Below are 60,948 nucleotides of genomic sequence, written 5' to 3' on the forward strand. Positions count from 1 at the left end.
ATGTGTATCTTAAGATGTCAAGACAAAGACTTGACACTTTTTTATAAACGGCTGCGTATGTACTGTATTCAGAGACTTTAATCTTGCGTTTCCAAAAGTAAGGCAGTTTAAGATTTGAAAAATCCATATACGATCAATTGACTTTGTGAATAATTAAGACTAACCACTAAGTTGTTGATAGTCGTAACCTTCCGGTAACCATAAACAAATGATAGACGATAAGATAAGAGGAACATGCCTGTTTGACTAAGCAGCTGCATGGTGAGCACGAAGTAAACTATTCTTTCGCCTTTTTATGGTCCTGGTTTGACCACAACTGTGGAGACATAATGATAGGTTTGGCCGAACAGAAATTCATTAAATGAACTTGGGAGGTAAGTTTTCAATTGAGAATATGGCTACTTATTTTAAAAAATTATGCCAATATCTTAGCTTTGGATGGCGGCTAGAGGAACCCAATCGTGTCATGTCCGCGGTGGACGATTGGCATTTCTTGGCCAAACGGTTCAGACAGTTTATGAAATGATGAAGTATCAATATTGGACGGGACCTTAAGCTCCCAAAAGGCGCCTTCCTCCTAGAGATCCAGTGTTGCCTCGACCTGAGGGCAGATACGACCGGCCTCATCCCAAACCAATGGGCTTTGCGTTATAATTTGAAGGATGAGTTATTGGAGATCTATCGAAAGGAGAGGGAATACTGGCGCTAACAGGGTCCTTCAATTGGGTTTTTTTTGAAGATGCCAACATGGTATATTTCCACGCCATCGCTAATGACCGAAGGGGTAGATGCACCATCCCGCTTCTATGGGATGGTGATCGGCTTTTGCAGGACCCTGGAGAAATCTGAGAGCATGTGGATGGCTTCTATAAGGGACTCTTTGCCGCTCGACCTCGATCGGGCCTTGCCCTAGCTGACTGTCTGGAGTGAGGGTCAACGGGTCACGCCCTCTCGGAATAGGGCCCTCCTCGCAGCCTTTGAGGAGGACGAGGTGGCCGCGATCATTAAGGGTATGAATCCCTCTTCGGCACCGGGGCCTGATGGACTTCCGGTTCGTTTCTTCCATGCATTCTGGCCCTTTATTAAGGGGGAGATCATGGCGCTTTTTCATGAATTTGCCCAGGGTGTTTCGGACCTATCCCGACTGAAATTCGGGATTATCGCCCTTATCCCGAACGTCCCTGGGGCTTCAGATGTTCGACAGTTCCGGCCTATCACAGTCATCAATGTGATCTTCCGGATCCTTACTAAAGGGTACGCCAGTAAGGCGGCCCTAATAGAACCTCGCATTACTCACCCCAACCAGACAGCTTTCGTCAAAGACCGCCTCATCCTTGATGGGATTCTGGTGCTCCATGAGGTCATCCATGAGATCAAGTCAAAACGCCTACACGCTGTTTTTTTCAAGATCGACTTTCTCAAAGCTTACGACACGGTCCATTGGTGCTTCCTTCAGGAAGTGTTACTCAAGAAGGGTTTCGACCCGCAATGGATCACTAGGGTAATGCAAATGGTGTTGAGTGGTAGGACGGCCGTTAACATCAATGACGAGGTTGGCCCTTACTTTCCCACGGCTCAGGGCGTCCGGCAAGGGGACCCCTTCTCCCCCTTCCTTTTCAACCTCGTGGTTGATTCCCTGGCCGCCATCCTCGACAAGGCCAAGGGGGCCGGCCACCTTAGGGGTATATGTAACCACCTCCTCGGGGCAGGAGCATCACTCATCTACAGTACGCGGGTGACACGATTCTTATGGTTGTAGGATCGTCCGAGGACATTTCTCACCTCTAATTCCTCATCCTTTGCTTTCAGCAGATGCCCGGTTTAACTATTAACTTCGCAAAAAGTGAGGTCATGGTTATGGGCTGTTCATGGACCTCCTTTTTGGGATTATTGTGTTGTTCCCCCAGCTAGACTTCATGTTTTGTGTGTGTGTGCGCGTTGAACCTTCTTGTTACTTGTATACTCTCGTCGAGGCTTTATAATATAAAACGGGTGGGAACCCTATTTCATCTTTCGAGAAAGAAAAACTACCACAAAACCCTTCATATGGACACATCATATCATGCGTATATATGTTTAATTATTTATAGGCTATAGCTGTTTATTTTTACCCAGACATGGACTACGAGTATTCATCTGAAATACAGAATCATCGGCAAAAGCAACAAAATAGATATATCAGATAGAAGCCATACTTAACCTTACCAGTTTTTATATGTCTTCCATTTCGTATCTTTGTAAGCCTTTCCAAATAGCTAAAAATTACTCCCTCTGTCACAAAATATAAGACCAAAAAACGTCTTATATTTTGAGACAGAGGGGGTACAACATTTGAACAAATTTCAGACCATCATTGCTCTTGAGTTCAATTTTGTTATTCCCTTCCTCTGCCCCTGATGGACAAGGCTGTTGTGTACTACTACTACAGATGAATGTGTTTGTTGCCGATCTACACTTATATATATGAGCTGCCGCCTAAGGTACTATTCTATTAATACCTCTTTTGACCTTCTATATCCCTTGCTTACATAAATCAGATGCATCAGTTTTCGCTAAGCTAGACAAACATCTCTAGCCAGAGCTCTCAAACTCACCATGGCCAACTCCTCCAACTTCCAAACTGCTCCTTGTGATGCACTCATGGAGTACAATGAACTCATCTTCCGCGACCTCTACTTGCACCATCCCAATAGTGACAAGGATAAGGAGAAACACACAATAATACGTGTCAATGGTGTTTCCGGTTTTGGCGCAACAGCTGTTAACAACTGGGAAATATACGACGGAGACAGGTATGATGCCACGGTTGTTGCTCATGGACAAGGCCTGCATATCAGTGCTGGTAACTGGCATAACACTTTCAGTATGGTGTTTGATGCTGACAGGTACGTATACATGTATGATTAGAACTTTATTTGTGAGCTTTTTTGGGTGATGCATGATATTATGTATGTTAATGGCATAGGTTCATGGGATCGACGCTTCAGGTGATGGGAATATCTATTGAAGATGGTGAGTGGGCTATTGTTGGCGGGACAGGAGAGTTTGCTATGGCAACCGGTGTTATATTCAAAAAACTTTATAAGAAAAGTGAACACTATAGCATTATAAAGCTTACCATCCGCGCATTCTGCCCCTTGCTGAAAGGATCATGGGTGAGAAGAACACCTAAATTATGAAGATACTTTCTAAGAGGCTGTTTACTTCGTTCAAGGCTACTCTCTTTAAAACAAAAGACCACATAACTGTCTTGCAGAGTCTTCCTGCAAAGATTGGTCCTTGGGGTGGAGATGGTGGAACAGCTCAAAACATGATTAAAGCATCAAGGCGCCTAGAAAGCATCACCATTTCAAGCGGTGATGTTGTCGATTCAATTGCATTTTCTTACATTGATGAAGCTGATCAAAACTGCACCACAGATCGATTAGGCGGTCCAGGAGGAAGTTCTAGCACGGTCAGTGGATCTTATAGATGTTAATTTTATATATTGTCAAGATTAGCTCACATCCAGGAGTAAATGATCTAATGACCCTCGTTCTTTTCTCACGCAGATCCAGCTCGCCCCTTCAGAGTTTTTGACAGAAGTTTCTGGGACTATTAGTGATGGTCGTTGCGAAGTTGTAGAATCAATTCAATTTGTCACCAATATCCAGACATATGGTCCTTTTGGAACTCAAGATGGAACGCCTTTCACCTTCTCTGTGCCGAGATATAAGAAGGTTGTAGGCTTCTTTGGCCGCGGCGGCTTATTTCTCGATGCAATTGGTATATACTTGCAGCCTGTTTAAGCGCCCTATGTGTTGCTGACTTGCTGCCACAAATATGTCCCCGCGGGGACATATTTTCTCGTCTCGCCAATCTTCTGAAACTGTAGTGAATTGTGTCGTTTCCACGAGCACATCAGAACTGAAAATATCATCTGAGATGTTCATAAGTGATCCACATTCTTCTGATTAATGGTCTTGTGTAACAATGCATAAATCATCAAAATTCTTCTATTCCGTGGACTAGCTGTGTGGTTTTTGTGTCACTTGTAACACTTCCATATTTACAGCGGGATGAGTTGAAGACCCAATATGTTGCTCCCCTGCATTTTGTAATCACTCTCCAAATATAAGGAGCTATCATCGTCCGTGAATTCCTAGAGCTATAACTCCGTCCTGTTTCATTAGTCACTTTGTATTTAGAATCATATATTAACAATGATTTTAACTAATAAAATGTAAGTTATACATTACAAAAACAATTTATTAGAAACTATGTTAAGTTACGAATCCAACTATATAATTGTTTATGACATGTGTTAACATTTTGTTAGTTAAATCTACGATTATAACTTGACATAGAATGCGAAGGGCACCAATAAACCGGCAGAGAATCGACGTTGCACACTAGTGGGGGTCAATTGCAAGGGCCTCACCCGCATATCCACCACTCTCGAAACAGGCTTTCGTTCCGCTTTATATATAAAGCACCGAGCCAAAATTCATGGCCGGACGATACAATATGGTGAGGGGGACCCCTTAATAAGCAGATCAAAAGATAAAACATGAATCTAGAACAAGCTTAACACCTTGTCGAGGACCGAACAAGGACCCCTAAGCTCAATGACAACGTCCCCAAGAGGGTGACGGCGTGAAGCGTCGCCGCTGCCGAGTCTAAGAATAGACACTGGTTTTCACCGTGAGCCGTGGCACAGAAACGAGATCCACGACACCGTCTTCAAGAAGCAAGTGACACCCATGGGCGTCGCCGATGCCGGCGCCAGAAGCGTAGAGCTTTCACTCGGACACTCGCCTGCACCACCAAGAGTAGTCCTGGTCACCACCCCAACGAGGGCTAACACTTGTCCACCCTAGATCTGGGCACTGCCAGAGCAGGCCTGAGCCTCTCGTCACTACATCCCTAGTCGCCCACGCGACCAAAAGAGGAAGCCACCACTGCCATCATGATGCCTACCGGAAAGCCAATCGTGGAGCCCACCGGCCGGGATCACCATCCCGGCATCCATGCCCCTGGGCCCCACCGACCATCCACGTCTTGACCACCCAACCACACTAGTAGGAGTGAAAGGGGCACCTTTCACTCCCAGCCCGGCATCAGCCACCGGGTTTGGGTCGACACCTCCACAATAGGAAGGGCACACGCTTGTGTCCCCAGCCGGTCTCGGTGGACCGGGGGAGACATAACCCAGTGACTATCGATGGCCACCGTCGAGGAGCTCGAACGCCGCCATTTCCATTATCATTGGTGTCGATCCATACGACGACCCAACAGCGCCCGGAGAGCAATCCTCGGACCGACGCCACAGCAAACACCAAGTAAGAAGGGCACAATGCGAAGGCATCCAGTGCGGACCAAGTCAACTCCTTGTAGATGAGCACCACCGGAAATCGTCCACCACCACGATCCTGATTCGCGTTGCCCGCCAAACAGCAACAATCCGGATCGCACCACCGCCCAACCGAAGCAACCGTGTCGCCCCATCACCTCCCACAAGCACCTCCTGGACCGCACCTGACCTAGCCTACTCGGAGCACCCGCTCCGATCTGCCATGGGCTCAAATCTGGCCCGCCCGAACTCAAACCCTAGGTCACATCCAACCCTAGCGCAGGAACACGGTTGGCATGGACCTAGGAGAAGGGAGGCCACCTCCACCCCCGCACCCCGCCGCCCAATCGTCGTGTCGTGATCATACCGACAACCACTGACACCATCATGAGATGCCCCATCGCCAAGACCAACCAGGAGCAACACGGAGCCCCCATCCGAAGGCAACAGCCGACAACCAAGGGACGCACCAGCCCGGGCCACCACAACCGCTGAGGGCAACCCCGCGCCACCCGGGTCGTCGGGGACCAGATCTGGCCCCGCCAGATCGGAGGTCGCAGACACCACGGGCATGCCCCGTGTAGACATCCACGTAGTAACCAGGGGCCACTGCGGCCATGCAGCATGCACGGGAGCCCGTCATCGCCGCTAGAGCTTGTGTCGTCGTGCCCCGCCAACAGTGCAACGCCACCCACTGAAAAGACCGCACACGCCATTCCCGCTAGCAGAGGGGAGAAGAGGTCCCGCCATCGACGACGCCAACCAGGCTTTACTAGGCGACGGCAAGGAGGAGAGGAGGGAGGGGCGCGGGGCTGGCGGTGCTAGGTTTCCCCCTCGGTCATCACAAGAGAGACATGAGAGGTGTCGGGGTCCCCTGCATGTCCAGCACACCGGGGTATATGCGAGTTGCGCGAGGATTTCGCACCGAGAATATGTTCTTGCATGTAGTTGTTTTACTTTTTACCAGAATGTTGTCAATGCGGCTTTTCACTGGTATTGGGGTGGCAGAACAACAAGTTTAAGTTAAAGATTTACAACTGGCCAGCCACTGGCCTAATTAAAGAAAGAAAATGTTCTTGCATGTACTCTTTTTATACCTAAATACTTGTACTTGGTGAGAACTAATTTATTTCCAACTACAAGTATTTAGGTAAAGAAGGAGTAGTATCGAGTTGCTATGCTCGCGGTTTCTCCTTGTGCGGACGCAAGCCCAAATAAAGGATCAAATCACGTATTGGTATAAATGTATTCGCTCAGATAGGGTGATTATATAGATGAAGGATAGTTATCGAAAAAGGCTTACGTCCCGCTTTATATATAAAGCAATGGGAGACCGTATCGCTCACCCTACGGGTGACATGGGCGGAACCCTAGCCGTCGGGCAAACTTCTTCCTCGCCAGATCTCTCTCCCTTCGACGCCGTCCCGCTTTATATATACTGCAACGGGAGACCCCCGTGTCACCCATCCCACAGGTGACATGGGCGTAACCCTAGCCGTCGGGCGAACTTCTTCCTTGCCAGATCTCTCTCCCCTCGTCGCCATCGGCATGCGTCGTCGGGCAAAGCCCGCACAGCGTTGGCGGTGGCGGGGCACTCTGGTTCTCCCTCTCGTGGGGCTTGGACGTTGCGAGGCGTCCGTCGTGGGGGCGTGTGGTCGTCGTGGCGAGTTTGTGTTGGGGTTGTGTGGTGAGCATGTATGGCACGCGACAGTGCATGTGGTGCACGGATGCAGGCGTGGTGGGCTCTAGCTTTCATGGTGCGACTGCAGCTGGCACATCAGATCTCGGAGCGGCGGCTTCGATTAGTGGTGCGCGGTGCGGCCTGCCCGGTGAGCGGCACCGGCAGGTGCAGATGGGCAGCCTTCCATGGCTGTGTGGGTGGCATGGAGGTGGAGGTGTTGCGGCCGCTCCCCGCTGGCCGATCGGAATTCCATGGGAAACATCGTCTCCGACTCAATTTTCTCTGGTTCGCGCTCTCTCTGGTACATGGTGACTATAATCGACGTTTACTGGTGTTGCCTGGATGGATCTGTCGGGTGGACATGGATCTAGGGGAAACTCCTAGCCGGTGTGGCGACCGCACCAAAGTCGATGCCCCTCGGCGTTGATTCCTTTCCTGGAGGCTACAGTGTGGATCCTTATCCTCCCACCTCCGTCATGAGCGTAGACGAAAGCCTATATTCCTCTATTTGGGTGACGACGGCACCTTGGTGTCATTTTCCTTCCTGAAGGCGTCGGCTGGGGAAAGATGATGGTGGTGAGGTTGCTAGTAGTTCGGAGTCGACGTGATATGGCATGGCATCAACTGTATCGTTGATGGTGGGTCTCAACGGCATGGTGCAATAGAGTATCAACGTCGGATGTGTCTTGATGGACGTGCGTAGGGAGGTGTCATTGTTTGGCATCATGGTGGCATCGACGGTAGGCCTGGTATGATCTATGTGTGAGTACTTGCTCTGAAGATGGATCGATAGAAGACGGTGGTGGCGAGCTCTGAGAGTTCCGGACCGGTGTGTACCGCTGACCTGACAAGTGGCTTGGTGGGAGCTTCCAGATTTAGATGTTAGATTTTGGTGTGAGTTCTATTTGGTATTCGGCTCGGACTTCCATCACACCTTCATCAACCGGATAGGAGTAGCGACAAATGTTGCCAAGATGGTGGCTTGAGACTAACTTATGTATTGCTTTGTAAGATCTTTATGGATAGTTAATAAAATGGATGCATGCACCGCCCAGATGCACAGGCCGGGGATCATCCTCCTTTTTTAAAAAGAAAATATATAAAGCAACAAACCTCATACATCTGAACCATACAACACGGCATCCAAACGCACACACCGAGAGCAAGATACAAAAATGCCGAAGATCATCTAAGCCAACTCGAAGCTAACAACAGATGTACGACAAGCATCACTTTGAAAGTGACGAAGCCCTCCACCGAGAACAAGCCACTGTCAGGAACGCTGCTGACCGCCGACGAACCGTGAGCCCCAAGGTAGTGCCTTCAGGAAGGGCACAACACCATAATGTCGCCACCACCTGATCCAAAGGACCAAGATTTTCATCTGGAGCAACATGGAGGATTAGGAGAGACCATGACGGAGCCTACAAGAAGGGGATGATGCCATCGTATGCCACTATCATCGGCCTGACCACAGTCAGATAAGGATTTCACCGTGGCATACCACTTCATCTTCGATCTGGGTGCGCACGGTCGAGAGATCTGCCACACTATCACCACGGGTCGCCAAGCCCGAGCCACCCCGCCACCATGCGACCAGGGCTACCAGTACGCACCCAAGCTGTAAGCTCCTCCCATGAACAATAAAACTCCCACCGCAAAGCCGCCACCCTGCTATGCGACACCCCCATCGGCTGCCCAAACGAGCGAATCTCCACCACCAGCAAACCCCTAGCAGCGTCAGAGCCGCTAGAGCCGACATGCCTCAACAGATGGAGCCAGAGGCAAGCAGGCTAGGGGAAAGAGGACGAGGCGAAGCGGTGCGAGACCTCGACCGACGCACCCCCGCGTAGGTGACGGGTGGGCAGACCACATATCCCTCCAGCCATCCTCCTCATGTTGTCTTGCAATGCCCCACCACAGCCTCCAGTTTAGACCTGCCTCGAAGGTGGCCAAAGGAGGTGCCACGCCGGTCCTCGCCCATTGGCCACCGACAGTCGCGCGAGCTGTAGCAGACATGCCCACGCCCTGCCAACAAGGCGCCCCGCGCCGTCCGTGGCCATTGGTCCGCAGATCTAGCTAAATCAGACCAAGTCGCTACCGCCTCGCGAAGCCCAAAAATCCGCCGCCACGTGCCCGCGACCCTGTTGGGGAACGTCGCATGGGAAACAAAAATTTGCCTACGCGCACGAAGACCTATCATGGTGATGTCCATCTACGAGAGGGGATGAGTGATCTACGTACCCTTGTAGATCGTACAGCAGAAGCGTTAGTGAACGCGGTTGATGTAGTGGAACGTCCTCACATCCCTCGATCCGCCCCGCGATCAGTCCCACGATCTAGTACCGAACGGATGGCACCTCCGCGTTCAGCACACGTACAGCTCGACGATGATCTCGGCCTTCTTGATCCAGCAAGAGAGACGGAGAGGTAGAAGAGTTCTCCGGCAGCGTGACGGCACTCCGGAGGTTGGTGATGACCTTCTCTCAGCAGGGCTCCGCCCGAGCTCCGCAGAAACGCGATCTAGAGGAAAAACCGTGGAGGTATGTGGTCGGGCTGCCGTGGAAAAGTCGTCTCAAATCAGCCCTAAAACCTCCGTATATATAGGTGGGAGGGAGGGGACCTTGCCTTGGGGCTCAAGGAGCCCCAAGGGGGTCGGCCGAGTCCAAGGGGGGAGGACTCCCCCCCCAAACCGAGTTGGACTTGGTTTGGTGGGAGGGAGTCCCCCTTCCTTCCCACCTCCTCCTTTTTTTTTTCTTTTCTCTTGATTTTTTCTTCTTGGCGCATAGAGCCCTTTTGGGCTGTCCCACCAGCCCACTAAGGGCTGGTGTGCCACCCTCAAGGCCTATGGGCTTCCCCGGGGTGGGTTGCCCCCCCCCCCCGGTGAACTCCCGGAACCCATTCGTCATTCCCGGTACATTCCCGGTAACTCCGAAAACCTTCCGGTAATCAAATGAGGTCATCCTATATATCAATCTTCGTTTCCGGACTATTCCGGAAACCCTCGTGACGTCCGTGATCTCATCCGGGACTCCGAACAACATTCGGTAACCAACCATATAACTCAAATACGCATAAAACAACGTCGAACCTTAAGTGTGCAGACCCTGCGGGTTCGAGAACTATGTAGACATGACCCGAGAGACTCCTCGGTCAATATCCAATAGCGGGACCTGGATGCCCATATTGGATCCTACATATTCTACGAAGATCTTATCGTTTGACCTGAGTGCCAAGGATTCATATAATCCCGTATGTCATTCCCTTTGTTCTCATACATGGATCCTATCTCGGACTTCATGGCTTCCAGCCATTTGTTGGAATCTAGGCCCACCATTGCTTCTTCATAATTCGCAGGTTCATTGTTGTCTAACAACATGATTGATAAGACGGGATTACCGTACCACTCTGGAGCAGCACGTGGTCTCGTCGACCTGCGTGGTTCGACAGAAACTTGAACTGGAGTTTCATGATCATCATCATTAACTTCCTCCTCAACCGGTGTTGCAATGACAGAGGTTTCCCCTTGCCCTACGCCACCATCCAGAGGGATGATAGGTTCGACAACCTCGTCAAGTTCTATCTTCCTCCCACTCAATTCTCTCGAGAGAAACTCCTTCTCGAGAAAAGCTCCGTTTTTAGCAACAAACACTTTGCCCTCGGATTTGAGATAGAAGGTGTACCCAACTGTCTCTTTAGGGTAACCTATGAAGACGCACTTTTCCGCTTTGGGTTCCAGCTTTTCAGGCTGAAGCTTTTTGACATAAGCATCACATCCCCAAACTTTAGGAAACGACAACTTTGGCCTTTTGCCATACCACAGTTCGTATGGTGTCGTCTCAACAGATTTTGATGGTGCCCTATTTAAAGTGAATGCAGCTGTTTCTAATGCATAGCCCCAAAATGATAACGGCAAATCAGTAAGAGACATCATAGATCGCACCATCTCTAATAGAGTACGATTACGATGCTCGGACACACCATTACGCTGTGGTGTTCCAGGCGGTGTTAACTGTGAAACAATTCCACATTTTCTTAAGTGAGTACCAAACTCGAAACTCAGATATTCACCCCCACGATCAGACCGTAGGAACTTGATCTTCTTGTTACGATGATTTTCCACTTCACTCTGAAATTGCTTGAACTTTTCAAATGTTTCAGACTTGTGTTTCATCAAGTAGACATAACCATATCTACTTAAATCGTCAGTGAAGGTGAGAAAATAACGATATCCGCCGCGTGCCTCCACGCTCATCGGACCACACACATCGGTATGTATGATTTCCAGCAAGTCACTTGCACGCTCCATTGTTCCGGAGAACGGAGTCTTAGTCATCTTGCCCATGAGGCATGGTTCGCACGTGTCAAGTGAATCAAAGTCAAGTGACTCCAAAAGTCCATCAGCATGGAGTTTCTTCATGCGCTTTACACCAATATGACCTAAGCGGCAGTGCCACAAAAATATGGCGCTATCATTGTTAACTCTAACTCTTTTGGTCTCAATGTTATGTATATGCGTATCGCTATCAAGATTCAATATGAACAATCCTCTCACATTCGGTGCATGACCATAATAGATGTTACTCATAGAAATAGAACAACCATTATTCTCTCACTTAAAAGAGTAACCGTCTCGCAATAAACAAGATCCAGATATAATGCTCATGCTCAACGCAGGCACTAAATAACAACGATTTAAGTTCATCACTAATCCTGACGGTAACTGAAGTGACACTGTGCCGACGGCGACTGCATCAACCTTGGAACCATTTCCTACGCGCATCGTCACTTCATCTTTCGCCAGCCTTCGCCTATTCCGCAGTTCCTGTTTCGAGTTGCAAATATGAGCAACAGAACCGGTATCGAATACCCAGGCACTACTACGAGAGCCGGTTAAGTACACATCAATAACATGTATATCAAATATACCTGATTTTTCTTTGCCCGCCTTCTTATCTGCCAGATACTTGGGGCAATTGCGCTTCCAGTGACCCATACCCTTGCAATAGTAACACTCCGTTTCCGGCTTAGGTCCAGCTTTGGGTTTCTTCGTCGGATTGGCAACAGGCTTGCCGCTCTTCTTCGAATTGCCCTTCTTGCCTTTGCCGTTTCTCTTGAAACTAGTGGTCTTATTCACCATCAACACTTGATGCTCTTTACGGAGTTCAGACTCTGCGACTTTCAGCATCGCAAACAACTCGCCGGGAGACTTGTTCATCCCTTGCATGTTGTAGTTCAACACAAAGCCTTTATAGCTTGGCGGCAGTGATTGAAGGATTCTGTCAGTGATAGCTTCTTGCGGGAGTTCAATCCCCAGCTCAGCTAGACGGTTTGAGTACCCAGACATTTTGAGTACATGTTCACTGACAGATGAGTTTTCCTCCATCTTGCAAGCATAGAATTTATCGGAGGTCTCATACCTCTCGATCCGGGCGTTCTTCTGAAAGATAAACTCCAACTCCTGGAACATCTCAAATGCTCCATGACGCTCAAAGCGACGTTGAAGTCCCGGTTCTAAGCCATACAAGACTGCACATTGAACTATTGAGTAGTCCTCCTTACGTGCTAACCAAGCGTTCTTAACATCCTGATCAGCCGTAGCGGGTGGTTCATCTCCTAACGCAGCATTAAGGACATAATCCTTCTTCCCAGCTTGTAAGATTAGCTTAAGATTACGAGCCCAGTCTACAAAGTTTCTTCCATCATCTTTCAACTTAGCTTTCTCTAGGAACGTATTAAAATTCAGGATGACTGTCGCGTGAGCCATGATCTACAACACAAATATATTCAAAGTGGACTTAGACTATGTTCAAGATAATTAGAGTTTAACTTAATCAAATTATTCGCTAAACTCCCACTCAAAAAGTACATCTCTCTAGTCATTTGAGTGGTTCATGATCCACTTACACTAGCTCAAGTCCGATCATCACGTGAGTTGAGTATAGTTTCAGTGGTAAGCATCCCTATGCTAATCATATCATCTATATGATTCATGATCGACCTTTCGGTCTCATGTGTTCCGAGGCCATGTCTGCACATGCTAGGCTCGTCAAGCTTAACCCGAGTGTTCCGCGTGCGCAACTGTTTTGCACCCGTTGTATGTGAACGTTGAGTCTATCACACCCGATCATCACGTGGTGTCTCGAAACGACGAACTGTAGCAACGGTGCACAGTCGGGGAGAACACAATTTCGTCTTGAAATTTTAGTGAGAGATCACCTCATAATGCTACCGTCGTTCTAAGCAAAATAAGGTGCATAAAAGGATTAACATCACATGCAATTCATAAGTGACATGATATGGCCATCATCACGTGCTTCTTGATCTCCATCACCAAAGCACCGGCACGATCTTCTTGTCACCGGCGCCACACCATGATCTCCATCAACGTGTTGCCATCGGGGTTGTCATGCTACTCATGCTACTACTACTAAAGCTACATCCTAGCAAAATAGTAAACGCATCTGCAAGCACACACGTTAGTATAAAGACAACCCTATGGCTCCTGCCGGTTGCCGTACCATCGACGTGCAAGTCGATATTTCTATTACAACATGATCATCTCATACACCCAATATATCACATCACATCATTGGCCATATCACATCACAAGCATACCCTGCAAAAACAAGTTAGACGTCCTCTAATTTTGTTGTTGCATGTTTTACGTGGTGACCATGCGTATCTAGTAGGATCGCATCTTACTTACGCAAACACCACAACGGAGATATATGAGTTGCTATTTAACCTCATCCAAGGACCTCCTCGGTCAAATCCGATTCAACTAAAGTTGGAGAAACCGACACTTGCCAGTCATCTTTGAGCAACGGAGTTACTCGTAACGATGAAACCAGTCTCTCGTAAGCGTACGAGTAATGTCGGTCCAAGCCTCTTCAATCCAACAATACCGCGGAATCAAGAAAAGACTAAGGAGGGCAGCAAAACGCACATCACCGCCCACAAAAACTTTTGTGTTCTACTCGAGAAGACATCTACGCATGAACCTACCTCATGATTGTTGGGGAACGTCGCATGGGAAACAAAAATTTTCCTACGCGCACGAAGACCTATCATGGTGATGTCCATCTACGAGAGGGGATGAGTGATCTACGTACCCTTGTAGATCGTACAGCAGAAGCGTTAGAGAACGCAGTTGATGTAGTGGAACGTCCTCACGTCCCTCGATCCGCCCCGCGAACAATCCCGCGATCAGTCCCACGATCTAGTACCGAACGGACGGCACCTCCGCGTTCAGCACACGTACAGCTCGACGATGATCTCGGCCTTCTTGATCCAGCAAGAGAGACGGAGAGGTAGAAGAGTTCTCCGGCAGCGTGACGGCGCTCCGGAGGTTGGTGATGATCTTGTCTCAGCAGGGCTCCGCCCGAGCTCCGCAGAAACGCGATCTAGAGGAAAAACTATGGAGGTATGTGGTCGGGCAGCCGTGAGAAAAGTCGTCTCAAATCAGCCCTAAAACCTCCGTATATATAGGTGGGAGGGAGGGGAGGAGGCAGCCTCAAAACCTAAAGGTTTCGCCGAAATTGGAGGTGGAGGAGTCCTACTCCAATCCTACTTGGAGTAGGATTCCACCTTCCCACTTGGAAACTCTTTCCACCTTGTGTTTTTCCTTCTCAAACCTTATGGGCCTTAGTGGGAACTTATTACAGCCCACTAGGGGCTGGTTTATCTCTTCCCATAGCCCATGAGACCCCTTGGGGCGTGACACCCCTCCCGATGGTCCCCGGCACCCCTCCCGGCACTCCCGGTACACTACCGATGAGCCCGAAACTTTTCCGGTAATGCACGAAAACCTTCCGGTAACCAAATGAGGTCATCCTATATATCAATCTTCGTTTCCGGACCATTCCGGAAACCCTCGTGACGTCCGTGATCTCATCCGGGACTCCGAACAACATTCGGTAACCAACCATATAACTCAAATACGCATAAAACAACGTCGAACCTTAAGTGTGTAGACCCTGCGGGTTCGAGAACTATGTAGACATGACCCGAGAGACTCCTCGGTCAATATCCAATAGCGGGACCTGGATGCCCATATTGGATCCTACATATTCTACGAAGATCTTATCGTTTGAACCTCAGTGCCAAGGATTCATATAATCCCGTATGTCATTCCCTTTGTCCTTCGGTATGTTACTTGCCCAAGATTCGATCGTTAGTATCCGCATACCTATTTCAATCTCGTTTACCGGCAAGTCTCTTTACTCGTTCCGTAATACAAGATCCCGCAACTTACACTAAGTTACATTGCTTGCAAGGCTTGTGTGTGATGTTGTATTACCGAGTGGGCCCCGAGATACCTCTCCGTCACACGGAGTGACAAATCCCAGTCTTGATCCATACTAACTCAACTAACACCTTCGGAGATACCTGTAGAGCATCTTTATAGTCACCCAGTTACGTTGCGACGTTTGATACACACAAAGCATTCCTCCGGTGTCAGTGAGTTATATGATCTCATGGTCATAGGAATAAATACTTGACACGCAGAAAACAGTAGCAACAAAATGACACGATCAACATGCTACGTCTATTAGTTTGGGTCTAGTCCATCACATGATTCTCCTAATGATGTGATCCCGTTATCAAGTGACAACACTTGCCTATGGCCAGGAAACCTTGACCATCTTTGATCAACGAGCTAGTCAACTAGAGGCTTACTAGGGACAGTGTTTTGTCTATGTATCCACACAAGTATTGTGTTTCCAATCAATACAATTATAGCATGGATAATAAACGATTATCATGAACTAAGAAATATAATAATAACTAATTTATTATTGCCTCTAGGGCATATTTCCAACAGTCTCCCACTTGCACTAGAGTCAATAATCTAGTTCACATCACCATGTGATTCCAACGAATCCAACACCCATATAGTTATGGGGTCTGATCACGTCTTTCTCGTGAGAGAGGTTTTAGTCAACGGTTCTGAAACTTTCAGATCCGTGCGTTCTTTACAAATCTTTTTGTCATCTTATAGATGCTGCTACTACGTGCTATTCGGAAATGCTCCAAATATCTACTCTACTATATGAATCCGTTTCACTACTCATAGTTATTCGGATCAGTGTCAAAGCTTGCATCGACGTAACCCTTTACGACGAACTCTTTAACCACCTCCATAATCGAGAAAAATTCCTTAGTCCATTTGTTACTAAGGATAAATTTTGACCGCTGCTAGTGATTCAATCATGGATCACTCTCTGTACCTCTGAACAGACTTTGAGTCAAGGCACACATCAGGTGCGGTACACAGCATGGCATACTTTAGATTCTACGGCTAAGGCATAGAAGACGACCTTCGTCTATTTTCTTTATTCTGCCGTGGTCGGGTTTTGAGTCTTACTCAAATTCACACCTCACAACGCAACCAAGAACTCCTTCTTTGCTGGTCTATTTTGAACTCTTTCAAAAACTTGTCAAGGCATGCATCTTGTTGAAACTTCTATTAAGAGCTTTCGATCTATCTCCATAGATCTTTGATGCTCAACCTTCAAGTAGCATAATCCAGGTATTCCTTTGAAAACTTCTTTCAAACAACCTTGTATGCTTTACAGAAATTCTACATTACTTCTGATCCACAATATGTCAACCACATATACCTATCAGAAATTCTATAGTGCTCCCACTCACTTCTTTGGAAATACAAGTTTCTCATAAACCTTGTACACACCCAAAATCTTTGATCATCTCATCAAAGTGCTTATTCCAACTCCGAGATGCTTGCACCAGTCCATTGAAGGATCACTGGAGCTTGCATACTTGCTAGTATCTTTAGGATCGACAAAATCTTCTGGTTGTATCACATACAATGTTTGCTCAAGGAAACCGTCGAGGAAACAATGTTTTGACATCCTACGTGCAATATTTCATAAATAATGCAGCAACTACTAACATAATTCTAACAGACCTTTAGCATCGCTACGAGTGAGAAAGACTCATCATAGTCAACTGTTTGATCTTGTCGAAAACATCTTTGTGACAAGTCGAGCTTTTCTTAATAGTGACTTATCACCATCATCGTCTGTCTTGTTTTAAAGATCCATTTTACCCAATAGTCCCATGACCATCAAGTAGTTCTACCAAAGTCTACACTTTGTTTTCACACATGGATCCTCTCTCGGATTTTATGGCTTCCAGCCATTTGTCGGAATCTGGGCCCACCATCGCTTTCTCCATAACTCGTAGGTTCACTGTTGCTCAACAACATGACCTCCAAGACAGGGTTACCGTACTACTCTGCAGCAGTACGCGACCTTGTCGACCTACGAGGTTTTGTAGTAACTTGATTCGAAGCTCAATGATCATCATCATCATCTTCCACTTCAATTGGTGTAGGCGCCACATGAACAACTTCCTGCGCCCTGCTACACACTGGTTGAAGTGATGGTTCAATGACCTCATCAAGTTCTACTACCCTCCCACTCAATTCTTTCAAGAGAAACCTTTCCTCGAGAAAGGATCCGTTTCTAGAAACAAACACTTTGCTTTCGGATCTGAGATAGGAGATGTACCCAACTGTTTTGGATATCCTATGAAGATGCATTTATCCGCTTTGGGTTCGAGCTTATCAGACTGAAACTTTTTCACATAAGTGTCGAAACCCCAAACTTTCAAGAAACGACAGTTTAGATTTCTCTAAACCTCAGTCTATACTGTGTCATCTTCAACGGAAATACGCGGTGCCCTATTTAAAGTGAATGTGGTTGTCTCTAATGCATAACCCATAAACGATAGTGGTAATTCGATAAGAGACATCCCAGCATGCACCATACTAAATAGTGCGTGGCTATGACGTTCAGACACATCATCACACCATGATGTTCCAGGTGGCATGAACTGTGAAACAATTTCCACATTGTCTTAACTGTGTACCAAAAATTCGTAACTCAGATATTCATTTCTATGATCATATCGTAGACAGTTCATCCTCTTGTTACGACGAACTTCACTCTGAAACAGAATTGAACTTTTCAATATTTCAGACTTGTGATTCATTAAGTAAATACTCCTGTATCTACTCAAGTCGTCAGTGAAGTAAGAACATAATGATATCCACTGCGTGCCTCAACACTCACTGGACTGCATACATCAAAATGTATCACTTCCAACAAGTTACTATCTTGTTTCATCTCAATGAAAACAAGGCCTTGCTCATGTGGTATGATTTGCATGTCACTAGTGATTCGAAATCAGGTGAGTAAAGATCCATCAGCATGGAGCCTCTTCATGCAATTTATACTAACATGACTCAAGCGGCAGTGCCACAAGTAAGTGGTACTATCATCATTTAACTAATATCTTTTGGCACCAATGTGTAACACTACAATCGAGATTCAATAAACCATTGAAGGTGATTATTCAAGCAAATAGAGTAACCATTATTCCTTTTGAATGAATAATCGTATTGCAATAAACACGATCCAATCATGTTCATGCTTAACACAAGCACCAAATAACAATTATTTAGGTTCAACACCAATCCCGATGGTAAAGGGGGCGTGTGACGTTTGATCATATCAACCTTGGAAACACTTCAGACACGTATCGTCACCTCGCCTTTAGCTAGTCTCCGTTTATGCCGTAGCTTTCATTTCGCGTTACTAATCACTTAGCAACCGAACCAGTATCCAATACCCTCGTGCTACTAGGAGTACTAGTAAAGTACACATCAACATTATGTATATCAAATATACTTCTCTCGACTTTTGCCAGCCTTCTTATCTACCAAGTATCTAGAGTTGCTCCGCCTCAGTGACTGTTCCCCTTATTACAGAAGCACTTAGTCTCGGGTTTGGGTTTAATATTGGGTCTCTTCATTAGTGCAGCAACTGTTTTGCCGTTTCACGAAGTATCCCTTTTAGCCCTCGCCTTTCTTAAAACTTAGTGGTTTTTCAAACCATCAACTATTGACGCTCCTTCTTGATTTCTACTTTCGCAGTGTCAAACGTCGCGAATCTCTCAAAGATCATTGTATCTATCCTTGATATGTTATAGTTCATCACGAAGCTCTCAAAGCTTGGTGGTAGTGACTTTTGGAGAACCATCACTATCTCATCTGGAAGATTAGCTCCCACTTGATTCAAGTGATTGTCGTACTCAGACAATCTGAGCACACGCTCAATGATTGAGCTTTTCTCCTTTACTTTGTGGACAAAGAATCTTGTTTGGAGGTCTCGCACCTCTTAACAAGGGCACAAGCATGAAATCACAATTTCATCTCTTCGGAACATCACTTATGTTCCGTGACATTTTACAACGTTTTCGGCGCCTTGCTTCTAAGCCATCAAGTATCTTGCACTGAACTATCGTGTAGTCATCAGTAACGTGTATGTAGGATGTTCATAGCATCCACAGACGACGCTCGAGGTGCAGCACACCGAGTGGTGCATTAAGGACATAAGCCTTCTGCGTAGCAACGAGGACAATCCTCGGTTTTACAGACTCAGTCTGCAAAGGTTGCTACTATCAATTTTCAACTAAATTTTCTCTAGGAACATATAAAAACAGTAGAGCTATAGCGCAAGTTACATCATAATTCGCAAAGACCATTAGACTATGTTCATGACAATTAGTTCAATTAATCATATTACTTAAGAACTCCTACTCAAAAAGTACATCTCTTTAGTCATTTGAGTGGTACATGATCCAAATCCGCTATCTCAAGTCCGATCATCACGTGAGTCGAGAATAGTTTCAGTGGTAAGCATCCCTATGCTAATCATATCAACTATACGATTCATGCTCGACCTTTCGGTCTCATGTGTTCCGAGGCCATGTCTGCACATGCTAGGCTCGTCAAGCTTAACCCGAGTGTTCCGCGTGTGCAACTGTTTTGCACCCGTTGTATGTGAACGTTGAGTCTATCACACCCGATCATCACGTGGTGTCTCGAAACGAAGAACTGTCGCAACGGTGCACAGTCGGGGAGAACACAATTTCGTCTTGAAATTTTAGTGAGAGATCACCTCATAATGCTACCGTCATTCTAAGCAAAATAAGGTGCATAAAAGGATTAACATCACATGCAATTCATAAGTGACATGATATGGCCATCATCACGTGCTTCTTGATCTCCATCACCAAAGCACCGGCACGATCTTCTTGTCACCGGCGCCACACCATGATCATCCATCAACGTGTTGCCATCGTGGTTGTCGTGCTACTTATGCTATCACTACTAAAGCTACAGCCTAGCAAAATAGTAAACGCATCTGCAAGCACATATGTTAGTATAAAGACAACCCTATGGCTCCTGCCGGTTGCCGTACCATCGACGTGCAAGTCGATATTTCTATTACAACATGATCATCTCATACATCCAATATATCACATCACATCGTTGGCCACATCATATCACAATCATACCCTGCAAAAACAAGTTAGACGTCCTCTAATTTTGTTGTTGCATGTTTTACGTGGTGACCAAGGGTATCTAGTAGGATCGCATCTTACTTACGCAAACACCACAACGGAGATATATGAGTTGCTATTTAACCTCATCCAAGGACCTCCTCGGTCAAATCCGATTCAACTAAAGTTGGAGAAACCGACACTTGCCAGTCATCTTTGAGCAAAGGGGGTTACTCGTAACGATGAAACCAGTCTCTCGTAAGCGTACGAGTAATGTCGGTCCAAGCCGCTTCAATCCAACAATACCGCGGAATCAAGAAAAGACTAAGGAGGGCAGCAAAACGCACATCACCGCCCACAAAACCTTTTGTGTTCTACTCGAGAAGACAGCTACGCATGAACCTAGCTCATGATGCCACTGTTGGGGAACGTCGCATGGGAAACAAAAATTTTCCTACGCGCACGAAGACCTATCATGGTGATGTCCATCTACGAGAGGGGATGAGTGATCTACGTACCCTTGTAGATCGTACAGCAGAAGCGTTAGAGAACGCGGTTGATGTAGTGGAACGTCCTCACGTCCCTCGATCCGCCCCGCGAACAATCCCGCGATCAGTCCCACGATCTAGTACCGAACGGACGGCACCTCCGCGTTCAGCACACGTACAGCTCGACGATGATCTCGGCCTTCTTGATCCAGCAAGAGAGACGGAGAGGTAGAAGAGTTCTCCGGCAGCGTGACGGCGCTCCGGAGGTTGGTGATGATCTTGTCTCAGCAGGGCTCCGGCCGAGCTCCGCAGAAACGCGATCTAGAGGAAAAACTATGGAGGTATGTGGTCGGGCAGCCGTGAGAAAAGTCGTCTCAAATCAGCCCTAAAACCTCCGTATATATAGGTGGGAGGGAGGGGAGGAGGCAGCCTCAAAACCTAAAGGTTTCGCCGAAATTGGAGGTGGAGGAGTCCTACTCCAATCCTACTTGGAGTAGGATTCCACCTTCCCACTTGGAAACTCTTTCCACCTTGTGTTTTTCCTTCTCAAACCTTATGGGCCTTAGTGGGAACTTATTACAGCCCACTAGGGGCTGGTTTATCTCTTCCCATAGCCCATGAGACCCCTTGGGGCGTGACACCCCTCCCGATGGTCCCCGGCACCCCTCCCGGCACTCCCGGTACACTACCGATGAGCCCGAAACTTTTCCGGTAATGCACGAAAACCTTCCGGTAACCAAATGAGGTCATCCTATATATCAATCTTCGTTTCCGGACCATTCCGGAAACCCTCGTGACGTCCGTGATCTCATCCAGGACTCCGAACAACATTCGGTAACCAACCATATAACTCAAATACGCATAAAACAACGTCGAACCTTAAGTGTGTAGACCCTGCGGGTTCGAGAACTATGTAGACATGACCCGAGAGACTCCTCGGTCAATATCCAATAGCGGGACCTGGATGCCCATATTGGATCCTACATATTCTACGAAGATCTTATCGTTTGAACCTCAGTGCCAAGGATTCATATAATCCCGTATGTCATTCCCTTTGTCCTTCGGTATGTTACTTGCCCAAGATTCGATCGTTAGTATCCGCATACCTATTTCAATCTCGTTTACCGGCAAGTCTCTTTACTCGTTCCGTAATACAAGATCCCGCAACTTACACTAAGTTACATTGCTTGCAAGGCTTGTGTGTGATGTTGTATTACCGAGTGGGCCCCAAGATACCTCTCCGTCACACGGAGTGACAAATCCCAGTCTTGATCCATACTAACTCAACTAACACCTTCGGAGATACCTGTAGAGCATCTTTATAGTCACCCAGTTACGTTGCGACGTTTGATACACACAAAGCATTCCTCCGGTGTCAGTGAGTTATATGATCTCATGGTCATAGGAATAAATACTTGACACGCAGAAAACAGTAGCAACAAAATGACACGATCAACATGCTACGTCTATTAGTTTGGGTCTAGTCCATCACATGATTCTCCTAATGATGTGATCCCGTTATCAAGTGACAACACTTGCCTATGGCCAGGAAACCTTGACCATCTTTGATCAACGAGCTAGTCAACTAGAGGCTTACTAGGGACAGTGTTTTGTCTATGTATCCACACAAGTATTGTGTTTCCAATCAATACAATTATAGCATGGATAATAAACGATTATCATGAACTAAGAAATATAATAATAACTAATTTATTATTGCCTCTAGGGCATATTTCCAACAATGATGCCACTGTTGGGGAACGTCGCATGGGAAACAAAAATTATCCTACGCGCACGAAGACCTATCATGGTGATGTCCATCTACGAGAGGGGATGAGTGATCTACGTACCCTTGTAGATCGTACAGCAGAAGCGTTAGTGAACGCGGTTGATGTAGTGGAACGTCCTCACGTCCCTCGATCCGCCCAGCGAACAATCCCGCGATCAGTCCCACGATCTAGTACCGAACGGACGGCACCTCCGCGTTCAGCACACGTACAGCTCGACGATGATCTCGGCCTTCTTGATCCAGCAAGAGAGACGGAGAGGTAGAAGAGTTCTCCGGCAGCGTGACCAGATCTAATCATTTGCATGATCCAGGAACACCACCTCTCGTCAAAACTGCGTCATTGCATCACCAACCTCAAAAAGGACCAATCGAGACGGTCATACGCTTTCTGGAAATCCAGTTTGAGGAACACCCCCTTAAGCCCCTTGGACGCCACCTTGTGGACAATCTCGTGAAGGGCAAGAATCCCATCATGGATCCGCATGCCCTTCAGGAACGCAGACTGAAGGGGGTGGGCAATCTGTTCCGCCATAGGGGACAAACGAGTCGCGCACACCTTAGCAAAGATTCGCGCCACCACGTTGATCACCGTGATGGGACGGAATTGCCGGATATCCGAGGCCCCAACTACTTTGGGGATGAGAGCAATGACGCCATAGCCAATCCTACCCATGTCCAAGGTGCCGATATAGAATTCCTGAAACATGGGCATGATGACAGGACGTAAGATCTCCCAGAATTTCTGGAAGAAAACCACCGGAAGACCATCCGACCCCGCAGTCGAACAAGCCTTCATAGAGGCAATCGCCCGACCCACCTCCTCAGGAGAGAACGGGACAGTAAGCTCCGCATTCTCTACCTCGAATACTTGTGCAGCAAGCGTCCAGAAGTCCTCACATAGGGAGGAGCCTCCACGCGGCTCAGTGGAGAACAACTCCTTATAGAAGGAGTAGATATGGGATGAGATATCCTCGGGGCTTTCCAGAAGAGCATCCCCATCCCTGAAAAACAGAATGGCACATTTCTGCCTACGACCATTAGCAATCGCCTGAAAATAGGCAGTGTTCGCATCCCCTTAAGGAGCCAGTTATGGCCCCCTCGACGCTGCCAGAACAGCTCCTCGCTCTTGAAGATATCCATCAGCGAAGCCTCAAGGGAGTATCTCCTGATCCAGTCATTAGGGGACAACCCGGCCCATCCGCTAGGTCATCCAACATCCTAATATGATCCAGCAATGCCCCTTTACGGGCCCGGAGGTCAGCTCCCAAGGTCGCCCCCCAGCCCTTCATGGCCTGGCAAGCCAGCTTAGCACAGTGATGCCAAACATCCACCGCACAGAACACATGAGGCGGGGACGAGGCCGCCTCACGCTAGCGGTCGCGAACCAGCTCGAAGAAACCTGGTTGCTCCAGCCAGAACGTCTCAAAGCGGAAGCGACGCGGTTTAGGGGGAACCCTCCCCCGACGAGAAAATCAGGGGCATATGGTCGGAGCCAATCCGAGTGACCGCCTTGAGGGAGCAGAGTGGGAACATCACTTCCCACTGAGCCGACACAAAGACCCAATCCAAGACACTCCGGATGGGGTCCGCCTGTTTATTCGACCACATGAACCTAGCCCCAACGCGGGCTATCTCACGGAGCGCCAGGTCAGCAATGCAGTCGTTGAACAGACGCATTCGGGCCCGGTCCACATTAGAAGAGCTTTTATTAGAAGCCCACCTAATGAGGTTAAAGTCACCGGCCACCACCACCGGAGAGGTGCATCTCTCCACCTTGTTTTTCAACTCGGCGAGGAAGTTAGCAGAGCGGCCATGGTCTGTCGAACCATAGACGATAATCACCTCCCAACTGAGGTGAACTCGTCGGTTAGTGACGGACATGCTCACCAAGAATTCCCCACGGTCCATATCCTCAAACGAGAAAGCATCCTCTCTAACTCCGAGGAGGATGCCCCCAGAGTGGCCCACAGCAGGCAACCACTACCAGGAAAACTTGTGATGGGAAAGCCTCTGGAGCTCATGAATGCTAAAATCCTGGCGAATCGTCTCATGTAATCCCACTATGTCAATCGCTTCCTCTCGCACATACTCGATGAGCTGCCGTCGCCGTCCAAAGAGGCCGAAGCCCCTGATGTTCCAACATAGGAGCTTCATTTAATAACCTCGATGGAGTTCTAGGCCCCGCAAGCGGGGCCGAGCTAGCCCGCCCGTCAATCGCGGGTCGGGGGAGAACCTTAGACGGGCGTCCACGTCGCAGCCGCGCAGAGGGGGCAGCGGAGGCCCCTGGTCTGAGGGAGGTGGACCTAGAGCTAGGTCCATGCACCTCGAGCCGGTGCTCAGTGGGATTGAGACATGTGGGGGACGTCCGCGTAGTGCCCTCACAGGAGAGGGAACTCACACGGAGGTCCCAGCCACAGTCTCCATCGAGGAAGATGCACCACCCCTGGTCTCTCTATGACCAGGGTCAGAGGCCTCAGAGGAGCTGGGTACACCACGTGCAGGACAGGCACGGGCTTCCGCCAGCGCCTCCTCGAGCTTCTCCTTGGCGCAAATAGAGGAAATCTGCTCCAGCATGGGCCCCTTCTCACCACGGAACACAACGCCACTATCGTTAGCCACTACATCCAGATGAGGCACCAACTCGCAACTAAGAATAGAAAACCGAGAGTCAGCGAGAGAAGTGGCGGGAGGGAAGGTGGAAGTACCTGGGGACAGGTCACGAGTAGCCGCGCGCAAGGTGGCCTTCTCCTGGATCGTAGGGACACGGCCATCCAGAAGGAGCTGATACTGGCTGAGCCTCGCACTCTAGCGCGCTGACACCAACGGAGAGGCCCCATCCCGAGCCTTGGGGCCAGCTGCCGCAGGGGTCACAACCGGCAAGCCGAGGTCCACGGGCGGCAGCGGCTCCAGCTCCAGGGACCCCAAGGCTGGGGAAGAGGGGGACCCCAGCGAGCGTGAGTAGCAGACCACCCCTGGCGAGCGCGACGAAGACGAGGGGCACACCTCCATCCCCACACTCAGCACGTCCGCCTCCACGATCTCAAGGTCAACCGCCGTGGTCGCGACAAGGGGAGGGTCGGCCCTCACCACTGCCACAACCCCAGACGCCACCACCTGAGAAGGCTGACCAGCCTGACTGGAAGAGCCACCACCAGTAGATCCCGGACTGCGACGGCCATCAGACGGAGCCGGAGGGATCCCAACATCACCATCATCCTCCTCACAAAACGAGCTCTCCCCAGACGAACTCCCATCCCCCTCCTGCCTCTCATCGCGGGGCACAGAAGCAGCGGGGGCCGGCTGGAGCCGATTCGCAGGAACTGGAGACTCAAGCTCAAAGATGAGGCACCTCCCCCTGGCGCCGAAGTAGAAAATAAGGGACATGCCATCAATCTCCGTCGGCACAAGGCAGAGGATCTCGATGCAGGAGGGGCCATAATCCTCGAAGGACGCCAAGTCCGCGGTCACCAGCTTTCCCACCGGCTCAGAGATCGCCTGGAGGATGTGAGTCAGCTTGCCGCCCCGCGGAGCCGACCCGCCACCGCTAGGCAAGCCGAAGACAAGGACCCACACCTTCTCCAAAGGGGGCACGGGATCAGGCTCCGCCGCCGCCGCATGGATGGAGATCAGGAAATGGTTGATGGGTGTGACAGCCCGATGCCGACGTTCCAAAAGATTCCCCCTTCTATTCCATCTCCGTTGTGTGTTATTTTTACTTGTTGCATCATCATTTAGTTTGCATCATGGCATCATGACAACTGTGTTATTTGTCTGTGTTGCTTGTTGCTCCTTGTTGTTGGGGTGTTAGTGCCTTGTGAGTGTGACATTGTATTGATGGTGTGATGAGAGTGGGTGCAACAAGAGCCACTTCAAAACCCTTGTTGCACCATGGACATAAACCCTTCTCTCCTCTCTTATTCTATTTTGTGGCTGCGTTAGAGTTTCAATTTTAACCCCAATAAAAAAAATTGTCTTCTTTTAAAAACCCTTTTATTAAATGTGGGGGCAACCCCTTGGGTTTTCCTTTATTTCTCCTTTTGTTTATTTTCAAAACAAAATCTCAATTTTTTTCCTTTAAAAGGGTTTTATTTTTATTCTTCAAAAAGTCCCAATCTATTTTTATTTATTGGGGCATGTTTTAAGGAGCCCAAAAGTATTTTGTTTTAGTTAAAAATTCCTTTTCTTTTGGTTGTGGTATTTTTTTTCTTTTTCTTTTTAAAACCGGCTTTTATTATTTTGTGTTTCGGAAGAGATAGGCCCATCTTGAGCCAAGCCGGCCCAAGTGCCCAACCGGGTTCCCCCGCTAGCCCTAGCGACAGGGATCAGGAGCAGCCTCGCCCGATCCCCTCCTCGGGCAGCCACCACAGCTCCATACCTTGTCTCCTTCAACCTCCAGCCCGATCCCATCTCCCTTCGTCCCGATCCCTCTCCTCGTTCCCTCCTGCGCCGTCGTCCTCCCCCCCTCTCGTTCCTCCCCCTAGCCCGATTCCCCCTCTGCATGTTCTTCCTTGCTCGCGCGGAAGGAGCTCTCTGCCTGGCGACCTCGTCCCGAGCATGCCGCTGTGCTCGCCTCCCCGTGTCGCCCCGCCGTGCTCGCCCTCCCGCACTGCTTCCTCACGTGCTCGCGAGCCGCCTCCAGCTCCCTGTGCCTGCCTCCGCAAGCTCTTCTCGCCATGCCGCCATTCTCCATGGCCGACCACCAGAGAGGTCCCGCTCGCCACGGCAGCCATGGCCTCCTCCTTCCTCGCCCGACCCGAGCGCGCCTTCCTGTTCCCCTTGCCTCGACCGGCTGTTGCTGTTGCTGTCGTCGTGTTGTTGCTTGTGCTGCCGCTGCTACCGAAGCTTGCTGCTGCTGCCTGCTTGCCTGCATGCGTTGTGTTGCGTTGTTGCTGCCGTTGCTTGCTGATGCTACCGCCTGCTGCTGTTGTTGCCTGTGCCTGCGCCTGTTGATGTCGCCACCACGGACCGGTACACGTTCAGGCCGGGGCTGCGGTGGCAGCCGGAAGTTGAGGTGTACTTTGCCTCGGCGTACGGCCACGACCACTTCGCCCGCATCTCCCAAGCCCTCGCAATGAACTTCCTGGTGGATTTTATGGTTTGAAGATCGGTGAGCAGAATGGTGGAGAGCAAGCACATGAAGGGGGTTACCAGGTGGACAAGTGCCCGTATTCTGGCCTTGAAAATGTTGTATTTGTTCGAGGTTCAGGACCGCATGCTCTGCATTACGATGGGCTACCTGGTCACTCTATGAAGGAGATAATTGTAAGTCGAAAATGTGCACAGTCAGTTCTTCGAGGAGCAAAGGTGTATGTACCTGGTGTTTTAGCTTGCAGTGCACATGTTGAAACGGTGATAAGATTGCAGTGTCAGTGGCTATTGAGCAACCTGTTAAGGACGGTGGTTGGGCTGTTGGTAAAACACGAGGAATCGTTCTACAGGGGTCGCAGTCAGATGAACATTATGAAGAGAGAAAGGGTTTGTACATTGGTCAAGGGTTAGCTGCAATGTCAAGGTCAGGAATATTTCGTGTTCTCCATCGAGTTGCAGTACAGATGGCTGAGAGGACCCGGGAGCCGCATATTCCACGACGTCCTCGACGACCCCAAACACCTACGGAGCAGCGTACGTCTTCCAACGCCAAGTGTACGACTACCATCGACGAGACCCGAGTACCACGACTTCCACGACGACCTATGTTCACGCGGCAACGACCCGATCCGCCCGAACGCACGCTTCGAAGGTATAACGTTGGAACGTTGTCGTGAACCGAATGCATGTGATGTATGAGATGAACGTACGCTTGCGCCATATATGTTTGCCCGTTGCACGTTGTCCCTCTTTCGTTGTGCCCCCAACACATGGGAACCCGGTAACCGGGATCACCCCATCGTTATTTGGCTTGTCACGCACGTGCTCCCTATTCGTTGGCACCGATATCTCATTGAGTTATCGGGATAGGAACGTCGCCGTGGCTTCTTTTCCGTTTTGCCGCCATGGTTCCCTTTCGTTCGCGTGGCGACACATGCTTCTTTCTCTTCTTGCCGTGATGTTATGAACTCGCATGCATGACACATTCATGGCATAATTTCTTGTGTTGCATGTCTCTTGTAACCGTAGCTCCATTCTATGCCCCGTGTGTTAAGCGATTAGGATGTCATGTAGAATCACCGCTTCAACCCTTGACATGTTAACAACTTTTAATATTTTCGTGTAAATAAACGGGAGGGAACTAAATAATTAAACATGGAGTTTCATCGATATGCAACTCGTTGTATATCGAGCTTCACTTAATGTGTAGTGTTTGCGTGAGGTGAATTGTCATGCCATCCCTTGCATTATTGATCTGATCATGCATCATATTAGGTTGTGCAACGTGTGGTGAATATCTGTGTTGATGCTTGTTTCCGGTTTTCTCCGTCTCGATAGAGTTCCGCAATCGTGTAGGAATGTGAGGACCCGTTTGACTACGTTGGTTCGCCGACTTCGCGGAGTTGTTCTTCTTCCAAGCGGGATCACAGGCAAGATGACCATTTCCCCGGATACCATTACTATCATTGCCCTGCTAGTTTTACCGTTTCTACCGTTTACGTCTCATTGCCTACCACATGTTAAATATCAGCCTCTCAACAATGTCATGAAACCTTCAACCATTCACAACCTAGCAAACCACTAATTGGCTATGTTACTGCTTGCTTAACCATGTTGTTAGCGTTGCTAGTTGCAAGTGCAGTTGCTTCCATGTGATAACATGGGTCCCTTGTTATATCACCATATTCTATGCTATTTAATTTAATGCACCTATATACTTGGTAAAAGGTGGAAGGCTCGGCCTTTCTAGCCTGGTGTTTTGTTCCACCTTTGGCCCCTTAGTTTCGGTTACCGGTGTTATGTTCCATATTTGAGCGCTCCTAACACGATCGGGGTTGTTATGGGGACCCCCTTGATAATTCATTTTAGATTAAAGCTGGTCTGGCAAGGCCCAACTTTGGTACTACATTTGCCTAATAACTAATGAACTGCATAGGGAGTAATTAACCCGAGGAATTTAATCAACCCCCAGGCCAGTGCTCCTCATGAGCGTTGGTCCAAACTGGCAGACTACGGGGCCACTGCGGAGCAACCTGAGCTTTGGTTTCTCCTAGTGTGACCCATCCGTCGTGTCCTGAGAACGAGATACGCGACTCCTATCAGGATCGTCAACACGTCGGGCGACCTTGCTGGATTAGTTTTACCTTTGACGAGATATCTTGTGCATTGGGATTCCGGTGATGCTTTGGGTAATCTCAGAGTTGAGGTTTTCCACTAAGGAATCCGACGAGATCGCGAGTGTCGTGATCGAGGATTTCTATGCGGCTTGTGGTAATTTGTGATGGACAAGTTGGAGCACCCCTGAAAGGTTAAATCTTTTCAGAAAGCCGTGCCCGCGGTTATGTGGCAACGTGGAAACTTTGTTTAACACTGGTTCTAGATAACTTAATTAAAATATGCCAACTATGTGCGTAAACGTGACTATCTCTTTCGTGAGTTCCTTCTCCGATCGAGGACACGGTGGGGTTATGTCTGACGTAGGTAGGTGTCCAGGATCATTCATTTGATCATCGGTAGTTCACGTCCGTTATGCGTAGATCTTCCCCCCTCTTATTCCTTGTACTCGTAAGTTTAGCCACCTCATATATGTTTAGCCGCTGCTGCAACCTCACCACTTAAACCTTGCCTCACCCATTAAGCTTTGCTAGTCTTGATACCTTTGGAAATGAGATTGTTGAGTCCCCTGTGGCTCACAGATTACTACAACACCAGTTGTAGGTACAGGTAAAGGTTACTTGACGCGAGCACGTTGATTGTTCATTTGGAGTTGCTTCTTCTTCTTCTTCATCATCGATCTAGGATGGGTTCCAGGCCGGCAGCCTAGGATAGCAAGGATGGACGTCGTTCTTCTTTTCTCGTTTGTTTTCATCCGTAGTTGGACCCTACTCTTCTTCGTGATGATTATGTACTGTACTGCTGTGACTCTGATGTAGCTTGTGGCGAGTGTAAGCCAACTCCATATATATATCTCTTCTTTTCAGTACATGTACTTGTAACGATATCCATTCTTGCGACACGACGAGATGCGCTTCTATCCCTGACGAGGCCTTCGTGCCAAATTGAGGATAGGGTCACATCTGGGGCGTGACAAGTTGGTATCAGAGCAGTACCAACCTAGGAGCCCCCTTGATTGATCGAACTTCGTCGAGTCGAGTCTAGTGAAAAACTACTTTGAGTCTAGTTATATATAGGAGAGTAGGATTCTTTTTTCTCCTCTTCTATGCTCTGGTGAGTAATCTTGACGTAATAATTTATTCTACTCCTCTTCTCCCTCAAAAAAAATTTAGGATCACGCGGATATTTTTGGAATCTATATGATGCCGATGTGATGGAGTTCTGTCTTGGTGCCTCCTGTCTGACTTGATTTCTTCCGGGGAGTTGAGCTCCAGGGGATTCTCGAGCACATCGCTATCATTCAGATTTCTTAGTATCTCAGAACGAAGGATGTTCGTAATTGCTTCAATACTAGTAGTGGTGAGATAACCCCGATGTCCCAAGTACTGGTGCAGATTGTTCGGGAGTACTGCCATACTTTGTATCGTTGTGATCACGAGGGTGTGTAGTAGATGAAGGTCCGAGATTCTGGTTTTGTGTTGACGGATGTGATACATTGGACGGGTTAGTATAGGAGTTGTGTGAAATATTACCCCTTGTATCCATGTACCAGATTGCATGACCAGAAATTTCGGGAATTCTTAGGTGGGAATTCAAGTAGTTACTTATAGGACAATCTTCCAACAAATGCATGATGTTAGGTTGGGGTTCGACATCTAGTGGATTCATTTGTTGACGGTCGACTTACAGCAGTTCTCGTTGTGTCTTAAAGAGTCCTTGTAGCTTGCTACGACTCGGGGACGCTTCGTATGTCGGGTGCACTGCCTTGCATTTGATGGCTACTGTAAGATCGAGCCCGTGCGATCCTGTCCACGAAAATATTGGACGAAATCTTTCTCATGAGTTTGTTCTGGCTAATTGCAAGCCGCATCCTTGTTTTGTTGGAATATGGTTATTCGTGTTGCTTCGATGTCAAGTGGTGATTTCAGATCTTTTCTAAGTAGTGTTCTCATATTCATATGAGAGTGCTAATCATTTTGCTTAATCAAGTGTCTTATCAATTCTTGTCAAACGGAGTTGTTATATCAAATTTTTTCAACCGGTGTGTCTCTCTCCAAGTGAATTCGATCATCTCCAATATTTGCAAGATCATTCTCTCAATTCTTACCGGAGTTGTCTCATCTGTGTCAAGTTGTCTTTGTTTTCCCCGCCCTCCCACCCTTTTCTTCAGTGATTCAATTTTCATCCAAGAGTTTTCTTTTCATTGTGCTTCCGCTGTCTGTTCTTTTCTCTCTTACCCGGTGATTCATTGTGAAGATTCTCAGGAGATTCGTGTCATATTTGTTCATTCTTGTCATCCGTACCGGTGAATTTAATTCAGTTGTTCGTGTTCATCATATCCTTTTCATCCTTGTAAATTCATTCCCATGTTGAAGATTCTTATCAGCCTATCCTGTTATTCATTCATCTCTTTTCTATCCGGTGTGTTGAAGATATCTCATAGTTTCTTGTTTCACATCTTTCACTATTTCGAGGTTCTCAACCTCATCTAGTTTTCCTTATACCGATGCAATATCTCTCTCTCTAAGAAATCCTTTCAGCGGTAGTTTCTTTGAGTGGTCCCATAACCCACAGGTTCTTCCTAGGATCTTATATAGCTCTTGCAATCTTTTCCGGAGATCTCTAATTCTTTTCAACTATGACGTAAGTATGAATTTCATAAGTCATATTCCTTCTTCAAGATCGCTTCAAATTTATTTTCTTATTTGGCTCAACCTTTCATTATTCGTTCTTCTGGAGTGTCTCATTAATTCTTGGTGGTGTTCTTCTCTTCATTCTCAGCTTGGAAGTCTGAAGGAGTGTTTTCTCGAATCTTGGTCCATTCTCTTGAACATATCATTTCAGCTCCGTGTTGTCTTCTGAGCTGTTTTCATTCATGAGTGATCCCTTTCTTGCTGACTGTTGCATTCCACATTTGTTTCATTGTTGATCCTCCGAAGGCCATCACTCAGAAGAATCTTCATTCTCAGCTTTCAACTTTCATCCTCAATTCTTCTCAATTGTTGTCTCTTCGTTCGTGTCTCTATTATTCCGGTGCCTTGTTCAAAGTTTTCTCTCAGGTGGCTTATGGTCTCTTCATTCACATGTATCTCCATTAATTTGTGGTGTTTCCATTCAATTGTGAATTCGTACCGGTGCTTCCTTCAATTATGCCTCAAGTGGTGCTTATCTCTCTGCCTCTTCAAGATTCATTTCTAGAAGAATAAGTGGTACGCTAATCCGTTGCTTGTCATCAATTAAACTTGATGAAGGATAAGCATAACATAATTCTTATTTTTGATTCATCAAATGGTTTCAATTCTTCTTTCGGAGTGGCTCATGATGTCAACTCTTCATCTCAAGTGCTCCATCTTTCCTTTTCGGAGGTCAAGTTTTCTCAAGTATATCTTCGTGAAGCTTCATCGAAGCCTTTGCAAGGCTTCAATCTTATTCTTTCATCCTTCATTCTTGCATAATCCTTTTGATATGGAGGCTCCTCATGCTGGTTCTTCAAGGATGTGATTTTTCTCAAAGTGTTCTTCAAGATTCATGTTGGAATACCTCAAGTATTCTTTCTCTTCCATTTCCAGTGCATTTGTTCTTCCTTTATCCTTTGAGGTGGTATTATAGCATTCTTGTCAGTGTAGGAGCCACGAAGAGTTTTTCTTTCAAGAGTGAGATAATTAAATCCACCAATTCTATGATCATGAGATATTTTTCAACTCATGATTTCTGGGTTGAGTATCTTCGTTTAGGTTTCACCTAAAGCTTGTCTAAGGATGTTGCTATTATGGTAATTATCATTTATGCAAGTTCTCAATGTATCCTCTTGGTGAAAGAAGTGTTCATATCTTGCTGCTCCCAATCAATCCGTGTTTCTGTTAGTGGCTGGTTGTCACTTCATTAGTTTGAAAAGGTTCCATAAGCCCACTACTATCTTGTTCTTTTCGTTGTTGTTTTCCAACAACTCCGTTCAATTCTTCTTGCAAGGATGGTTGCCAAGTTCATTTGTGTTAATAGTTGTCATTCTTTTCTTCATTCTCTTCTTCCGTATGAGCTAGTTCCTATTATATTGTTCCAAAGGCATTTCGATGTTGCTCTTTTGGGTCTAGCTTCTTGTTCTCTCAATATCATGGTGTTCCCTTGTTCTATTTAGTTGTTTTGTTATGAATATTGTCTAATTCTCCCTTCTTATCGAATTTTTTGTCCCATTTTCCGACCGAAGTGTTGCCGAAATTTTCCGTGAATTCTTTCTTGTTTCTCATATCACTCCTCATCTCTTTGCAACCTTCAAGGATCGTTGGTTTCACTCATTTGTCAAAGAAGCAATTAAATTTTTACCTCTTATTCTTTCTCATCCTCTCCCCCTTTCATTCTTGGTTCTCGGGGCGAGATCCTCTTGTAGTGTAGGAGAGTTGTGACAGCCCGATGCCGACGTTCCAGAAGATTCTCCCTTCTATTCCGTTTCCGCCGTGTGTTATTTTTATTTGTTGCATCATCATTTAGTTTGCATCATGGCATCATGCATGGCATCATGACAACTGTGTTATTTGTCTGTGTTGCTTGTTGCTCCTTGTTCTTGGGGTGTTAGTGCCTTGTGAGTGTGACATTGTATTTATGGTGTGATGAGAGTGGGTGTAACAAGAGCCACTTCAAAACCCTTGTTCCACCATGGACATAAACCCTTCTCTCATCTCTTATTCAATTTTGTGGCTGCGTTAGAGTTTCAGTTTTAACCCCAATAAAAAAATTCGTCTTCTTTTAAAAATCCTTTTATTAAATGTGGGGCCAACCCCTTGGGTTTTCCTTTATTTCTCCTTTTGTTTATTTTCAAAATAGAGTCTCATTTTTTCCTTTTAAAGGGTTTTATTTTTATTCTTCAAAAAGTCCCAATCTATTTTTATTTATTGGGGCATGTTTAAAGGAGCCCAAAAGTATTTTTATTTTAGTTAAAAATTCCTTTTCTTTTGGTTGTGGTATTTTTTTCTTTTTCTTTTAAAAACCGGCTTTTGTTATTTTGTGTTTCGGAAGAGAGAGGCCCAGCTTGCCAAGCCGGCCCAAGTGCCCAACCAGGTTCCCCCGCTAGCCCTAGCGACAGGGATCAGGAGCAGCCTCGCCCGATCCCCTCCTCGGGCAGCTAGCGCAGCTCCATCCCCCGTCTCCTTCAACCTCCAGCCCGATCCCATCTCCCTTCGTCCCGATCCCTCTCCTCATTCCCTCCTACGTCGTCGTCCTCCCCCCTATCATTCCTCCCCCTAGCCCGATTCCCCCTCTGCATGTTCTTCCTCGCTCGCGCCGAAGGAGCTCTCTGCCTGGCGACCTCGTCCCGAGCACGCCGCCGTGCTCGCCTCCCCGCGTCGCCCCGTCGTGCTCGCCCTCCCGCGCTGCTTCCCCGCCGTGCTCGCGAGCCACCTCCAGCTCCCTGTGCCTGCCTCCGCAAGCTCTCCTCGCCCTGCCGCCGTTCTCCATGGCCGGCCACCGGAGAGGTCCCGCTCGCCACGGCAGCCATGGCCTCCTCCTTCCTCGCCCGACCCGAGCGCGCCTCCCTGTTCCCCCTCGCCTCGATCGGCTGCTGCTGTTGCTGTCGCCGTGCTGTTGCTTGTGCTGCCGATGTTGCCGAAGCTTGCTGTTGCTGCCTGCGCTGCGTTGCGTTGCTGCTGTCGTTGCTTGCTGATGCTGCCGCCTGCTGCTGCTGTTGCCTGCGCCTGCACCTGCTGATGTCGCCACCACGGACCGGTACACGTTCAGGCCGAGGCTGCGGTGGCAGTCGGGAGTTGAGGAGTACTTCGCCTCGGCGTACGGCCGCGACCACTTCGCCCGCATCTCCCAAGCCCTCGCAATGAACTTCCTGGTGGATTTTATGGTTTGAAGATCGGTGAGCAGAATGGTGGAGAGCAAGCACATGAAGGGAGTTACCAGGTGGACAAGTGCCTGTATTCTGGCCTTGAAAATGTTGTATTTGTTCGAGGTTCAGGACCGCATGCTCTGCATTATGATGGGCTACCTGGTCACTCTATGAAGGAGATAATTGTAAGTCGAAAATGTGCACAGTCAGTTCTTCGAGCAGGAAAGGTGTATGTACCTGGTGTTTTAGCTTGTAGTGCACATGTTGAAAGGGTGATAAGATTGCAGTGTCAGTTGCTATTGAGCAACCTGTTAAGGACAGTGGTTGGGTTGTTGGTAAAACACGAGGAGTCGTTCTACAGGGGTTGCAGTCAGATGAACATTATGAAGAGAGAAAGGGTTTGTACATTGGTCAAGGGTTAGCTGCAATGTCAAGGACAGGAATATTTCGTGTTCTTCATGGAGTTGCAGTAGAGATGGCTGAGAGGACCCGGGAGCCGCATATTCCACGACGTCCTCGACGACCCCGAACACCTAGGGAGCAGCGTACGTCTTCCGACACCAAGTGTACGACTACCGTCGACGATACCCGAGTACCACGACTTCCACGACTTCCACGACGACCACGATGACCTATGTTCACGCCGCAACGACCCGATCCGCCCGAACACATGCTTCGAAGGTATAACGTTGGAACGTTGTCGTGAACCGAATACATGTGATGTATGAGATGAACGTATGCTTGCGCCATATATGTTTGTGTGTTGCATGTTGTCCCTCTTTCGTTGTGCCCCCAACACATGGGAACCCAGTAACCGGGATCACCCCATCATTATTTGGCTTGTCACGCACGCGCTCCCTACTCGTTGGCACCGATATCTCGTTGAGTTATCGGGATAGGAACGTTGTCGTGGCTTCGTTTCCGTTTTGCCGCCATGGTTCCCTTTCGTTCGCGTGGAGATACGTGCTTCTTTCTCTTCTTGCCGTGATGTTATGAACTCGCATGCATGACGCATTCATGGCATAATTTCTTGTGTTGCATGTCTCTTGTAACCGTAGCTCCGTTCTATGTCCCGTGTGTTAAGAGATTAGGATGTCATGTAGGATCATCGCTTCACCCCTTGACATGTTAACAACTTTTAATATTGTCGAGTAAATAAACGGGAGTGAACTAAATAATTAAACGTGGAGTTTCGTCGATATGCAACTCGTTGCATATCGAGCTTCACTTAATGTGTAGTGTTTGCGTGAGGTGAATTGTCATGCCATCCCTTGCATTATTGATCTGATCATGCATCATATTAGGTTGTGCATCATGTTGTGCATCGTGTGGTGAATATCTGTGTTGATGCTTGTTTCGGTTTGCTCCATCTCGATAGAGTTCCGCAATCGTATCGGAATGTGAGGACCCGTTCGACTACGTTGGTTTGCCGACTTCACGGAGTTGTTCTTCTTCCAAGCGGGATCTCAGGCAAGATGACCATTTCCCCGGATACCATTACTATCATTGCCCTGCTAGTTTTACCGTTTCTACCATTTACGTGTCGTTGCCTACCACATGTTAAATATCAGCCTCTCAACAATGCCATGAAACCTTCAACTGTTCACAACCTAGCAAACTACTGATTGGCTATGTTACTGCTTGATTAACCATGTTGTTAGTGTTGCTAGTTGCAGGTGCAGTTGCTTCCATGTGATAACATGGGTCCCTTGTCATATCACCATATTATATGCAATATAATTTAATGCACCTATATACTTGGTAAAAGGTGGAAGGCTCGGCCTTTCTAGCCTGGTGTTTTGTTCCACCTTTGCCCCCTTAGTTTCGGTTACCGGTGTTATGTTCCATATTTGAGCGCTCCTAACACTATCGGGGTTGTTATGGAGACCCCCTTGATAATTCGTTTTAGATTAAAGCTGGTCTGGCAAGGCCCAACTTTGGTACTACGTTTGCCTAATAACTAATGAATTGCATAGGGAGTAATTAACCCAGGGAATTTAATCAACCCCCGGGCCAGTGCTCCACATGAGCGTTGGTCCAAACTGGCAGACTACGGGGCCACCGCGGGGCAACCTGAGGTTTGGTTTCTCCTAGTGTGACCCGTCCGTCGTGTCCTGAGAACGAGATACGCGGCTCCTATCAAGATCGTCGACACGTCGGGCGGCCTTGCTGGATTAGTTTTACCTTTGACGAGATATCTTCTGCATCGGGATTCCGATGATGCTTTGGGTAATCTCAGAGTTGAGGTTTTTCCACTAAGGAATCCGACGAGATCGCGAGTGTCGTGATCGAGGATTTCTATGCGGCTTGTGGTAATTTGTGATGGACTAGTTGGAGCATCCTTGCAGGGTTAAATCTTTTCGGAAAGCCGTGCCCGCGGTTATGTGGCAACGTGGAAACTTTGTTTAACACTGGTTCTAGATAACTTGAAGATAACTTAATTAAAATATGCCAACTGTGTGCGTAACCATGACTGTCTCTTTCGTGAGTTCCTTCTCCGATCGAGGACACGGTGGGGTTATGTCTGACGTAGGTAGGTGTTCAGGATCATTCATTTGATCACCAGTAGTTCACGTCCGTTATGCGTAGATCTCCCCCCCCCCTTATTCCTTGTACTCGTAAGTTTAGCCACCTCATATATGCTTAGCCACTGCTGCAACCTCACCACTTAAACCTTGCCTTACCCATTAAGCTTTGCTAGTCTTGATACCTTTGGAAATGAGATTGCTGAGTCCCCTGTAGCTCACAGATTACTACAACACCAGTTGCTGGTACAGGTAAAGGTTACTTGACGCGAGCGCGTTGATTGTTCATTTGGAGTTCCTTCTTCTTCTTCATCATCGATCTAGGATGGGTTCCAGACCGGCAACCTAGGATAGCAAGGATGGACGTCGTTCTTCTTTTCTCGTTTGTTTTCGTCCGTAGTCGGACCCTGCTCTTCTTCATGATGATTATGTATTGTACTGCTGTGACTCTGATGTAGCTTGTGGCAAGTGTAAGCCAACTATATATATATATATATCTTCTTTTCAGTACATGTACTCATAACGATATCCATTCTTGCGACACGACGAGATGCGCTTCTATCCCTGACGAGGCCTTCGTGCCAAATTAAGGATAGGGTCGCATCTGGGGCGTGACAATGGGGCAGCGGATGAAGTCGTGAGAACACACCCGGAGCAGCTCAACAGAGGGGAAGGGGACCGAGAAGACGAGGGGAGCCGTCTCGGTCACCTCCCAAGCGAAGTCGGAGCCGCGGAAGTTGCCGAAGTAGGCGGCGAGCTCGACCTGGATGAGGTCGGCCGAGATAACCACCCCGTGTGGCAGCACCTGCTCGGGGGCCAGAGTGACAGTCGCCAGGTGCGGCCGAACCACCTCTTCCTCAATCTCAGCATCCACATAGTAGAAACTACCCCCTCCATACCGTACCCAAGTTAGGCAAGGGTTGTGGGGCATCGCGAAGGGGCCTCACACTCGGAGCGGAAGTGACCCGCGCATCCACAGTTGATGCACATTGTCTTGTCGCGAGTTCGCTGGCGGCCAACCCGAGGAGGGATCTCCGGAGCCGCTTGCTCAGGAGCCTCACACGAAGCAGGTCCGACGGCCACCCCAGGGACCACCGCCGCCGCCTTTTTCTTCTTCGGCTTCTTCTTCTTCTTCTTTGGCGCCTGCACCGCCGACAGATTAGCAGATCGACTCTCCGGGGACATACGCCCGGGGGACCCGACATCCCGACGCCAGTCTGATCCCTCCGCTCGAGAGGAGCGCCAATCCGACCGATGGCCACCCTCATCGCGCCGCGGAGCAGGACCATCCCGAGGCGCCTCACGTGCAGCGCCCTGACGACCCTGACGCAGTCGAGCTCCGAGGACCGAGCGGCCGGTGCCCGCGCGGGCAGCGCCTGCGTAACGTGGCCGTCCCGGGCCCGAGCGGCCGCAGGGGGACGCGCAACCAGCTCGGCCCGGAGCGCATCATCCCTGTCCACTTCATCAAGCCGCAGGCGGACAGCCTCCCGACGGCGAGCATCCCCCAGCGAGCCCGGCAGCGGCAGGGGGGTGTCCCTATCCGGGTCCTGGGGAGGCAGGGACGGCGAAGGGAGGTGCCGGAGTAATACTCCAAGGACCTCACCGCCCGGTCGAACCCACCTCGGCCGGAACGCAAGGAACCCGCGCTGACTCCCACCTCCGGGATGGGCGCACGGTCGATGGACGATGGAGGGGGGCTGGTTCGCCGGGAGGGGCCGCTTCAGCCGCAGCTGGCCGTCGCCGGCCACCCTCGTCATCAAGGTGTCCCGGAAGGAGAGCCCAGGGACGAGTGCTGAAGGGCCCGAGGTCGCGCGGGTCGACGCGGGGAGGACGGGCGCCGAGATGGCGGGCAGTAGAGCAGGGAGAGGGGCGGGCACCAAAGGCGGCGGCGCGAGTAGGGCGGCTGGCGCTGCCGGCGGCGGTGTGAGTAGGGCGGGTGGGGCGGCGTGCATGGGGTTGGGCAGGGACGGAGCCAGGGATCGGGAGGCGGCGCGCAGGAGGAGCGAGGTGTGGGGGAAACCCTAGCAGCCCCGGTAAAGGCCGGCCACCCCCACGCGTGGGCCGAGGCCTTTCCACTGGGCCGGGCCGCATTGGGTCGCCTCCCACCGCAGGTTAGCCTCGGCCAAAGCCTGTAGCGCCCTTTTTACCGCCCCCGCCACCTCATGGGCCGAAAGGGTGCCAGGCCCACCCCGCGCCGGCCCAGCCAGGGGGCGACCGACCCAGCTGTCGACAGGCCTCCCAACTCCGCTAGGGCACGGATCCCTCATCCGCGCCGCACGGGCCACCCCCGACCACGGCACCGGCGCCGCCGGCGCACAGGGGCACGGAGCACCGGCGCCAGGCCGGACCTAGCCATCACCAGGAACGGGCGCCGCAACGGAGGATAACCCGGGCGGCGCACCGGACCGGGCCAGGGAAGGGGAGGTGCGGGGCAGGACAGCCAGGGAGGACCGCCATTGCCGGGCCGCCGAGTTCCGCCGCTTGGCCGCCGCCACCAGCCGCCGATGAGGCGATCGCACAGCCGCCAAGAACTCCCCGAGCCGCAGCCGGGCGAGGGAGACCGGAAGCTCGACCGGACCATCTTCCTCCGAGCTCCCCTCGAAGACATCTCCATCTGCCTCCTCCGCCGAGTCTGCCCATGATTTTGAAGAGCGGCGGAAGCAGAGGGAGGGGTCGCGCCGCGCAGCAGAGGCCGCCACTGGCGCGGGCATCTGGGGAGGGGCAGCCATCCGGCACACCGCCGGCGACCGTCAGCTCAAAGGTCTTCTTTGCTGGCCGCCACCACCGGTCGCCCACCGTTCATTCCTTCATTTATGCCTACTTGTCAGCATGAGTCTTTGTACACGATGAAGCATTGGAAAGGGACTTAAATAAATATATAAAGATGTTTAGGATAAAAAAGTGATACTTCATTAAATTATTTGCAATTGGAGAGCATCTGGATGGTCAACTGGTGCAGGGTCGGACTTTTTTTTGTTGGGTAGGGGTTGGAGTTGATGTTGTCAAAATAAACACCAAAATCAGTAAAGAGAATATTTTAGAAGTCAACTGATTCTCCAACATTTAGTACTAACAGAAAGATGATAGAAGAGGTGAGGGAAGTGCGATTTTGTGTTTCCAGGCGTTAAAAAACCATTCCTATGTTTATTTAAGCACAGTGCACACGAAGAGACTCATACATACACACGCATATACTTATCTCAATAAACGCACATACAACATATTTCTATAAGCATATTCAAGAGACAGTATTGGCACATCATTTTGAGATTGATGAAATTATCACAGATGTCTTTGTAGTCAACGAGAATATCCCCTACCACTAAACGCACATTTTCAAATACCTGAAATAAATTTAGAAAAATACGAACATGAATATCAAGTTTACGACTTAAACTTTAATGAACTGAAAATAACACTGTTCATCTAACCATTCAATCATAAGTTGGTTCGTAAATTATTAATGTGTTGTCTGGTTCATTTGCTATCATTTGTACTTTTACTACTACATATAAATATTGTAATTTGGTAAAACTGAGGAGCTGACAATACAGAATAGGCAAGTAGTTAGCTCTCATCTTAATGAGGATTAACTAAATTTTATCTGGCTAACATCGACTAAGAACATTTTTGTTTTTTCTCCTTTTTTGACTTTCATTGTATTTTTTAGAAAATATATAAAATATTGTATTTTTTAGAAAATATATAAATATAGTTGTGCGACCGGTGGACACGTTGTTGTGCATATGTGCTAGGGTGTGCAACTATAATTATGCATGTGTATGATAGATCATTTAAGAGGTTCTGTTGTAGATATTCTTATATACTGATCAATCTAGCGACAATTGTGCTATAGCATATTATTAACGGTGCTGTAGCGTGCTATTTTTTCAGTGGTTTATAGACTGAAGCAACCATGGAAAGACAGCGGTGAATTTAAATTACTTTGCATGTAAGTTACGGGCAAGGACACAACAGACAATTCGCAGTCCCAAAAAAGAAAGAAAGAGAGAAGAAGTACCACAGAGCAGACTAATGGTAGCTTAAAGCTCGCGGTTCTGTGCTGGGCATCATTCACATATTTCCACCGTTGACCACCAAGCCTCGTCGGAGAGCGAGAAGCCATGGAAGTAGCCATCGTCGAAAGGGCATGCACAAAGCTCAGAGCCATCGTTAGCGAGACCACCCCCGGCCTGCAGGAAATGCTGGAGGCGCTGGAGGCCATGCAGCCGGCGCTGGAGGATGCCAAGAGGGAGTCGGTGGACGAGGAGGCGGGGCGGGCATGGCTCAGGCGGCTCAGGACCGCCGCCCACGACATCTCACACATGGTCGACGAGCAAAAGGCATGTACCGCTGCCCTCTACCTCATTGCTTACTTTGTGGCACCGAATAGTTCAGTTATTTTTATGCGATCTGTGTAAGGATTCTGGCATTCGTTCTCCTTTGCTCTTTGGACATCATCGAAATGGATGAAATTTGGATGTTTGGATCGAATTTTGTTGCAAAACTCTTCTTATGTGGCAAAACTTTCACGTTCCAAAAAACTCTCGTTCAGTGAAGGTTCAGAGTTGGATCTTACAGCATCTACAACCGTAATACCCAAAATCCGGCCCCTAAACGTTGATGAATGCGTCGGGATGTATTCGTCAACAAAAACCGGACAACACATAAAAAGTTTCTTCAAAAAAAAACACATAAAAAGTTAATTTCTCAACCACAAACATCACTTTTAAATCATCAAATTCATACTATTACTTACAACGCAAACCTAATCTAAGCGGAGCTCGTCCATCTTCGCCGTGCTCTTGTCTAGCGTTTGACTGCGCCTCTCGAAGTGTTGCTCGGGTCGCGGGCGAGATAGAGTAGGATAGGATATGGGACACACACTGGCTCACGTGACTCGAGGCTCCTTCGTCTTCCATGCCCAACTCTTCCTCGTTAAAGTCTAAACTTTCACGGTGTCGGTGGACGTGAGATCGATGATGGATCCGTCTTAGGAGTAGAGGTGACATCCACCACGATGCGGTTGTGGCGCCTGGGATGGGTGCGAACTACACGGGGCGCCGAAGAATGCAACACCACCTCGCCAACGTCTGCCACGCCCTTCAGCGTTTGTTTCCTCGCACGGCGCGCACACCGCGCCATATTTGCATCAACAGACGTCCGTGCGTTCACCTCCGCCTCATCACGCTACGAAATTTTTGCGCATCTGTTCGGGAGTTTGGACGCGAGACGGACCTCACCACCTCTGGTGAGGCAACGATGACACACTTCTTGCAGGATGCATGTGCCATTTGGGCGGACACAATTGATTCCCGATGGAATGAGTCTAAGCTTTGTCGTCGGGTGACCTCCTTTGGGGAGCGGCAGAGCGCAAGGCGGGCGGTCATCTTCTCCTTAAGGCCGCGTGAGATGAGTGGTCGACGGATCTAGAGGTGTAGAAGTCGGATCCGCTGCCCGCCATGTTGGAGATGGTGGGAGATCGCCGAACAGGAGCTTGTGGGCGAAGGGAGTGGCCGGAAGGGGAGGGGAGTGGACTGGAATGCGGCTAAGGTTTCGGTCGAAGGTGTAAATAGGGTCCATTTTATGTGGGGTCGGGCGGGCCGGCTTGGGTCGGACTCGACGTGACGGGCGTGTTCGAACATGTCCGGACAGCCCATATCCGATCCAAATTTGAACAGGATATGAGGAGTGCCAGTCAGACCACGCGTTTGGGCTGACTATAAAAAAATGGTTAGGTGACGTGTTTTTACGGACACTAACCAAGCAGCTTAGTCGGACATTTGGAGCAGGCATGAGTCTGGTTGTAGATAGTGACAGATCTAGGGGTGGGTGGGGTGGGGTGGGGGGGGGCATGGCCCCACAAACAATTTGCATATAATTTTTGCTCGTGCATTCATTTGTATATTCAATATTTCATTAACTATTTGTAATGTGTTTTGACAGAAAAACATCTACCTTTTTTAATGTTGCCCCCACATTAGTCCAATTCTAAATCCGTCACTGGTCGTGAGTCCAACTCTTTATTCCGATCCAGGCTCTATGTACAAGGCGTCCCACGCACGAACAGGATATGTTGGACGCACACTATTACTACAAACACCTCATAGGCTACACGGTTTAAGTTTAGTGGGTCCTCCTCTGGAAACTCTTCCAACGGTACATGATAAAGTGCCATAGAGAACGTCATAGTTGGATGTTGGGTATGTTCATCCGAAAAAAGGATGCTGGGTTCAGTGGCAGAGCATGAACCAAATATTAAGGGGGCCAAGTGATTGGTTATGACATAAAAAAGGCTAAGGTGATTATAGAGGTTGAAAGATTAATAGATCGATTAGACTTATTTGACAAAAAAAAATCTAGGAAGGGGAGGCCAGGGCCCTAATTGTCCCCAAGATGCTCCATCACTAATTGGGTTGGTTGAGAACCGGATGACTCATGAGGCCACCGCTGGCTAGTCACTATGTCTTCTGTCAGCACAACAACGCAATTGCACCGTTATTTTGCTGACAATATGAAAAATATTGTGCTAATTTACAATTATTGGTTGCAACTATGTATTTTGTTAGTGTGAATTTCAAGGGTTATATTTGTGCTCATGTAGTCTAATGTTATCGTTCGCAATGGTTTTGTTTTTCTTTTCATTTTTCAATAAATGGCGCTTTTATTAACTTAAATTTTAGCATCAAACGGATAGAAAACACGATAAGCATCACTCATACTCTACATAACTAAGATGCACATAAACATAACTAAAGGTTGAGAAGAGAAGGGATGAGGAGCATAACTGGGGTGGTGACCTGATCCGACGCCGACGATGAGAGGCCCATTGTATCCTCAGGCATATGGCTTTTGTAGCGTGTAGTTTAGACTTTGAAGAAAAAAAATCTCAACCGATGCATGTCTTTCACCTAGTCAGCGCCCACCCTAGGTGTGACAGCGAGCCGGTGTTCATCGGGAACACGTTAGTGTGTTAATTAGAATCACTCTAATAACTTTTGATCCGAAAAATAATAAAATAGTGTGAAAATATACACAATAATTTATGTGTAAATAGTTTGATAGTATACACATCACATATATATAACTTATGCGTAAACACTATGATAACTTTGACCCGGGAGAGAAAGTTATCGAAAAACATACCCTCATAGCTTTTGTGCAAACATCATCATATTACGTGGATTTGGTGAACATGGTTCCACACACACCCCTTATGAATATTAAATTTGAAAAGAAATATTTATAACAAATAAAAGAATCTTAATAACTTTTGTAACATACGTAGTTGATCAATAGACTATTGTATGAAGTTTCATGAAAAATTGACATCTATGATATTCGTGGCAAAAATGTCAAAATCAAAGCTACATTAAAAAACACCGTTTGCTGAATAGTAAGGTTTCAATTGTATTTTCTTCACGAGGAATACCACAGGTGTCAATACTTCACCAAACTTCACACGTGAGTACAATGACCAACCAAGCTTGATACTCTCGATTTTTAGATTTTTATTTTTAAAATCTAGTATTTTTTTAGAATTTACTGTTCACGTGGGTGCACATCTTACCATGTCCACCTTTGTATTTTTGCACCAAAGGCCTGATAACTCACACACAAATATCATGATAACTTTTGACCCGAGGAAAATTTGGTTGAGAAACATTACTCGATAAATTATGTGTAAATAACATAATTATACACACACATTATATGCAACAATTTACATACAAACACCATGGTAACTTTCGGCCCAGGGTTGTGAAACACAAACCCTCCCCTAATAACTTATTTGAAAATAATATGATAATACACGAATCGCATCCTTGATAACTTATATACAGATACCACGGTATTTTTTACCAAGGAGGTGAAAATATGTTAAGAAACATACCCCGAGTAACTTATATGAAAATAACATGATAATATACGAACAACATACCTAGTAACTTACATATTAACACACTGGTAAGTTTGACCGAGGAGGAAAAAAAGTTGTTGAAAAACATATCCCGAATAACTTATGTGAAAATAGCACAGTAATATGTGAACCGTATACCCGATAACTGAACCGTATACCCGATAACTAATGTACAAACAATGCGGTAACTATGACCAAGGTGGGAAAAAGTTCTTGAAGCACACACTCCGATAACTTATGTAAGAAATAACACGTTAATATATGAATCGCATACGCGATAACATACGGATAGACATCAAGGTAAATTTTACCAAAGGGAAATAAAGTTGTTCAAAACATCCCCTCGATAAATTGTGTGAAAATAGCACAGTAATGTGCAAATTGCATACCCGATAACTTACTTACAAACACAGTGGTAATTTTGACCAATGGGAAAACGTTTTTGAAAAACATACCCCATGTAACTTGTGTAAAAATATCACGGTCATATGCTAGCCACATCCCGATAAATTAAGTGCAAAAAACACATTAACTTTGACTAGGAGGGATATGTAAATGGATTTTGCATCGGCAAACGGTTTGAGCTATATATATATATATTAATTATAAAATAAGAAGAATTTAGGATGACTTCAACATTTTTGTCTTTTAATACAGACATAAATATGCATTTGGAGAAGGGTGCGAGAACCATTTTATGCCCGGTAACTTATGTGGAAATACCATGACAATTTGCATACCACAAATGTGATAACTTGTGTAGCCAAAGCTCAGTAAATTTTGATAATTTTTTTACAAAAATGCACCAACATGGAATCTAATTTCGAATATATCATTGCGACCAATCTTTTAGGTGAAAATGTTTTTTTAATCTGACTGACGGTTAAAGTTATAAAATAGTTATGAATTTTTAAAATAGAAAGAATCTAGAATGACATCAACATTTTCGTGCCTTTGTATACGCAGCATTTAGTTAGAGAAAGAATGCGCATGAAAAGACATGAATCATTCTAATGCATGTATTTATTAGAGAGACGGAGGGTGGGTGCGGACGTGTGATGGATGGTTAGGCTTTAACAACCACAATGTTGTCAGTTATCATGGTCCATATATAAAATATATAAAAAATCATATGATATATGCAAATAAAAGTAAACATCAAAACATATACGTGAAAATATATTCATATATATGAAAAATGTTAAACCTGTATCAAAATTATTTTGGACGGATATAAAAAATATATAATGTGTACAAAGAAAATAAGAATTTAAATATTTATATAAAAATGTTTAATTATTAACTTAAAAACGTTAAAATCTAGTTAAAAAATATTCTTGATGTAACCAAAAAACCTGTAGAGATGTGTCAATAACATTGTAGAGAAAAAATTAAAAAGAAAACAAAAAAATCAGAGAAAATCTAGTGCATAAAAGAAATATGAAACAATAAAACTAAAAAAACCTGAGAAGAAACTAGGAAGAAAAGAATTGTAGAAACGAAAAGAAAAGTTACAGTCAGTGAACACAGAGAATGAAACAAAGGAAACTGATGAAAAATAAGGAAAAACAAAAATAAAAATGAAACATGAGTAAAACAAACAACTGGCATAGAAAACCAGAGAGAAAACAAAAACATTCTGAAGAAAAAAAAAGGAAAAGAAGTAATGTGCGCAACATCGATTAGACCTGGGTGAACGAAAAACACGTACGTTACCGGGCCGGCCCATATGCCTCGTTGCCGAGGGCCCTGAGGGCGAGACGGATCCATAGAAGGAATCGTTCCTTGACTTAAATTTGAGAGCAACTAGTTAGCGAGCAGTCATTCGAAAGTCTGCCAGCAAGAACTCCCACGCACCATCACTTGACACGTTTTTAGCCACCGTCACGTGTCGTGCTCTGAAAGTTTTCTCAGAATTTTATTTTTTTATTTTTTTGCACCTGTTTTTGGCTTTTTAGATTATTTTTTTTGTGTTTCGGTTTTTCACCGGCCTTTTGTAGTTCCTAGACGATTTTTTCATTCATTTTGGCTTGAAAAACATGTTTTTTATTTTATTTTTCATGAAAGACATGACTTTTCCTTCGCGAGACGAACATCGGTGTCTCTCGAAAACGAAAAAACATATTTTCTATTTATTTTTCTAAGATGTTTTCGCGTTTGACTGCTCTTTATTGTACTATATAATAATAGCATAAACAGTTTTTTTGAAATTGTAGATATACTTGAAGTAGTCTCGTTCACTGCACGTAACTAGTTTGGTCCTTATTTTCTTTTTTATCTGTTTTAATAAAAAATATATGCCTTTTTCACCAGTTTTCCTCCTTTTCTATACACATTTGATATTTTGCAAATTCTTGATTCATATTTTTTGAATAGAATACTAATATTTTTTTAATATGTGGTTAATATTTTCTATATACACATATTAATATTTTTATAATGCTTAATTAAGTTTTTTCAAATACTTTGATTATGATTGACTTTTTCGCACACATTGTATATTCTTTGTATACATTTTTTCATATATCTATATGAGTATAACAATTTTCAAATTCCTGGTTAACGTTTATTCAGATGTTTTATGTATTGTTTTGTAATATATTTATATATAATATTTAGAAGTATATAATCTAAAGTCAAGGGAGAAAAAAACGTTCATTAAAACCTAGGCTTTGGCCCCCGCGCTTCTGGGCCGGGCCATCTCTCGCTCTCCTTGACGCGAGGCTTCCCTGCATCTCGCTGTAGAGATGTGTCAAAAAATATTCTTGATGTAACCAAAAATCCTGTAGAGATGTGTCAAAAAAATTGTAGAGAAAAAATGAAAAAAGGAAAACAACAAAACAAGAGAAAATCTAGTGCATACAAGAAAAAGGAAAAATTAAAATTAAAAAAACCTGAGAAGAAACTAGGAAGAAAAGAATTGTAGAAACAGAAAGAAAAGTTAAAGTCAGTGAACGCAGAGAATGAAACAAAGGAAACTGATGAAAAATAAGGAAAAAAATGAAACATGAGTAAACCAAACAATTGGCATAGAAAACCAGAGAAAAACAAAACATTCTGAAGAAAAAAAAGGAATGTGCGCAGCATCGATTAGACCTGGGTGAACGAAAAACACGTAAGTTACCAGGCCTTCCCATATGCCTTGTTGCTGAGGGCCCTGAGGGCGAGACGGATCCACAGAAGGAATCGTTCCTTGACTTAAATTTTTGAGAGCAACTAGTCAGCGAATAGTCCTTCGAGACCCTGCCAGCAAGAACTCCCATGCGTCATCACTTGGCTCGTTTTAAGCCACCGTCATGTGTCGTGCTTTGAGCGTTTTTCTTTCAGATTTCGTTTTTTTTTTACACCTGTTTTTGGCTTTTTAGATTGTTTTGTGTTTCGGTTTTTCATCGGTCTTTTTTAGTTTCTCGACGATTTTTTTAATTTCTTCTTGCATGGAAAACGTGTTTGCTATTTTTTTTTTCATGAAAGACATAATTTTGCCTTCGCGAGACGAACATCGGTGCCTCCCGAAAACGAAAAAAATGTGTTTTCTTTTTTCTTTTTGAGAGGCACGATTTTGCTTTTCTGAGAGGCATGATTTTATTTTCGTGTTTGACTGCTCTTTACCGTATTATTACATAATAGTATGAACAATTTTTTGAAATTGTATATATACTTGAAATAGTATCGTTCAGTGCTCGTAACTAGTTTGGTCCTTGTTTTCTTTTTTTTATCCTTTTTTAATAAAATTTGTATGCCTTTTCCACCAGTTTTCCTCCTTTTCTATACACATTTAATTTTTGCAAATTCATGATTCATATTTTTTGAATAGAAGATTAATATTTTTTAATACGTGTTTTATATTTTTTCTATACATATTTAATATTTTATAATGCTTAATTAAGTTTTTCAAATACTTTGATTATGATTGACTTTTTTCACACACATTGTATATTCTTTGTATACATTTTTCATATATATATATATATATATATATATTAGTATAACAATTTTCAAATTCTTGGTAACGTTTATTCATATGTTTTGTGTACTTTTTTGTAATATATTTATTTAGAATATTTAGAAGTATATAATCTAAAGTCAAGAGAGAAAAAAACGTTCAATAAAACCTAGGCTGTGGCCCCCCGCGCTTCTGGGCCGGGCCATCTCTCGCTCTCCTTAACGCGAGGCTTCCCTGCATCTCGCTGTAAGCGAGACATAGGGGCGCACCGAGACGGGTGCCAAGCTTCCGTCACGGGCGGACGGGCCATCGCACCCGCGCGCGCCCACGGGTGGCAAACATTTCCCAGCCGCCGCCACGGCCACTGCCTCCCATCCACATCCGCCGCCGCGGTTCCTACCCAGCCGCCGATCTCCGCGCTGGAACCTCGCCGGAGTACCTCCACGCCGTCGCTCTCAAGATCCATCACCTACCTACCCAATACCCCATCGCGCGCCAACTCCGGCAGCTCCAAGCCACCCCGCGCGCTCCTCCTCCCGCTGCTCCACTGCTCCACTGCTAGCCTAATGCGTCGGCGCCTGGCTCGCCGCCTCCGCCCCTAGCACGCCCAAGCCGCACCAAGCTCACGGAGAGGCGCCGCCGCATCACCATGCACCTCTCCCGGCCGCCATGTTCCTCCGTGTTCACGCTCCTTGCCTCTGCACTGCCTCCGTGAGAATCATCCAGCACCGCCCCCCTTTGGCCGTCTTCTGCGTCGTCGGTGCTGGCCCCTCCGGCTTCCGGCACCAACGGCGGACGCCCCCTTCCTTCCCGCGTCATCCCGCCCATTGGTGACCCGCGGAACCACCGAACCCAGTGCCTATGCCCCAGAATCTCCCGGGAGGCAACGCAAAAAAAAAAGGACCTTTCTTTTATTTGCTGTGATTTCCTGCTCTATACATGTTCGTTGAATGCCTACAAGCACTGCCATTACCTTGATCTGGCATAGGAACAGGATAGCTCAAATAATATGTTTGCAGGTACACGATATGTGAATGGCGTGATCACAGACTATGATAGTTTGCTGGCCTTGTTGAGTTAGAAAGTTTGTTTAAGATTTCGAGTAGGCTGATCGCGATGGAGCACGTCGAGCTGAGATGAGCGTGTTGTTAACACCTATCAGTTCATTTTTCTAACCGCAAATTCTCAATAAGAAATAATCTGCTAGGCAACATTTTTGCAGCCTTTTTGGCAAGTATACAACTTCATGGCAGCTGATTTGGCAAGACATACTCATTTGCAGAAATCTTAGTACACGGAGTAACCAACTTCCTAGCAATTGATTTGGTGAACATACCCAATTGCAGAAATCTTAGTGCGACCTTGTGTGCACTTGTGGCCCCAATACGAACAAAAAACACCTTCATGATCGAGCTTGCCGATCTGATCAACTTGCCTGATTTCTAATCACTTAAGGATCGCATGCATGGCCTTTAATCCATGGGTGCTGAGCATGCGTCTGGGGTGATGCTCTTATGAAATAAACTTGCGAGATCATATGGAGAAGGAAATGGGGTATGGGAGAAGACGACGGGGTGATGGGTTGGTTCGATCTCATTTACCTTGTTCTACAGTAATCTCATTTACTTTTCGATGGAAGAGAGCAATATTGAGCGGATGTCTCATGGGACTTGTACAAATAGATGTGATTCGTTTGGCAATATTAGATACAATTGTGATGATCTAACTAGAATTACTATGTAAGTCTAATTATGAATATACATTGGTTGTGCCTGATTATTACTATAAGATCAATGGCTGGATGTTTCCTTTTTTGAGCATTTATAGCAGTCCCTCTATTTTTCTGCAGTATTGTGCTTTTCGGTATATAAAAGATTTGCGTGGAAACATGAACCAGTAGTAGTAGTAGCAGCAGCAGCAGTATACTATTGATTAGAAGGTTCATATATGCTAAAAAATGCTTACGTTTGAACATTGATACCTAGCAGATGACAGAGACTGCAGCTGAGAATGTTATCATGGCGAAGAAGATGAAAGAAATGATAGCAAAACTTAGCAAGATGAAGCAGGATGATTTTTTCAAGCAAGTCAAGCAGGAATCGTCTGATGTGTCCAGTTTGATGACCATCGATGAAGACAACGATTCAGAAGCTGAAACAAGGACAGAGGCTCAAGAAGTTGAAGAACATATAGTAGGAAGGATTGAGGATAAGAGAAGGATAATGGCTACGCTACCTGCCAGCGGCACCATCATCCTTCCCCTCGTTGGAGTTGGAGGCATAGGCAAGACAAAATTGGCACGTGAAGTCTTCAATGATAGCCAGTTCAAAGGGTACAACTTCCGTGCATGGTTGGATGTCTCGGAAAAATTTGACTTGCTTGAAATAGGGAAGTCACTGCTTTTTCTAGCTTCAGGAGAAGAGGGGTTTGGCCCTGATTCAGATAGGAAGAAGTATATAACGGAGCGTCTTCATGGCCTGTATAATGGTATGAAGGTACTAGTTGTGTTAGATGGCGTGGGGGAGGCGCCGGGGGACTCCAGTGAGTGGAGGAACTTCAAGCACATGCTACGTGTGGGCGGGAAGGGCAGTAAGGTGGTCGTGATAGTGACGACATGCAGCCAAACCATCGCCAAGAAAATCTGTACTGTCAAACCACACATGCTGAACCCCCTGACTGATGATACTTGCTGGACAATAGTCAAGCAAACAAGTGGATTTAACGATCAATCCGATAAAGAAGAGTTGGAGCATATCGGACGGCAGATTGCAAGCAAGTGCAAGGGTCTACCATTGGCAGCTAAAAAACTTGGGCGCTTGCTACAGTCGAAAGATGCTAGAAGATGGTCCGCGGTGATGGATAGTGCTGCCTGGAACGATGATGTACGAACTTGACTAACACCCAGCACCCTATTATTTTATGGATCTCGAGCATAAAGTTTGATTTTTTTTTTATTGAAATATGTTGCAGGTGACAGAGAAACCCGGTTGTCTTGGTTTTCTTCGCAAGAAGAATCCCATGGCCAACGGGGTGGAGACGATGGAGGCAAAACTGGAGATGATAAAGGATGAGTTGGACAGGCACGGTTCCGATGACTCTAATCAAGAAGATATTATTTGGGCGATTTCTTCCATCCTCGAGCAAGACATGGATGTAACAGAAACAACACCAAAGGTTGAAGATCCAAGGATTTTAGGAAGGGGTGAGGATAAAGAAAGTATCCTGGCTGAGCTCTCTGCGAGCAATATCAGAGAAGGGCTTGTCATCCTTCCCATCGTTGGACTCGGAGGCATAGGAAAGACGGCCTTGGCACAAATTGTTTTCAATGATACCCAATTCAAAGAATATAATTTTCATGCCTGGGTCCATGTCTCACCGAAATTTGACTTGCTTGATATAGGCCGGTCATTGGTTTCTCTAGCCATGGGAGAAGAGCCCCATGATTCACATGGCATCGAGTATGTATCGAAGCGCATTCAACACCTGTATAATGGTATGAAGGTACTCATTGTTTTGGATGACCTGTGGGAGGAGGATTCTGATAAGCTGGAGCGCTTGAAGAGCATGTTTAATCCAGATGGGAAGACCAGCAAGGTGATTGTGATAGTAACCACATGCAGTGAAGGTGTTGCGAGGAAAATTTGTACTGTTCAACCATACAAGCTAAATCCTTTGACTCGAGAAAATTGCTGGACAATAATCGAGCAAACAAGTGGCTTTGATGGTAGAGAAGACAAAGAGGAGGTTAGGAAGTTAGGATGGCAAATTGCTGGAAATTGTGGTGGTCTACCTCTAGCAGCTCAAAAACTTGGGGTCTGGCTATCCGACGAAGATTCTGAAGAATGGTTAAAAATGTCAGTGATTGGTATCTGGATTTCATTTCAATGCTTAGTGTTAACCTACAGACGTCTGCCACTAAATCTGAGGTTATGCTTTGCTTATTGTGCCATCTTTCCAAAGGGTCACAATATAGTCAAGGATGACTTGATTAATCAATGGACTGCTCTCGATCTTATTCATCCATCGGGTAATGCCAAAAAGCTCGCCGAGGAGTATATCGGAACGCTTTTGGACATATCATTCCTTCAAACTGCAAAGTCGTCTTTGGTGAGTCACTAATTACTAGTTGCATTGCATGCGTCTAAGAAATTTCTGTCTAGAACTTATAAGTTCAAAGAACCATCATGTTCACTGTTATGAACTACAATTTTTGAAACGAAAAATTACCCAAACTACTTATTTTCGGGTGTTATTTGTTGTATAAAGAAAGATAGATACTCAAATTATCCCTGCTTGACTGATATAATGGATAATTTTATGTGCATTTTATAGACTTCTAGAGAAAATCTAGGAAAGCTCATGTTAACCTTGTCTTAATAGGACAGAATTGTATTTTTAGTCCCAACTATTTCATAGTCTGGATTAGCTCCGTTTAGAAAGTACTTCTACATTGTTCCCCAGACTGACGGAACGTCCATCCAGGAAGTAGGCGGGGCTGGTGGTCCGCAGAACAACAATTGATGTCACATATAGCTTAACGAAAGAAAGTTGTAATAATCATAGGACGATTACCTGGCTCCATGTGGCACCTGAGTGCGTTGCTAGCAGCCTAGCATGTTGGCTAGAGAGGCTGTTGGACATGGCTAAGGTTTAGTATATGCAAAGTTATTAACAAAATAAATGGTTAGCCATCTCTATGAAGGAGTAAATAGCATAAAACTAATACAATTCGGGTTAGGGTTCCAAAAAACTACCGGATTTATTTTTTCGCTGATAACTACCAACATCGGTGCCAGCTGTTTCAAAAAACCTAACTAGCCGACTGCTTTACAATTGATCGTGAATAGGACAGTTGGGGCCCGCACATTGAGTGAACTGATTATTTGACCGTTAACTGACATGTGGGGCCTACATGTCAGTTTCTCTTCCGCAGTTTTTTGTACAAAATAGCCCCTATAAACATTTTTAAAAAGCAACCAGGTCCCTACAAACATTTTAAAAAAGCAATCAGGTGCCTGCAATTATTTTCAAAAAGCAATCTAGTCCTCGGACATTAAAAAACAATTTGGCGTGTAAATCTTGGCCATGGAGTCTCTGCCGCCGCCTACCGCGCCTCCATGGGGCTTTGCCTGTGGTCGCTACCGCGCCGCCATGGGACTCCGCCCGTGGTCGCCGCCGTGCCGCCATGAGGCTCTGCCTGTAGTCGTCACCGCCTGCCATGGCGATACCTGGAGTCGCCGTTGCCTGCCATGGCGACACCTGGAGTCGCCGTTGCCTGCCATGGCACCATCTGGAGTCGCCACCCACCAAAGGGTCGCTGCCTCGTGTCATTGGGAGTCGTCTGGGCTGCTTCGTCTACGTGCGGCCGAGCGCAGCACGAGGCGGTACCCAGTGGCGGGTGTAGAGAGGTAGGATGAGAAGGAGGTGGGCCGAAGGAGCGGTCGGGGTTGAGCCCCGGGGATCGCCGGCGGCGGGCGGGTGTCGAAGGGAGCAGTCCTTCTCCCCCCTTGATCTGTTCCCCCCTGTTCGCCAGAGTGGCTTTGATTTTTGTTTTGAAACAGGTCACTTCGCTTCTTTGCTCTCTGGCTGACATGTGGGCCCCATATGTCAGTTAACGGTGAAACAAACGATTTGTTTAGGGGTGAGTCCAACCTGTCATAACCGGATCGATTATGAATCGCATGTTCATTTGGGTTTTTTGAAACAGCAGACCCAATGTTGGTAGTTATCAGCGAAAAAAACAAATCCGGTAGTTTTTTGGAATCCTAATCCAAATTGTAGTAGTTTTATGCTATTTACTCCTCTGCGAAGGTACTTATATATGCACAAAAATAGAGTAATAAGTTGCAAATAATTTTGACTCTTCATGCCATAGAGAGTTAACACAAGTGTCAATGGAGGATATCTTGAGCTCTCATTCAAACCAGGTGTCAACAGCTAGATATAGCTCAACGATAGTACTCCCTCCTTGTCAAAATTATATACTCCCTCCGGTTCATATTACTTGTCTTGGATTTGTCTAGATACGGATGTATCTAGACATGTTTTAGTGTTAGATACATCCGTATCTAGACAAATCTAAGACAAGTAATTGGAACTGGAGGGAGTATTAGAATTGTCCCAAGTCAGAGTTTGCAAAAGGTATATTTACAACAACGAATATATATGATATGGAAAAAGTATTCCATTTTGAATATAATGGTAATTATTTGGTATTGTAGATATTGGTAACTTTTCTGTAAACTTTGTCGAAACTTACAAGTTTGACTTAGGACAAAACTAATATACAGTTATACACAATATTCAAAAGAGGGACTACCTACATCATTAACTTTCCATAGAAACTACTCAACCCTTCTCGCATGATAGAGCTATGCGATGTCACATGTTTGCAAATTTCCTCATAAAGACCAAAATTTCGGTGATAGTAATCTTAAGTTCTGAAACATGTCTTTTTAACTGCCCTCGTAGAGACAACATTGTATGAACTCCAGAGCTAGCTAGAAAAACCCTAACCCTAGCCCCTACGACGCCCTTCCTCCTGGCAACTAGGACGGTGGCCCTGCCTCCCCTCTCTCCCAGCCGCCTTCGGCCAGAGCCGCCAGGGCAGAGCCCCTCGCGGTGGCTGGTGGTGGAAACCTTCCTCTTTGGCCGGTGACGAGCAGTGCAGGATGCAATGACTAGACTGGGATGCCATGCTTGGATGGGGGCATCATGGTCGCAACGTGCGACGCCGGGCTAGTCTTGTCGTTTCTTTGTTTTTAATTGCTCTTGGGGATTTCCTCGGTACCTTGTATCGTTTGGCTGTGTGGCTTTATTAATATAAAGAGGGCTGAAAGCCTGCTCCAAGAAACAACATTTTAATAACTCTAGTCTCCTAGGCCCTGTTTGAAACCACAATAGATTATGATAATCTGGATTATGAAGATAGATTATATAATCTGGTTTATAAAAATAATCTAGGTGGACATGTTTGGAGGCCAGATTATATAAACTGTAATCCAGGTTTTACATTGCATAATGACCTGTCTGCCCTCTGTTTTTTTAAAAAGAGGAGGGTGGCGGTGGTAGGAATGTAATTATCTCCAACTTTACAAGGGTAATGGGTCATTAGCAATCCATAATCTGATTTTAGCTGGTGTAGAGTAGATTATGAGTTTTTAATAATCTGTTCATCTAGTTTTTATAATCTACACCATAATCTGTCCTGTTTGAAGGCAGAATAGATTATAAAAACAGAATTATATAATCTGGATGGTTCCAAACAAGGCCCTACTCCCTCTGTAAAGAAATATAAGAGCATTGAGATCACTACTTCAGTGATCTAAGCACTCTTATATTTCTTTACGGAGGGAGTACATAATATCCTGAAAAGAGATATCCGACTCTAGAAATGTTATACGGACCTTGCTAGATATTTACACATCTCTGACCTTAATCAGCAACTCTTTATTCGTCCTATCAGAAAAATATGACATATGGATCCCGGTAGCACCCTAGGATATCTTGTAGGTTCAAGTGTAAGTGTTTAACATGTTGAAGCTTATGCCGTACATATTGGTTGAGACACTTATATGCAGTTTATGCCTTAGACATTTATTCAATTACTAATGTATTTATCCCTTTCTTGTAGACTAGTGGTAAGGATGGCAACGCTGGTGCGGTCTTGCTCACTATGCACGATCTGGTGCATGGCCTTGCAATGGCAGCTGTTGGTGAAGAGTTTGTCAGTGAGGAGTTCATTGCTGTTGCTCGTGCAATGGATTCGTCTCACCCGAACGAATATTGCCGCTATGCACGGCTTACCAACTCTTGTGACAGGCCACCAGGTCTGTTGTCGGCCGCCCAGCTAAGTGCGCTATACTGCAGCAAAATGGATTTCGGTGACAGTAGTTATCAATTGCCCTATCCAAACTGGAACCTGCGTGTCTTGTATTTCCAGGAGAGCCCCATGCAGAAGCTGCCAAATTTTGTCTGTCAACAGGGTCAGTTGGGTCATCTGAATTTATCAGGCTGCTCCAGTCTAACAGCTCTACCAGATTCATTTGAGACTCTATTAAATTTGCACCATATCAACCTATCAAGTTGCTCTGGACTGGTTAATCTGCCGCAATCATTTGGGAAGCTAATAAAACTGCAGCATGTGGACCTATCAGGTTGCTTTGGACTACAAGAACTGCCGGAATCAATTGGAAAGCTAACAAAATTGTTGCATATGTATCTATCAGCCTGCTCTGGGCTAGTGCACCTACCAGAGTCATTTTGTGATCTAAGAAGTTTAATCCATCTCAGTTTATCAGACTGCACCCGACTAAAAACTCTACCAGAGTCATTTGGTGATCTAATAAGTTTGCTGCATATCAATTTATCACGCTGCCATCAACTAGTAAAACTGCCAGAATCATTTGGGGAACTCAGACAACTGGAACATCTGGACTTATCATTCTGGTCTTGTTTTGGAGGGATCAAGGAAATTCTTCGCGGCCTTACAAATCTCAAACATTTGAACTTGTCACACCCCTGTTGCTTTCCTACTGAACCCCAATCACTTCTCGAAGGGCTGATAAATGTTGTGGGCGAGCTCACCAAACTCAAATATCTAAACTTATCGATGTTCCTTTCTCCTATACTTGGCTACCAGCCAGGGGAAGAAAGTTTGAAATGCATTGAGTATATCTGTGAACTTTCTGAACTGGAGCATTTGGACTTATCTCACAACATGTTCCTTTATGATCTACCAAAAAGACTAGCTGAGTTTACAAGCCTATGTACACTAGACCTCTCAAACTGCATTAGACTGAAGAGCATAGACAAAAAGATAGGTGAAATGGGTTCAATGAAATTGATTGTTGTGAGGAACTGCCGTGGTCTGGAGAGTTACCCTTTTATGGTTCGGAGTGATGATGGACGATACAGCAGCAACCTGGGCCAGCTAGAGGATGTAAGTTGTAAAGAACTTGAGATTAGCTGCCTTGAGAATGTGAAATCTGTACTGGAAGCACGTCGCACAAGGATGGCGAGGAAACAAAAGCTCGAGAAGTTGGTACTTTGTTGGACTGAGGGCTGCCGTGTATCGGTGGATAGCAATGCTTTGTTGGGAGAACTACTTCCATTCGCACCGTGTAATATGCGGTGCCTTGAGCTGCATGGTTACAACGGCACAGATCTTCCAACCTGGACCTCTTCCGCTGAGTCCCCTGCCATTGACGAACTGTTGGTTCGGAAATGCCCCAAGTTGAGCTTTGTGCTTCCTCCTTCCTCAAAAGAGGGTAAACACCCCCGGTCTCTGCACGGACCTGGAGCCCGAAGGTTAGTGATATCAGATAGCGACCAATTGATGGGGCACACAGGGCATCTCCTTGCTACTCCAACTGAGCTGGTGGTCGAAAGTTGCAAGGTGCCGCTGGGCGACTGGAGTTTGCTTCACCACCTACCAGGCCTAAGTAGGTTAAAAATAAAGGAATGCCACCATTTAACTATCGGCTCACCAGGGATCAGCAGGATCCCATCCACCCTCCAGTCCATCTGTTTCTCCTGGTGTGACAACTTAAGCTCACTTCCAGAATACTTGGGTGAGCTCACAGGTCTCCATGAATTGAAGATTAAGCACTGTAAAAAGCTCACTTCTTTGCCAGACGGAATGAAGCTCCTCACATCCCTTCAGACCTTGCATCTTATTGAATGTGAGAGCATGGGAAAACTCCCTGAATGGTTTGGAAGCCTAACCTCTCTTGAGAAGCTGACCATCGACAAATGCCCGGGCATTAAAACTTTGCCTGGTATAGACAAACTCAAAAAACTCAAGGATCCAGTCATTGAGAAAGATACAGAATTGAGGAAGTGGTGGGACGGAAAGGCCAAGATGCTCGCGCCCAGCCAGCCAAAAACTGAGTATGTGCTATTTATTTCTCATATTTTCTACTTCTTGTGATTACCCCAGTTTTACTACTCTGGTTTCCATTCCTTCCGTAGGTTCACGGTTGATGGTGTCCTTTTCGTTGAACATTTCTTTCCTACATTTACTTCGACGGGTTCCTTCAATAGAGATAGAGTAGACAGTAGAGTTGATGTGAACTTGACTGTAGGTTGTACCTAATCCAAGTCTTGATCTTTACTAATTCTGCAGGGAGAACCCTACAGGCAAGAATATCAAAAGGGCCGGGTCTCGGCTGCACAGGAGCACGTCTCAGCTCCCTCAGACTGAACCAACGCGCTGATGAGTTGCACAACTCTAGGGCCTGAACTGATTTGCAGGCGAAAACCGTGATTGTTGCAGCAGTTAGCAGCTACAGCTTTGCCCAGGACATATATAGCTCACACATGAGAAGGGCATGACTCCAAAACTAAAATATAGCTGCAGGTTTGATAAACAGAAGCTAAACAAATCAGAGATTATTCTAGGCTATCTCAGTCCAGCTTGCTGAGATCGTTGTCGTTGCATTATTCACAGTGCCTGAAACTTGGCTTGTATTTTTTTCCATGGTTTATTGGGTTGAATCATTCTTCTCATCGTTTCCTTGTGTTTTATTTAATGAAAATGACTGCATTATAAAGTAGAGGCCCCCTTTTTAGGGGAAACTTGATGCCTTTTTGTATTAGGGTTGCTTTATTACACCCCTTTCAGAAAATTAAAAAGGGAAATCTTGTCTTTTATTATTACTTAAGTGCTAATGCAATTAAAGGCTTATAATTGTACTCCCTCCGTTTCAAAATAACTGTCTCAAGCTTAGTATAATTTTATACTAGAGCTAGTACAAAATTGAGACTTATTTTGAGACGGAGGGAGTATTAATTTTATTTTGAGGAACACAACACTCACTCCCATAGACACGCACAAATAGGCCTACCTCTATGAGCACCTTTGA

The 60,948-nt window shown here is 46.4% G+C and overlaps 2 protein-coding genes across 2 annotated transcripts; both read left to right on the forward strand.

The window, feature by feature from the left end:
• Positions 1–2,541: 2,541 nt before the first annotated feature.
• On the forward strand, positions 2,542–4,138 carry LOC123397987 (mannose/glucose-specific lectin-like). The gene is made up of 4 exons (XM_045092495.1): positions 2,542–2,885; positions 2,966–3,155; positions 3,257–3,454; positions 3,552–4,138. Exons 1-4 carry the CDS (start codon positions 2,596–2,598, stop codon positions 3,786–3,788), a joined length of 915 nt encoding a protein of 304 aa, XP_044948430.1. The 5' UTR covers positions 2,542–2,595; the 3' UTR covers positions 3,789–4,138.
• Positions 4,139–42,293: 38,155 nt separating this feature from the next.
• Positions 42,294–60,739, forward strand: LOC123397598 (putative disease resistance protein RGA1). Its single transcript, XM_045092134.1, has 5 exons — positions 42,294–42,562; positions 52,072–52,965; positions 53,054–54,190; positions 57,717–59,974; positions 60,210–60,739. Exons 1-5 carry the CDS (start codon positions 42,344–42,346, stop codon positions 60,298–60,300), a joined length of 4,599 nt encoding a protein of 1,532 aa, XP_044948069.1. The 5' UTR covers positions 42,294–42,343; the 3' UTR covers positions 60,301–60,739.
• Positions 60,740–60,948: the final 209 nt, after the last annotated feature.

Source organism: Hordeum vulgare, chromosome 5H (genome assembly GCF_904849725.1).
Source record: "Hordeum vulgare subsp. vulgare chromosome 5H, MorexV3_pseudomolecules_assembly, whole genome shotgun sequence".
NCBI classification, from domain to species: Eukaryota; Viridiplantae; Streptophyta; class Magnoliopsida; order Poales; family Poaceae; genus Hordeum; species Hordeum vulgare.

Excerpts from the sequence above, each read along its gene's own strand:
- LOC123397598 (XM_045092134.1), top strand. The coding sequence starts at position 42,344 with ATGGAAGTAGCCATCGTCGAAAGGGCATGCACAAAGCTCAGAGCCATC. Across the intron at positions 42,563-52,071 it reads ACATGGTCGACGAGCAAAAG|ATGACAGAGACTGCAGCTGA; the intron begins GCATGTACCGCT and ends GATACCTAGCAG. Across the intron at positions 54,191-57,716 it reads AAACTGCAAAGTCGTCTTTG|ACTAGTGGTAAGGATGGCAA; the intron begins GTGAGTCACTAA and ends CCTTTCTTGTAG.
- LOC123397987 (XM_045092495.1), top strand. The coding sequence starts at position 2,596 with ATGGCCAACTCCTCCAACTTCCAAACTGCTCCTTGTGATGCACTCATG. Across the intron at positions 3,156-3,256 it reads CCTTGCTGAAAGGATCATGG|AGTCTTCCTGCAAAGATTGG; the intron begins GTGAGAAGAACA and ends ACTGTCTTGCAG. Across the intron at positions 3,455-3,551 it reads CAGGAGGAAGTTCTAGCACG|ATCCAGCTCGCCCCTTCAGA; the intron begins GTCAGTGGATCT and ends TTTCTCACGCAG.